Source organism: Pinus tabuliformis, chromosome 3_1 (assembly GCF_031772625.1).
Source record: "Pinus tabuliformis cultivar Carrire ecotype Pingquan chromosome 3_1, CPIR1, whole genome shotgun sequence".
NCBI lineage: Eukaryota > Viridiplantae > Streptophyta > Pinopsida > Pinales > Pinaceae > Pinus > Pinus tabuliformis.
Genome location: NC_142301.1, coordinates 214,207,123 through 214,279,211, shown reverse-complemented (window position 1 = coordinate 214,279,211; position 72,089 = coordinate 214,207,123). Strand labels below are relative to the sequence as shown.

General features: G+C 37.2%; 1 pseudogene; it reads right to left on the bottom strand.

Annotated features, from left to right (window-relative positions):
• Positions 1–21,927: 21,927 nt before the first annotated feature.
• On the bottom strand, positions 21,928–45,578 carry LOC149186558 (LEAF RUST 10 DISEASE-RESISTANCE LOCUS RECEPTOR-LIKE PROTEIN KINASE-like 1.4; annotated as a pseudogene).
• Positions 45,579–72,089: the final 26,511 nt, after the last annotated feature.

Genomic DNA, 72,089 nt, shown 5'->3' with positions numbered 1-72,089 from the left:
TATAGTTATGGATTAGCTCAAGCATCCAAGGTTTCTGATTTTACAAGACTTGAGTTTGCCTTGCTCATACTTACACTTTCTTAAGAGGCAGTACCACTGCAGGCACTGTTGTGGGTGGGATGATTCTTACAACATGCATTATGTTTTTCAAGCAAAAATAATAAGATGATATCCATGCCTGTAAGATGACATCTTTGAGGTAAAAAATCTTTGTCAATGTATCATCAAAGGAAACGCAAACGAAACCTTATGCCTTACTGCGTTTTCTTTGGGCATAAAAGGGAGGTTCTTTCAAACTATTCCCTCCCTCTTTTAGAAACCTCTCTTGTTGATCTCTTGCAGATAAAACAACAACAATTTCTGCAGAGCAGAGATCTCTCTATCCTTGCCTTCCAACTCAGCTACTCTGGTTTCAAGCTCTCCTGCTCTTTCATTCACTTTTGTATCCAACAGCCTTATGAGCTCATCTTGAATCACCTTCTGTATCATCTGGGACCTCTTATACTCATCCACTTCCTGAAGCCACAGGTCTGCAAATTGACAATCTTTCCAGGCCTCGAACCAAGGACCTCCCATTGTATAATGTATAGCTTTGGGTTTTTTTTTTTTTTGTTTATTTAGTTGTCTAATACCAAATATTCAATAAGAACTTTTCTTGCAAGGTGTGCTTCTAGTTAGTATAACTTGAATCCCCTGTTGTCAATTAATTTTCTGATTCATTGTGGTCAAAATTTTCTTGGGCAGAATTTGGCAAAAGAAATTGTAAGATCGAGGCAAGCTATTCAACGCCTTTATGAGAACAGGGCACACCTGAATTCAATATTCTACGCACCTTGGAGGAAGTGTTGGTAATTTTTTCTTTACTACTTGTTCTCGGATCATCTTGCATGCAGTTTAATCTCTGTTCTGTTATTGAATTTGGATGCTATGCGTAATTTGGAAAAGGCTTACAAGGTAACATTTCCCCATTTTTTTTTGAAATTGAGGAGCCATTTACCTGAGGCATTGTGGCTGTTTGTGTTCTTAGTGTCACTGCTAATCTAGATAGTATCATAAGGAGAATCCTCACTAGTGCATTGAACAGAGCTGTCTTGATTTGTTGACACGTCATATCGTCTTATCTCTATATAGTTATGCTCTTATGGTCTATACCATAATTATGTAGGTATTTTGCATGCAAACTTCAATCTAATAGGTTTGCTAAAAAAATTGATGGTTCCATGTGTGGCTAAAATACCATAAGCAATATTTCTAAAATGAAGAGAATATAGAAGTAAACAACTCCTTTATTTAGTCTTGAATTCGATCCTATTAAAATAGTAGATTAACATTCTATTTATATATATTCTCTTGATACTTTTAATGAAAAAATCAATCTTTCTAAATCAATAAGTGTAAGGGATTTCTAATCTTGCCCAAATTAATCAGTTGCAAATTTATATCGTTACTAACTCTAACGTGTAAACTTATCATTTTTACTTCATTTTGTCCCACTGACACAATTTCTATCATTACATTAAACTAAATTTTCTTTAATAATTTCTATCATTACATTAAACTAAATTTTCTTTACTTTAAGGAAAAATAAGTATAATAAACCATATTTTGTTTTGTTCATATTAATTTCCCACTAATTCTTCTCACCAACTTCTCAACCAAAATAATTTGAAAAATCATATTAAAAATAGTAGTGGTTTAATTACGCCGTAAGGAAAACTAGAAAATTATTAGAAGTAATGAATCTGATCAAATAAAAGACACCACCAATTTGATAACAAATCTACTCTGCCAAATTTGTGCAACATTAAATATAAATCTAGGCTTCAACTTGGTCTTCAAGGTCTTATTCAGATCTGCTTTAAGAAGGACTACAATGTCTGCTCCAAACTTTTGCTCCAATACTCTTCCAATCAGCACTAAAAGTGAGCCCCAGATTTTCTGCTCCAAATATTTTCAAGTCTGCAACAAGGAATCTCCAAGTCTGCTTCAGGAGAGGCTACAATGTTGCTCCAAAAGTTAACGCAAGGTCTGCCCCAAAAGGTACTTCTTCTACTTCTGGTTCAAGATTTGTTCAATAGGCTTCAAGATTTCTCCAAAAAACTCTCCAAGATGCTGATTCAAGGCTTATTCAAAAAGCTTCAAATTTTGTTCAAGTGGTTGATACATAATGTCTTTAGAAGCTGCTCCAAAGCTCTTCAAGGGTTACTGAGTCATTCCAAGTACATCACTCGACATCACTAGTTTGAGATCATTGCACTGGTCAATGTTCTGATTTGGAGCTCAAAACATAGAACCTATTTGCACAATCACATTGATTCCTCACAATGCTCCACTATTCATCATTTATTCCATTGTACATACCGACACTTACTTCGGACTTGCATCAACTGAGCATGGCCAGTTTTCCCTATCAGCAGGGATCTAAGCCTTGCATATTACCCTTTGCAATCGACTTCTTAAACTGTTCAATTAAACTGTTATATGTACCTTCGCTGACAACTTGAAGTAGGTCTAAAATTTTTATTCAAATAGGCTCAATGTTGCTCCAAAAGTTAACCGAAGGTCTGCTCCAAAAGGTACTTCTTCTACTTCTGGTTCAAGATTTGTTCAATAGGCTTCAAGATTTCTCCAAAAAACTCTACAAGATGCTGATTCAAGGCTTGTTCAAAAAGCTTCAAATTCTGTTCAAGAGGTTGACACATAATGTCTTTAGAAGCTGCTCCAAAGCTCTTCAAGGGTTACTGAGAGTCATTCCAAGCACATCACTCGACATCACTGGTTTGAGATCATTGCACTGGTCAATGTTCTGATTTGGAGCTCAAAACATAGAACCTATTTGCGCAATCGCATTGATTCCTCACAGTGCACCACTATTCATCATTTATTCCATTGTACATACCGACACTTACTTCGGACTTGCATCAACTGAGCATGGCCAGTTTTCCTAATCAACAGAGATCTAAGCCTTGCATATTACCCTTTGCAATCGACTTCTTAAACTGTTCAATTAAACTGTTATATGTACCTTTGCTAATAACTTGAAGGAGGTCTAATATTTTTATTCAAATAGGCTGAATAGAACTTCAGATGATGTGTCTGTGAAAGGAGTTTCTTTCACACCATTCCCTCCCTCTGTTAGAAACCTCTCTTGTTGATCTCTTGCAGATAAAACAACAACAATTTCTGCAGAGCAAAGATCTCTCTATCCTTGCCTTCCAACTCACCTACTTTGGTTTCAAGCTCTCCTGCTCTTTCATTCATTTTTGTATCCAACAGCCTTATGAGATCATCTTGAATCACCTTTTGTATCATCTGGGACCTCTTATACTCGTCCACTTCCTGAAGCCACAGGTCTGCGAATTGACAATCTTTCCAGGTCTCGAACCAAGGACCTCCCATTGTATAATGTATAGCTTTGGGATTTTTTTTTTTTGTTTATTTAGTTGTCTAATACCAAATATTCAATAAGAACTTTTCTTGCAAGGTGTGCTTCTAGTTAGTATAACTTGAATCCCCTGTTGTCAATTAATTTGCTAATTCATTATTTTTCTTGCAAGGTGTGCTTCTAGTTAGTATAACTTGAATCCGCTGTTGTCAATTAATTTTCTGATTCATTGTGGTCAAAATTTTCTTGGGCAGAATTTGGCAAAAGAAATTGTAAGATCGAGGCAAGTTATTCAACGCCTTTATGAGAACAGGGCACACCTGAATTCAATATTCTACGCACCTTAGAGGAAGTGTTGGTAATTTTTTCTTTACTAGTTCTCGGATCATCTTGCATGCAGTTTAATATATGTTCTGTTATTGAATTTGGATGCTATGCGTAATTTGGGAAAGGCTTACAACGTAACATTTCCCCAATTTTTTTTGAAATTGAGGAGCCATTTACCTGAGGCATTGTGGTTGTTTGTGTTCTTAGTGTCACTGCTAATCTAGATAGTATCATAAGGAGAATCCTCACTAGTGCATTGAACAGAGCTGTCTTGATTTGTTGACACGTCATATCGTCTTATCTCTATATAGTTATGCTCTTATGGTCTATACCATAATTATGTAGGTATTTTGCATGCAGACTTCGATTTAATAGGTTTGCTAAAAAAATTGATGGTTCCATGTGTGGCTAAAATACCATAAGCGATATTTCTAAAATGAAGAGAATATAGAAGTAAACAACTCCTTTATTTAGTCTTGAATTCGATCATATTAAAATAGTAGATTAACATTCTATTTATATATATTCTCTTGATACTTTTAATGAACAAATCAATCTTTCTAAATCAATAAGTGTAAGGGATTTCTAATCTTTCCCAAATTAATCAGTTGCAAAGTTATATCGTTACTAAGTCTAACGTGTAAACTTATAATTTTTACTTCATTTTGCCCCACTGACACAATTTCTATCATTACATTAAACTAAATTTTATTTAATAATTTCTATCATTACATTAAACTAAATTTTCTTTACTTTAAGGAAAAATAAGTATAATAAACCATATTTTGTTTTGTTCATATTAATTTCCCACTAATTGTTCTCACCAACTTCTCAACCAAAACAATTTGAAAAATCATATTAAAAATAGTAGTGGTTTAATTACGCCGTAAGGCAAACTAGAAAATTATTAGAAGTAATGAATCTGATCAAATAAAAGACACCACCAATTTGATAAAAAATCTACTCTGGCAAATTTGTGCAACATTAAATATAAATCTAGGCTTCAACTTGGTCTTCAAGGTCTTATTCAGATCAGCTTTAAGAAGGACTATAATGTCTGCTCCAAACTTTTGCTCCAATACTCTTCGAATCAACACTAAAAGTGAGCCCCAGATTTTCTACTCCAAATCTTTTCAAGTCTGCAACAAGGAATATCCAAGTCTGCTTCAAGAGAGGCTACAATGTTGCTCCAAAAGTTAACCCAAGGTCTGCCCCAAAAGGTACTTCTTCTACTTCTGGTTCAAGATTTGTTCAATAGGCTTGAAGATTTCTCCAAAAAACTCTCCAAGATGCTGATTCGAGGCTTATTCAAAAAGCTTCAAATTTTGTTCAAGAGGTTGATACATAATGTCTTTAGAAGCTGCTCCAAAGCTCTTCAAGGGTTACTGAGAGTCATTCCAAGTACATCACTCGACATCACTGGTTTGAGATCATTGCACTGGTCAATGTTCTGATTTGGAGCTCAAAACATAGAACCTATTTGCAGAATCGCATTGATTCCTCACAGGGTTCCACTATTCATCATTTATTCCATTGTACATACCGAAACTTACTTCGGACTTGCATCAACTGAGCATGGCCAGTTTTCCTAATCATCAGAGATCTAAGCCTTGCATATTACCCTTTGCAATCGACTTCTTAAACTGTTCAATTAAATTGTTATATGTACGTTCGCTGAGAACTTGAAGGAGGTCTTAAATTTTTATTCAAATAGGCTGAATAGAACTTCAGATGATGTGTCTGTGATTTCATCAGGTCCCATAAATAACCTGACAAAAGCGTGACAGTGTGTCCCTCAAAGAGGTATTCCAAATCATTTCCCAACATCAACATTGTTGATTGCATCAAATCCTTCTAGGTAACAATATTTTGATGCATTGATCACTCCAACAGGGCCTTGAACATGGTGGAGTCCAGAAAAAAAGCTTAGAATTCCGAAGCAACACACCTATGCCTTACAGCATATGTAGAAACCAATGATGCATAATTGATCAAATTCACAAATGGTGTTTCCAATAATTGTAAAGCTGCAATTGAGCCCTCGACTCTCCGAAGGGGTATCTTAGGAAAAACAATGGAACTCTATAGTATTGCATATATCTCAATGTCTAAACAATTAAGTTCTCACGGATAACTAAGGTAGCATGAGGCAAAGGAATGTTTAAAAAGAACAATCTTTTCTTTGTTAAATTCTTGAAATTGTTGTGACTCAAGCTTTGGACGACTCCCCCCAACTGTATTCTCTGTATCTGGGTGGATTTTTCTCATTGACCAAATTAGGTACAGGTCCCACCATAACATAATACGGAGGATTTAAAAAGAATGGGATAGGGAACCTTTTCTTCTTTTCATTCACCACCACCGTATGTTCTATACTTTCATATTTGTCTTTGCTCCAAACCTGCACAAGACAAAAAAAGGCTTGTTTCTATGAAAACTGTAGGGTGCTTAATATACAAGACAAGTTTAGCCTCTCTCTGTAAAGAGAAGAACAGAGGAAACAAAATTGGTACTTTACAGCAAATTTTCCACAATACATACAGAGTCTATAACTTGTATGCAGTGCGAGGATCATAACCCTCATCTTTTTCAGGTTCATGCTATCATGGTTTGTTCTCAGAAAGTTGTGAGGATGTTGAGAAATAGTTTTATTTTAAATTGTCATCATTCTAAGATCTGCTGTGTAAATCAATGTTGGTAAATTATCCTCATCTAAATAGCAGGGATCCCAGCTGGTCATATTGTTTATTTTATATTGTTGTTGAGAAATTCGTGTCGATTTATATGTGTAGTGGCAATGTCTATCCGCTTGTTATTGTTGCACATCCATCAGAACCTAATCAATTTGCCATTGGGTTGACTGGGCATTGTCTCAACACCAGGATTGCCGTTTGTTTGAAAGTTCTCCTTTGTTAAATAAGAGCACTCCCAATAGATCCCGGGATAGGTCCAGATATATTATTGTTAGAAATGTCCCTAAAAGTTCACATCACATCACAGGGCAATAGAAATGTAAGGTCTTCCCTTGCAGCTATTATGTTTTTTAGATATAGTTCTAAAAGGGAACCTTAGAAGCCTTAACCAAGACATTAGAATAACTAAAACTCACAATCTGTCTAAATTTATAGTATGCCCCAGCTCTCTAGTAATTGTTCCCATGGTATTGTTGGAGGACAGATCGATGTTTGATACTTCCAACAGTCTCTAACTCAGTTTCGAATTCCCGCAAGCTTTGTGGATAGTGTGTGTATAGTCTTTTAATAGCAACTGACTTACAGTTCTTAAGATCACATCTGTAAGCTGTGCTTGTAGCACCATTGCCAATTATGAATTTCTCATTCAAATTTTCGGTCATTCTCATTATATCATCATACATGTATAGGGCCATATCCATGTGCAATATTACAAGCCTTGGAGAACCTGGTCAGAACATGCAAGAATCTTTTAACAAGAGGCATAGATATTAATGGTAAGATGATAGCTTTACTCTGAGAAATAACAAATTTGAAATGAGGCATAACACCTTGACCCGTTTTTCTTGATGACCCTTTAGTGAATGGTTTATGTTGATTTGAAAGGTATAGAGCGATGGTGATTACACACACTAATATCACTGAACCTAATGAGATGCAAACAATAGTTGTTGTTCACACAGAAGTTGTCCATTTACACAATCAATAGATAACACTATGAATATAATCTAAAGGATATTTAATACAAATCTATGGAATCTGATTTGTAATATCTAGTTCTGTTATCACCTTTTGGCTGTCTGGCAGATATCCCAAAAAGTCATCCAATCCAATAGCCACAGAGACCTGGATTTCCAACAAAACTGAGGCAAAAATCATTCCCATCAGATAAAATGTACAAACTTGAGAATATCAAGAAGAAAACTGAATTTGATCTAGAAATAAAATGTGTTCATTATATCTATACCTTTCTGGGGTAAACCTTGTAAAGTTCTGTGTGACAGGAATATTCCCAGACAAATTGTTGTGGCAGAGGTTTCTGTAAAACAAATTGATCGTTTCCAGTATGAATAAGTACGATTTGATATACGAGGATTGTTTCCTCTGTAATTTCACGATGAAATGAACAAAAAATAGCACCAATTCAGGCAAATTCTTATAGAGTAGTAAGGCTAAAGCAGTTGTTGAATTGTCATGGCATCTCCTCTGATAAACTGTTGTTATTCAGTACCCTGTATATTATCCACTTACAGAGTTATTTTCAAAATAATTGTGAGGGTATTAATAAATTGTAATTTAGGGACAATAAAGAATGTAGTAAATGATATTTATAGACAATATCCACACTAAAGAATAGTTAGACAGAAAATGAGATGCTAATATATATGTCACATAAAATGTGTAACAAAAATGAAGGTGGCATTGTTTATTTTGGGAAATGCTAATGTATTTACAAGCATTCCAGGTATTTTTGTTCCAAGCAACCTTTAAGGAAAATCAAAGAGAAAGATGTAAAGATGGGATTATACAATGTGATACAAACCAAGCCATTTGTAGATAAATTGTAGAAGAGAAGATCTATGGTTTATATGTTAAGCTAAATGTGCAACTCTGAGTAGAATCTATGGGTTCATACTATCACCTCAATGTACTATTATGGGTATTATTCTTCTCTTGAAATTGATGTAATTATTTTATCTCTATTTAATAATCCTCGTTGTTGTTCAACTATGGAAATCTCTTTTGAAAAAGGGTTCAATAAGATGCTAGTGTTGTTCATGGGGCAACTTGGACTGTCAGAACTTAGACCTATGACAACATGGAGAGGAAGAAATACTCAGAGAAAATGCAGGGTTAGATAGCCTAAAAAAATATCTTCCTATACAGAATCCAGATTGCTGTGGAGACTTGAGGAAGGGATGGAATAACATCAAGAGAAAACTATCAAGATTCAAAACTAGTTTAGATAGAAGAAGAAGGACAATAGTTTTGGTGTTGTATCTCAGGGTACAGCAACCAGAATTACATGAATTAACAGCAGAAGTGTCTGAGCAAGTTGAATTATGCTATGTGATGAACTAGGATTTGGTGCCTATTATATTGATGAAATTTTTGTATTGAGGGTTACTTTTATTTCAGATCTTCTTTTTCCAGGTTTTTTATTAGGCAAAATGTTTGTTCTTTTAAAGTAGAAATATCATTATACTAAGAGGAATTTAGTCTTAGAAGAATTGTTTAGAATTTAGCTTCAATAACAAAGTTCGAAGTCATTAGAATAGAGCTCATCACATCACTTAAAATAATTGAACTTGGATTAGTCCTTTGCATGTTGTTGGTTATAAGAGCCCTATGCACATTGATGATGTACCCCAAGTTGCAGATGTGGAGAGGGCAGGTCGGATATACCATAAATTCAGAGATCAGCCAGAGGCCAAATGTCATACTGGTCATTAGCAAAAGGCTTATTCCTATCCCTCTTTGGAAGGAAGTCCTTTTGACTGCATCCTTAGTAGCACTGGAAACTTGTGGATCATATGTAGGTCCATATTTTATAAGTGCCTTTATTCTGTTTCTAGATGGAAAGAAAAAATTTGAAAGTCAAGGCTATGTGCTAGTTTGCGAATTTCTTGTGGCATAGGGTCTTCATCAATCTCAAATTTGAATTTTAGAAGTATCCATTTACTAACAAAGTTCCATTCAGTAAACTCAGGGCTAACACTCACACTCAGATATATTCTTTTCTTAGGAGACCAAGAAGATCAACTTCTTTTATTTCTTCACTTCTTATGTTAAATCTATTGTTTGCTGCAACTTTGTGATTGATATCAAGCAGGGGACAAATCTTGTGAGGTGTGTTTGCACTGAATGCTGGCTGATGTACTGCTTTCCATCATTTTTTATGTTTCTTGGGTTGAACCTCCAGTAACGATTCTTGTTATATTTCTCTCTAGTACAATTTCTAAATTTAATGATATCATATTGTACTAAATTTAATGATATCATGTTTGTGACTAAAGAACATCAGCAAGGTTGCTAGTGCTCAGAAACAGGCTTTGCTTTTATCTTTAATGAGTCAATATTTTCTTGGGCAGAATTTGGCAAAAGAAATTGTAAGATCGAGGCAAGCTATTCAGTGCCTTTATGAGAACAGGGCAGCGCTGAATTCGATATCTACGCACCTTGGAGAAAGTGGTGGTAATTTTTTCTTTACTACTTGTTCTCGGATCATCTTTCATGTAATTTAATCTCTGTTCTGTTATTGAATTTCTCCCTACCTTTATCTAACAATATCCATTTTTTACTATATGTCAAGCAGTTGCAAACTAATTTGTAGTTGTTGTTCAACTTTCAACATTGAAGGGCATTCCTGGACGTTCTCTGTATTGCTTCAACTCCGGTAACAACCTTAATCTCCTTTCCGAGTTTTTGCTTCATTTCTATTTCATCCATGGACCATGATAGAAAATCCTCTTTCATCAATTGTACATTAGCAACTCAGCAACTATAGAGTCTTACTTGAAAGCAGAAAGTGTTTTTCATATATAATTTTAACATTATATATATTATAGAAGTAAAAGATGAGTCTTTTATCATATTGTTCAAGTTCCTTTGGAGACAATGCTTAATAGTAAGTGGGTATTATGGTATACTTTTTTATTTGCTGGGGCACCCACATTTGCCTACGATTTTATAACATAAGAAAACGTTTAAATCTCTGCAAAACCTTCCTCGTGAGGATTAGATTATGTGGATTATGTTGGGTTTTCTTCCCACAAAGACTATTAATTTGCATAGCACTGTGTAGCTTATGTTGGTTACTCACACAACAATGTTAAATACAGATACTTTGCCTTGGCCTACTCTGTTTTTTCACTGGGCAATCCAACTTTCAGCATTGAGGGACATTTCTGGGCATTTTCTGTATTGCTTCATCTCCGGTAACAACCTTAATCTCCTTTCCGAGTTTTTGCTTCATTTCTATTTCATCTATGGGCCATGATACAAAATCCTCTTCCATCAATTGTGCATTAGCCACTGAGCAACTAAAGAGTCTTATAAATTTCATTCACAATTATTTCCCAATTGAAATGATTCAGTTATATATATGCTTTCTTGATAATTTAAACTTTATTCCCTTGTGTTAAACTAATGCAAAGTGGTGCCATCATAGCTATCTTTTTTTTAGTGAACAGACTCTAGAAAATCTTGGATACAAACTTCAATAGCTTTGCTTATGTCTGTCGGAATTCTGGACTAGTCATATCCCTGTATTGATATTATATTCCACTTGGCATTTTTTTTGTCATCCACACATTAAGAAAGCGGAAAACAAATACATGCATGTACATTTACATTTAGAATGCATGCGGAAATTGATTTAGGACTTTGCATGTGCTCTCTGCTCTATGTTGAAACAATTTCGCTTCTCTTTCCTTAGTAGCTAGGATTTTCACTGCAAAAAAGAAAGTAAACGATTGTTTATCATCTTAGATTGCATATTTAGGAATTGTATATGTACATCACGCGATCAACCTTAAAGGAAAACTTCTTAAGAAAGATCAACTGTAAAATACATTTCAATAAACATAAAAACGCTTTGGAACCTAACGCACACCATTTAGAAGTCTAGGCTAGAGGCATGTTCCGGCGTCGTAAAGCTTGGTAACTATCACTTTCATCGTAGGTTGGGTGATTCCTCCTCTTTGAAATGAAAAGTGCCAGTATGGACTTGTGCTCCCACGTATCGTCGAGTATATATTGGGAGACCACAGTAGGATATATCCTTTATCCTTAGGAAGCCGTTTCTGCCGCCCTATCGATCACAATGCACTGAACACAACATTCGGGAAGATTGACTGTCGTACCATAAAAAGTATTCTGCAGTTTTGCGATTGGTTTGGTAATCCCCCTGTCTAGATATCCAGATTAGTCACTTTCATTCCTTTTCAGACTCCTTAAAAGAAAAGGACCATCTGAGCACTTGTCACTTCAGGCATGTTAAAAATCGAAGGCGACTAGAGTCATCTTTAGCTTTTTCTCGACTCTTAAAAATTGAAAAAGAAAATTGTGTCAAAGTGTCATAAAATTTATTTAAATGAGAATAACCTCACTGTTCCCTCGTTGGTCTTAGGGTGAGAAAATGGAGTCCACCAATCAAGGATTTCCCCTTGGAGGAATCCTGCTCTCTTTTCCTCTAGGGGAGATGTTGGTGCACCTCATATGGCTACATTGTCCCTTCCAGGGCTTGCAATTGGCCTGCCAATATGCGTTTTCTCGACCTCTGCCGTTCAAAACACTGTGATTCTTGAACAATCAACTTAGCAACCAGATGATACTAGAGTTACCCAAATCGAAGGCAACTAGAATCATCTTTAACTTTTTCTCGGCTCTTAAAAATTGAAAAAGCAAGTTGTGTCAAAGTGTCATACAATTTATTCAAATCGGAATAACATCACTGCTCCCTTGTTGGTCTCAGTTTGACAAAATGGAGTCCACCAATCAAGGATTTCCCCTTGGGGGAATCCTACTCCCTTTTCCTCTAGGGGAGATGTTGGTGTACCTCATATGGCTACATTGTCCCTTCCAGGGCTTGCACTTCGCCTGCTGGTATGGCTTTCCTCGACCTCTGTTGTTCAAAACACCATGATTCTTGGGCAATCAAATAAGCAACCAGATGATACTAGAGTTACCCCCAAACCTTCTATTTCGTTTGTTTCTCCCTCTCCTTCCTTTGCGCTTCGTGGAAGTATGCTTAAAAAAATGAACGTATAAAATTTGTTGTAATAAATATCTTTCTTCATTATGTTTACAAGCTTAGATGCCCACTCATTTAGAAAAAAACTGAACATGCTTCTTTCAACATTTTTGTGTTTTGTTTTGTACCAGAAAATGACATCAAACCTTACTGAAAATGCAATTTCCTCAATGTTATCTGGATCAACTCATATTCAACCATACCTACAAATTGTTGAACTTGAGCCAATACAATCAATGCAAAATTCAACTCCACGATATCGTACTACAATTTCAGACGAAACACATAGGAAACACATCATGCTTCCAAAAGATTTCAATGATCTCGTAGCAACAGGCTTGCTACAAAAGGGTTCTATTATAAATGTTAAAAGTTGGACTACCTCAGCTATTGGTCCTTCAACGTAAGTTTGTTATAAATTTCTTATTTCAAATTTAACATTTTTTATTTATAACACAACCGCTTCTAACAGTTATTCCTTTGACTCTCATTTGTCGTGTAGGTTTATAAAGCTAATAGACTTTGAAATATCTAGTTCATTTGCACCCTTAATTGGCAATCCAAAAACTATGAGTATCCCCATCACATCCGATGAAAACTCTCCATCCTCATCGGATCCACATCCTCCATCAAAAAGGCACTGCCCTCTTCCAACTACTCCAACCCCGTCCGTTCAACCAGTTCAAATTCCCATCAAATCGTTAAACCCTTACCACTCAAACTTGTGCATAAAAGGACACGTCCAAAGGAAAACAACTCTTCGACAGTTTCAGAATCAATACGGACTCGATAAAGTGTTTGGTTTTGACATGTTCGATACAGAGGGTGGAGAAATACATATTACATGTTTCAACGATGTCGCAGATTATTTTTTCGACAAAATAAAAAATGGAAATGTCTACATTGTCTCTAAAGGGAATGTAAAAATGGCTAATAAGAAATACAACCACTTGAACAATGACTGGGAAATTTTGTTGAATGCAACATCTACCATAGAACATGTTGCCAACGAAAAAAACATAATCCAACAGTGCGATTCAATATAAAATCAATTGATGATATCAGAACAACAAACGTCAACTCCATTGTTGATATTCTTTGTGTTGTCATAGACATTTCCAGTGTATGCACTATACGTAGAAAAGATGGCTCTGAAGTCAATAGAAAAACAGTACAGCTTCGAGACATGTTAGGGTATAACATAGATGCAATCTTTTGGGGAGATAATTTTAATGTCGTGTCACAGGAAATCTCTTCCCTATGTGCTACAGGAAATAACCCCATCATTGCAATCAAATCTGCACGTGTTGGAGAATTTAATGGAAAAAATATTGGCACTACAACGAGATCCATTGTTCTTGTAGATCCTGACATTGAAGAGGCCCATGCACTAAAGTCGTGGTTTAAAAAAGAAGGCTCGACTGCAGCTTCTACATCTTTGACAACAAGATCTCCTTTTGGCCACCAACAAGAAAAAATAACAATTGCTGACATTTACAGTATGGATTCCTTAGAGAAACAAACATTTTTCCAATTAAAGGGCACAATAACAAAAATTGGTATGGATAGTTTTTACTACATTTCTTGCCCGTCGATTGTTGGTGGGAAAAAATGCATGAAAAAACTTATTCCACAAAATACAGGGATGTGGTTCTGTCCAAAATGCAACGCTGAAGTAAGCGACTGTGATTACAGATACTTATTGAAAATCGACATACAAGATCACACTGATGAATTGGCTTCAACTGCTGCTTTCGAAGACGCGAGCTCTACAATTCTTGGAAATAATATCAAAGACTTCTATCTATTATCTTCAAATCCAGAACTAATCAAGGAAATTGTCTCTAGAGCTCTATGGACAGATCATATCTTCACACTATCGGTGAAGACAAAATTTTTTAAAGAAGTCCCACGATTGAAATGCGTTATCATAAAAGAAGAAAAAATGCATTTCAAGGCAGAATGCAACAACATCCTTCTAGAAATTCAGAGCATCTCGACATTGTAGATAAATATTGCAGAATGTATTCCTTGCTTTTTGGCAATTCCTATTGTCCAATTTAATAAATACAACTTTACAAGATATATTGTTGCATGTCTTCTTATGAAATTTTCTTATATACCATTGAAATAAATATTCGTTCTCCATTGTATCTAGCATTATGTTAGTAGACAAAATCACATTTTTTTTTTCCTTTTATCAGCTTTACACATGAAACTACCTACATGTATGCGGAAAAAATACTAATATGTTCTTTCAAAAACATTTCTCAAATAAAAGAATTCACATGGGACTGTTCAGAACTTAGATTTGTTTCCCCTTCTTTCGCTTTCGCTTGCATTTTTTTACCCTTCTTTCGCTTTCATATAATAACATGGTTGTTGTCTCCAAATAACATTCTTCTTTTCCCCTCCCTTGCTTATAGGTACCATAAATTTTGCGAATGGCTTCTTCTTCTAATAATGAACGTTCTCGAAGATACTATGCAACAAACAAAGAACGAATAAATGAACGGCGCCGTGAGCTTTACCAAGAAAAAAAGAACATCATAGAATGTCAAAAACACAAAAAACAAAAGGGTGACCAACCTTCCTCGTCTGAAATGGCCCACCCTGAAAACAATCCTCCCTTGCAATTATCAAACTCTTTATCTTCTTAGCAAACCTCTCAAACAAATACATCCATGCCTCATTGCCCTAACCCCTCCTTCGCATATGCTTTCAGCAACGTTTATATTGATCAAGCACATCGAAATTTCTGTTCAAAGCTTGATAAACTTCCACCTAAATTCCCATGCTCCATTTCTCTTGAATCATATCCTGGAATACATATCCACAATTCCAACCACATGTATTGTTGCTCCAGATGCGTCTCTGAAACAAAGGGTCATCGCTTCTCATTATCAAACAACATGGACCCTGGCCATCAACCAGCTACCCTTACGTCTCTTTCGAAAATAGAAGAAATGCTCATTGCTAGGGTTAACCCTATACTACAGGTAACACATGCACGTGGTGGCCAATATAAATACAGTGGCCACACAATTTGTTTTCCTCAAGACATTACAAAAATTGCAAACATGTTGCCACGGTGTGTTGAGCACTTGGACATCCTAATTTTCACGCGTCATAGTAATGACCATAAGGCTTATGATTTCATTGTCAGTAGACATCGCGTTCTCGCTGGATTGGAATACAAATTGGCTAATGACCCATACTATAAGAATGTTCGTATTGATTCCAATGCACTGGCATCCTTACCAGCAATCCCCACCGATGTCTCCTCCTCCCTTCACCATTCCAATACTACAGAAACCACTGTCCACCTTCCACTTGAACCACCCCATGAGCTCACCGAATATTTCACAGACCCATCCGCTGGCCAAACATCATCGTTCGTACCCATCATACCCAATACAAATACAGAAATCCAAGAAAACCGCCATTATTTGCATGCTTACAACCACCAATCTGATACTACAATTGAGTGGCCAACAATTGGTTTATCTCCAGTCAATGAATAGAACACAGAAGGTCTACTCTCTATGGCTTTCCCCGCCCTTTTCCCGATAGGCGCTGCAATGCCAAATCAGCCAAGAATGAAAGCAGTGCAGTTACATGAATATGCACTTCATCTCATACGTTACTACAATAACAGATTTGGAAGCCACCCACGCTTTCGTTATTACATATATAATCTCATGATGCGACATCGCAGTCAAGCAACAACGTCGATTTTTGTGAAAAAAAACATCACAGATAACTTACCAATATCTATTCAAGATCTGAACATTCGATTAGAACAATTTCCAGATGAGCAATTGGCAGAGCAAGTCATGCGATTCGGTAGCTCTTTACGTGGAACAAGGTCATTTTGGCACAAAGCTAAAAATGAACTAATGGACATGATATCTCAACTCGGTTGCCCGACGTTCTTCTTCACATTAAGTGCAGCTAATACAAAACGGCCTGATCTTCATGTAGTCATGCCCGGATGTCTTCCTACTGATATTGGAAAACAACAAAAGTGGAGAAATGATAACATTATCTCTAACCCACATTTAACATCACTATATATGCACCATAGATTCACAGCATTTCGTGAGATTATCTTAGAGAAACACTTGAATACAAAAGATTACTGGTACAGGTACGCATTCTACCGCATTTTTTTTCCTCCAAGAACTCTAAAAAACATTCCGCACCTATTGCAAAATTATCTTACAAAAATGCATACTTGTTAGGTATGAATGGCAACATAGGGGATCTGCGCACATCCATGGTTTCCTTTGGATAGAAAATGCACCTGATATGGAGAATCTCAACTGCGAAGACACAGAAGCAGTCAATATTGCAAGGCAGTTCTTCGACAAATATATTTCCGCTTGGAACCCTCGTGCTCCTTCGACTTCAAACCAACCAAATGCTGGGACAAATACCGAAGACCCTTGCCTATTGTCCACACTGCAAATCTTCATAACCAATCCTTTCAGTGACTATGAACATCTCGTCAATTGTGTTGAACGTCACACAAAATGCTCAGAAAGCACGTGCCTAAGAAAAAATGGATCCTCACTCCAATGTCATTATAAAGCACCGTGGGAATTACATCCAAAATCGGCCTTATTCATTGATTCCAATGGCCAAAAAACATACACCCCTGCTTGGAACGACGATCGACTCAATAGCCATAACCCTACCATCCTATCTATTTGGTGTGCAAATGTTGACTGCCAACCAGTACTCTCCATACACGTTGTACAAAAATATATCGCCAAATATGCATCCAAAGCAGAAAAAAAATCTGAAAGCTTCCACCACATGCTACGTAGAATTGTCCTGGCTTCAACCATTGCTGACCCAACAACATCTGCATTTTGAAAATTTCTTGCAGAAGCCCTTGTTGATCGCGACATTGGAGCACAAGAAACCTGCCATATGCTGCAAAAATTACCATTAACATTATGTAGTCGGCCATTCATTTCTTTAAATGTAAACCAAAAAATTCTTATGCGCCTTCCACAAACGAACACCACCTCCACTACATCCCCGCACTTCATATATACATATATCGAGTGCCCTTCTACCCTAGAGTCGACATCACTAATAGAGTTGGCAAGATCCTGGTCATATGATCCTCGTCGCAAAACAAACAAATGGAAACAAAGGCCTACAAAAGCAATTGTTCGGGTCATACCACGTTACTCCTCCATACCATCCACAACAGAACCTTGCTACGCTGACTTTTGCAGGGTTGAACTTATGCTATACAAACCTTTTCGCCATGTCGTACAAGATATAGGAGATTCTGTTGCAGAATTCAACGCAAATTGGCAAACATTTCGCCCATTCTACAATCCTTGGCATCAACACCGCACACTATCTGATATTGAATCTGTCACAAATGATACCTCAACTATGAATGAAGCAAATCCAATAGACACCATGGAAATAAATGAATGGGAATTACTTTCCCAATTACACCCTACAAATGAGCTTCTCATAAACGACCTTGACATGCTTGGTCTTCGTGGCTTTGATGACACCCATAACTGGAATGATACCACTATCCCATTGGATCTACAAAATAATGCAATACAATTCATTGAGAATAGCCGCTCCATCCACCGCATTCTTCAAACACATCAACATACCCTGTCGACCCTTACTACATTATCTCCAATGCAAAGAAAAGCTCTAAATATTATTTCTAATCATTTTTCTAGGAAGGATTATTTACCCGCTCTCAGAATGATAATACAAGGCACTGCTGGTACAGGAAAATCCCTCATTAAATGCATCAGAGATATGCTCATAGGCCTTGCAAGCCTGGAACCTTCACCGATCATGCTCCTCGCCCCTACAGGGGTTGCTACCTTCAACATACAAGCATCGACAATCCATTCTCCTTTCCACCTTCCTACAAAGGATCTTATGCCGTTAGAAGGTAGTGCTCTTGCAAAATTCCAAGAAGAACTCAGGCATATAAGATACATATTAATCAATGAAATGAGCTTCATTGGGCCAAAGCTTCTCAGCCATATTGATGAACGTCTTCGCGAGGCATTTCCCCACCAAAGAAACACTCCTTTCGGTGGTTGTTCCATAATATTGGTTGGTGATCTCGGTCAGCTACCACCCGTCAAAGACATACCTCTATATGTAGGGATGAGCCACGGAAGCGCACTGTGGAACACCTTCAACACAGTCATCACATTAGACACAATATTTCGTCAACAAGGCGACGACATCGCACAGGTTACTTTCAGGAACATTCTCCAGAACATTAGAGATGCAAATCCAACAATCGATGACTACAACGTACTCATGTCCTGCACAGATTCCTTTTTATCAGAAGAAGAAATATGTTCATTCCATGATTCCATGCATTTATTTCCAACAAATGCTCAAACAATGGTCCATAATAAGCAAATGATGAAATCTCTAAACACTCCTATCGCACGATCCATTGCAGAAGATGACAACACATATTCCAGTCTTTCCTCTGAAGATGAGCAACTTGAGCGAATTGTATTGCTATGCAATGGCGAAAAAGTTATGTTGACTTCCAACCTTTGTGTTTCAGCCGGTCTTGTTAATGGTTCCCTTGGAAAAATTGTAACCATCTTTTACAAAGAATCAACTGCACCACCACAAATTCCAACATTCGTTGTTGTAGATTTCCCCAAGTACATTGGGCCTCCTTGGGATGAAAGAAACTCCACTCACTTGCCTATTCCAGCAGTAAAAAGAAATGGTCGTGCACAAATTCCACTGAGGATGGCTTGGGCTTTAACCATACATAAATCTCAAGGTATGGCACTTCCAAAAGCAACAATTGACATTGGAAAAACAGAACGTCAAGGTCTCACATTCACAGCTATTTCAAGAGTTCCTTCTCTACAAGATCTTCATATTAGCCCCGCATTCAGTTTCGATCGTTACAGTAAAATGAAGGACAACAAAAACATTGCTCGCAGAAAACAAGCAGAAGAAATTCTTCGTTCAATGCCACCTCCAGATAATCTGCTCCAACCCGTACTTTGACATCAACAAAAGGTTTCCTCCATTTATTTACCTCATTCTATTTCATAACATACTTTTCATACCTTTCAACAACAACAAACTTTAATCAATATTAGTAAATAAGAAAATATTAGAATGTCTTTATATTATCTGTAAATCTCATTCTAACCTTTTCTTTCTTTTGCAGCAGGCCACATGAGCTCAAAAATAACATACCTGCACAACTACATGTAGATTGGCAAGCAAAAAAATTGCATCTCCAGCTCTGCATTAACCTCCAATGGTGTTCAATATGCCGTTATTCACCATGCATCTTCCACTAACAATATATGGATCCCCATAGCAAAGGTAACTTCATTACCATTCATTCCAGATTCATTTTAACACAACTCACCTGCAAAGTATTACTAATAAATTTCTGCAGCTGATTTACATATTACTAATTCTAACAAAATATAAATTTTGTAGGTCCATTACTGCTTCTTCAGGCCTTCGCTACCTCCACCATGTTTTCGTACAACTTCAAATATGGAATGACAAGCACAATGTTCTTTAGACTATTATATTCCTTCTCCAACCTCTTTTGTTACAATTCACTCTTTGTATTTTCCATTTCAAACTTGAAAAAGGATGTTTCAAGATCAAATACCGTTTTCATGGTTTGTTTCCTTACAACAATTTGTGTTTTCCATTTCAAACTTTAAAAAGGATGTTACAACACACTATTTGTATTTTCCATTTCAAACTTTAAAAAGGATGTTACAATACACTATTTGTATTTTCCATTTCACACTTAAAAAAAGGATGTTTCAACATCAAATACCATTTTGATAGTTTATGTCCTCACAACTATTTGTGTTTCCCATTTGAAACTTAAAAACAGATGTTTCAAGATCAATGCCATTTTCATAGTTTATGTCCTCACAACCATTTCATTGTCAATGGGTTTTAACATATTTTGTTTACAAAATCAATTGACTTTAATGATTATAATACATGTTTTCAATATATCTTCATATTAATTTAATTTTCCATTTGAGTAATGGTTTCTTAAATAGCCCTTTCCAAATCAATATGGTTGCCCGGTTGTTGTTCGCATATTAATTTAATTTCCCATTTGAATAATTATTTCTTAAATAGCCCTTTCCAAATCAATATGGTTGCCCGGTTGTTGTTCGCATGGATTCATTCGTTTATCTTCACCTTTAAGTCCACAATTTTTACCAACTACAAACAAAGGTCTCTAAACAGGTTCAATGCATATTTGTGGCTACTTGCATTCCTTTTCAACAGTTTTAGGCATCGCTCCCTCAAATTAAAACTCAAATTCATCGACCCTTGCTTTCAAAAAATCCCGCAAAAACCTATTCACGTTTCAATATTCTTCCACACACTATGCCTTACAGCGTTTCCTTTGCAACACTAGGTGCAAATGCTAGTTAATAATTTGACAGGTTGTTCGTATAAGAAAGTTCTTTTAAAGGAATTTGTATTATATCAAAGATCATTTTATTAAATCATCAATACACACGAAAGATGCATTTTTAATGAAAATATGGATGAAAACTAGGTAGTGGCCATGAGAATTTAAAAATTATGGTTTTACATTTAATATATCTGGAAAATCAAACTATTTTGAATGATATATTCAAAAGATAAAAATTATTTATTTTACATTTAATCTGTATAAAAGAAGTGTTTAATTATATGTTTAGTGTAAATTTAAAATATCAGAAAAGCAGGATAATGATGTAATGCAGTCGGGGAAATTTTAGATATTAAAATTTGTTATTTAAATAATTTTTTTTGAAAATAATTTAATAATTATTAGTTTCAAAACAACATAAAATATTTAAAAGTTTTGAATTATTTAAAAAAAAAAATTGTTATTTATTATATTATAAAATAAAATTATACTGAATTTTTTATATTTAGGCGGATAGGCCTTCCTATGAATCAACAATCGCAAAAACTTTTACCCTGCTCCGTTGGATCAGGTGTGACACTTTCAACCATTGATTTGAAGTGTGACTACTTTTTCCAAATATCGGTTGAGTTGCCTTCTTTTCACTTACTGCTTTTTCCCATTCTTTTATGTTATTCTTGAAGATATTTTTATTGCTTTTCCCATTCTTTTATGTCACTCTTGGCCTCAGAGTTAATCGTTTCTTTGGTCTGCTAGTTGTTGTTACGGTTCTTCTTCCCTGGCTTTTGACAAGCACTGTTCTTCTTCCATAATAGACATGGTTTTATTTTGGGACATGTAATTACTATTGAACGTAAAGCAGACTAATTCGTGTGACCCACACTACTTATACCTAACATAGTGCCTGAATGGGCTTGACCAGCCTCATATAGAGTATAAGTTGGTGAATCCTTGTGGGGCTCAATAATAATTTCCTCGGATTTTGATTATTGTGTGTCTAATGAATCAAATCTGTGGTGTTGTGCTGATAACCTGGTCAGCCATGTTCAACTTGTTTGAGAAGCTAGAGCTGTGCAATGACTTCCATCATACTAGGCTGATCATCCTTCTCATAAGCAAGGCATCTAAAAGCGAATTCAGCAACGCCAGTAACCATGGCCTTGACATGAGGGTTAGGATCAATCTCTAGGTTAGAATCCACTAGTTCATGTAAAGCCCCACATTGAATCTTGGACACAGCTAAATTCGCAAGCCCAATATCTCGTTTCTCCCTTGTTATGTCCACGTCTTTTTGAGCAGATATTAGCTCTACCAGAACTACACCGAAACTGTAAACATCTGATCCAGATTTAAACAGGAACGCAACGAATTACAGAGATAACCATATACACAAAGATGCAGCGGAAATAATACTTCATTTCGTTAATGGAAAATACTGAAATATGCTTACAACCAGAAATGGAAATAAACCAGCTAGGGCGATGGTAGCTTATCTCTGAGAAGAGATGTGGTGACTGCATGCCTCTGAACTGTGTTACAATGAGGCTCGAAGGCCTATTTATTGTTGAGAAACAACGGAAAACCCTTAACATTCCAAAACCTAACCCTAGGAGATGAAATGCCAAACTCTGGGCCCCGTTTGGGTAAATTGGTACATCAACCTCCCGGGGTCGTAACTTTGGCATACGATCTCCGTTTGACGCGTACAATAGCTCGTTAGAAAGATCCATCCGAGCAGTACCACTTTGGAAGGGCAACATTAGACCATGGTCCCATGTTGCCCCTAGATTTCCCAAAAGACGTTGTTTAGGGCCTCAAAATGGCTCCAGAAGTTCAGGACCCAAAAAACTGCTAAAAATAGTAAGTTGTGCTAGAATTAAGGAAACTCAAAATGCTGAGAGAAACAATGGTGGGGGTCCATGTGGACTTGGTAGGTGGCCACCAATATCCACCTGGATCAACATCGCTCTTGTCACTGAGTCGATAGCACTGCTGGTAATCTGGATTGTTGAAATGTTAATTTCAAATTACAGCGTTATTATTTTTCTGAAAACCACCAAAGTTCCCCACACCGCTTTTTGCTAAACAGTGGTATCTCTTCGAAGGCAGCGATCACACTCACTTGCTGACACGTGCCCTGAGTGGTTTTACAAAAAAAAACTTTCCCCGACGCGTAACGTTCAGTGAAAAAGGCCGTGCGATACTGCCAACAACCGTCTAATTAATGTGGGGCAGATTGTACCCTCGTTCCAGAAATTTATTACGGTTGGTAAATGTAGGTGGAGATATTTTAATTTTATTGTTTATTTTATTCACGAGAGTCGTTTTTTTTACTACACAAGTAAAATGTAATGTTATGTTTTTTGTGTTGTTGAATATGCAATGTAATGAAATGTAGTGCAGCAGCGTGTATGCAAGTAGTGCGAATGAATTTTTTTTTTACACACAACAGTGCAAAGTAAGAAGGAACAGAGCAGTGTATTTTCCAAAGGAGACATAATATTATTTTTTGTAATGCACAGCAGTGCAGACACAGTAGTGTTATTTTTTTGGAAGAAACAGAGTAAAGATATAAACTGCCTCTGAAGCAGTCTTGGTGTGATCCCTCTGTGAGAGGAAGTTTGCTTTTTTTTTTGTAACTGTCAGTATTGTTAATGAAAACAAAGTCTTCTTTTGTGTGTGTGAAAAACTCTATTTCCTGTGTTAAAAACAGAGCATTATTCTCTGTTTAGTTTTTTTGTTTGGAATTATCAAAAATTCCCAACATGGTATCAGAGCTTGTCGAGGCTCTTTGAAGGTGTCAAAGAAGCTGAAGGAAGGATTTCTTGCTGCAGCAACTTCCCCAGCAAAGTGAAGACTCGGTCAAGAAAGAATCCAAGGTATTTCTCAAGTTAGTTTTTTGTGTTACTGTTGAAGACAGTCAGTTATTTTAAATACACAGCCAAGTATTTTGAAGCATAGTTAAGAGTGTAAGAATGGTTGGAGCTAGCAATAGCATGGGTATCTATAATACTTAGCTCCCACAATTTAATGGAAAAAACTATGACTATTGGGCAATAACTATGAAAGCTTTGCTTGCTTCCCAAGACTTATGGGAATTTGTTGAGGATGGTTTTGAAGAACCAGCAGATGAAAATAAGTTTAATAATTTAACTCAGGCAGAGAAAGATCTGTTGAAGAGAAATAAGAAGAAGGATTCTAAATCCCTCTACTTTTTGTATCAAGCAGTGCATGAGAGTGTGTTTCCAAGGATAGTAGCAGCCAAGAGATCCAAAGAAGCATGGAAAACCCTCAAGATAGCCTATCAAGGCATGGAGAAAGTGAAGACAACAAAACTACAATTGGTGAGGATAGATTTTGAGACTCTCTGCATGAAGAAGTCAAATAATATCGACTCATTATTCACACATGTGATTGGTCTGGTCACACAGATAAGGTCTCATGCAGAGATTCTTGAAGGAATGAGGATTGTGGAGAAACTATTGAGGATTCTACCCTCAAGGTTCGATGTGATTGTCACCACCATAGAAGAGATAAAGGATCTCACAAACTTCTCACTTGATGAACTACACGCATCATTGATAACACATGAGAAGAGATTGAGTAGAAATGAAAACTCATCTCTAGAGCATGCCTTTAAGACCCAAATGTTCTTTGGAAGAGGAAGAGGTCAAGGTAGAGGAAACAAGAGAGGAAGAGGCAGAAGCCAAAACAAAGGCGGAAGAAACAATCTAGCAAATGCTCAAGGAAGAGGAAACAATCCAAATCAAAACCAAGGCCAAGGCAGCAGCCAACAAAGTGGACAACATCATGCTCAAGGACAAAGGTATGATAAATCCAATGTCCAATGTCACTATTGTAAAAAATATGGGCATTATGCAAATGAATGTAGGAGGAATCAGCATGATATGAGTAATAGAACTAGTGCAAATTTCACTAGAGAAAATATCAGCCAAGATAATTTTTTTTTTAGCCTATTATATGACTGAAGAAAAGAGTGAAGATGTATGGTTCTAGACTCTGGTTGCAGTAACCATATGACAGGAAACATAGCCCGGTTTTCTATGTTAGATCAGAGTGTGAAGTCACAAGTCACACTAGGGACTCATAATAAAGTTTCTGTTATGGGCAAAGGAGAAGTAAATGTCTTAACAAAAAAAGGTGAAAAGAAAACCATAGCAGATGTTTATTATGTTCCTAGAATGAAATGTAACCTCTTAAGTATTGGAAAGTTTATTCAAAAGGGGTACAATGTCTTCTTTGTGGATGATGTATGCACCATCATGGATAAAACACCTAGCAAACAATGCATTGCTGAAGTGAAGATGACAAGGAACATGATGTTCCCTCTTAGAATGAAAGCAGATTTAAAAAATGGAGAAGAAATAGCAGCAATGACACAAGAGGCTTTCCAAAGCAAACCAAAAGATGAAAATTGGTTGTGGCACTTGAGATTTGGACATCTCAACTTTGGAGGTATTAACTTGTTGAATAGAAAAGGAAAGGTAAGGGGATTACCATTGATAGAGAAACCAAACAGCCTTTGTGAAGGTTGTATCTTGGGGAAAAGCATAAGGGCAAAAAGCACCCTTAGAGATTGTCCACTCAAAATTATGTGGACCGATGCAAACTCCATCACTTGCAGGCAGCCACTATATACTAACATTTATTGATGATTTTACTAGAAAAACGTGGGTTTATTTCCTGGAGAAAAAAAGTGAAGTGTTTGAAAGATTTTGCAATTTCAAAGCACTTATAGAAAACCAAAGTGGGCTGCATATCAAAGTTATAACAACTGATAGAGGAGGTGAGTATATATCCAAAGAATTTCTACGTTTTTTTAGAGAAAATGGAATTCATAAGTAGTTTACCACTAGGTACACTCCACAGCAAAATGGAGTTGCCGAAAGAAAGAATAGGACAATCATGAATATGGCGAGGAGTATGTTAAAGGCAAAGCATTTGCCAAATGATTATTGGGCTGAAGCTGTACATTGTGCAACGTACATTTTGAATAGATGCCCTACAAAAGCAGTCATGAACAAAGTACCGGAAGAAGCATGGAGTGGGACAAAGCAAGGAGTCACCCACATGAAAGTTGTTGGATGTGTGACCTATGCACACATTCCAGATCAACTAAGGAAGAAGTTGGACAGCAAAGGGGAGAAATGTATTTTCATTGGATACAATGAGGAATCCAAAGCTTATAGGTTGTATAACCCATCCACCAAGAAGCTTATTGTGAGTAGAGATGTTTAGTTCATTGAGGAGGAAGCTTGGGATGGAAGCATAGACAAAACAGTGAATGTTAAAAACTCTTTGCTCACATGATGAAGATGATGAGGAGATGGCTGAAATACATTTCCAAACACCAGCACCAACACAAGGGCAGAAAGAGACACCCTTGAGGAGAAATGAAAGTGCTTCTCCAAGCACACCAGAAGGAGGAAATTCAAGTGCTTCTTCAGGCACTTGTACACCAAATGAAAGAGGTAAGAAGTTCATAAATTTAAGTGATATTTATGAACAAGAGGCAACAAATGAAGGTATGAACTCTTTGTTTGCTTTATATTGTCATGTTGATGACCCTGTTCATTTCGAAGAAGAAATTAAGGATAGGAAATGGATAGAAGCTATGGATGAGGAGATCAATGCCATAGAAAGAAACAAGACAAGGGATTTAGTTGAACTACCAAAAGGAAAGGAAGTCATTGGAGTTAAATGGGTCTACAAGACCAAGAGTAATGCTGAAGGAAAAGTAGAAAGACACAAGACAAGACTGGCTGTCAAAGGATATAAGCAACAGTATGGGAGAGACTATGAGGAAACTTTTGCACCAGTTCCTAGAATGGAAATAGTGAGAGCAGTGCTATCCATAGCAGCACAAAACAAGTGGAAAGTTTACCAAATGGACGTGAAGTCATCATTCCTAAATGGAGTATTAATGGAAGAGGTTTACATTGAACAACCTCTAGGCTATGAAAATAAAGGCCAAGAGCACAAAGTGCGCAGATTGAATAAAGCTCTTTATGGACTGAAGCAAGCACCAAGAGCGTGGTACAGTAGGATAGATTCCTATCTACTAGAAAATGGATTTGAAAACTGTGAGGGAGAACCCACCCTCTACATCAAAGAAAAGGATGGTAAATTACTAATTGTTGTGTTATACGTTGATGATGTTATTTTCACAAGTAATGATGATTACCTTATTGAAAATTTCAAAAAAGTCATGAAAGAAGAATTTGAAATGACTGACATGGGTTTGCTGAGATACTTCTTACGAATAGAAGTAGGACAAAATGGAAATGGGATTTTTATCTCAAAAGCGAAATATGTTAATGAAGTGTTGGAAAGATTTAATATGCAGGAGTGCAAAGCAGCGATCACTCCCACAGTGATGGGATTAAAACTCAGCAAAGAGGACAACAACAAGGATTTTGACCCTAGTTTGTACAAGAGCATAGTTGGCAGCCTCATGCACTTGACTGCAACTAGGCTGGATATAATGCATGCTGTTATTTTAATTTGTAGGTTCATGGAGAGGCCAAAAGAAGCACATTGGCAGGCAGCAAAAAGGATTCTGAGGTATGTTAAAGGTACTAAAAGGTTTGGCATTTTATATACTACTTCAGAATGTTCAGATTTAATTGGATACACTGATAGTGAGTGGGCTAGAAGTGTAGATGCTTGGAAATGCACATCTGGTTATATTTTTCTCATGGGCTTAGGAGCCATTTCATGGGCTTCTAAAAAACAACCTATTGTAGCATTGTCTACAACAGAGGCAGAATATGTGGCAGCTATATCAGTAGCGTGTCAAGCAATTTGGATGAGAATGATGTTAAGGAGTTTACGCCAAGAGAAACCAAAAGGAACTATGATTTTTTGCGACAATAGTTCAGCTATTGCATTATCTAAGAATGTTGTGTTTCATAAGAGAACGAAACACATTGACACAAAGTTTCATTACATCAGGGAATTGGTCAATAATGGAGAAATTGTACAACACTGCAGAACTCAGGACCAGGTTGCAGATATTCTGACCAAACCATTGGGGTAGAAAAGTTTTGAGTTTTTGAGGAAATGTCTGGGTATTACTGATAACCTAGCAGTTGTAATTAAAGGGGAGTGTTGAAATGTTAATTTCAAACTGCAGCGTTATTTTTTTTCTGAAAACCGCCAAAGTTCCCTTCACCGATTTTTGCTGAACAGTGGCATCTCTCCGAAGGCAGTGATCACACTCATTTGCTGACACGTGCCCTGAGTGGTTTTACAAAAACAACTTTCCCCGGCGGGTAAAGTTTGGTAAAAAAGGCTGTGCAATACTACCAACAGTCGTCTGATTAATGTGGGGCAGATTGTACCCTCGTTCCAGAAATTAATTGATGTGAAGTAATTAGTGAAATTTATTACGTTTGGTAAATGTAGGTGGAGATATTTTAATTTTATTGTTTATTTTATTCACGAGAGTCGTTTTTTTTACGGCACAAGTAAAATGTAATGTTATGTTTTTTGTGTTGTTGAATATGCAATGTAATGAAATGTAGTGCAGTAGTGCATATGTAAGGAGCGCAAATGAAAATTTTTTTTACACACAGCAGTGCAAAGTAAGAAGGAACATAGCAATGTATTTTCCAAAGGAGACAGAGTATTTTTTTTGTAATGCACAACAATGGAAACACAATAGTGTTATTTTTTTGGAAGAAGCAGAGTAAAGATATAAACTGCCTCTGAAGCAGTCTTGGTGTGATCCCTTTGTGAGAGGAAGTCTGTTTTTTTTTGTAACAGTCAGTATTGTTAATGAAAACAAAGTCTTCTTTTGTGTGTGTGAAAAAATATGTTTCCTGTGTTAAAAACAGAGCATTATTCTCTATTCAATTATTTTGTTTGGAATTATTAGAAGTTCCCAACATGGATCAAGGTAACCAGGGGTTCCCTGGGGACCTGTGGAAACATGAGAGGCTTTTGTGGGAACAAGCCTAGAAAGCCCAAAATCGGCCACTTTAGCCCTGAAATTCTCATCCAGAAGAATGTTGGTTGATTTCACATCTCTGTGTAATATGGGCGGTTTAACGCAAAAATGAAGATATGCGGAGGCCTAGGCCATTTCTACTACTATATTTAGCCTCGTTTCCCACGACAAACCCTTTCCTCTATTTTCCCCATGAAGTTGATCAGCCAAGGTACCATTTGGCACATACTCATAAGCCAGAAGCAATTCTCTGCGATGCTGGCAGTACCCAATTAGAAGAATAAGGTTGGGATGTTTGAGCAAGGACAGTATCCTAACTTCGTTACCAAACTTTTCAAGTCTTCTAGAGTTATCGTGATAAAGCCTTTTCACTGCCACGAGATGCCCATCCCAGAGATTTCCCAGATAAATAGAGCCAAACGCCTCGTCTCCTAATTATTTCTTCTCATCGAAGAAGTCGGTGGCTTCTTCAAGCTTTTCGTAACAGAAAAATGGCAAAGAAGAATCATTCATACACAGAGCGCCCAGTTCCTTGTCCTTGCAATACTCAGCGCTCTCAAGTCTTTGTTTGGTCCAACGATCCCTTTTATGCAGACGCGCTACTAGCACTACTACGGAGGTCATGAGTAAAGCAAATCCAACACAGATACCTATGCTGCCAAACAAGAAGAAGGTATGAGGACTGTACACAGTTTGCATATAAAATGAAATCTTTTCATACAAGGATTATACACAGTGGGTAGTTACAGTAATTTTGGAAATTGTGTTAAACTTGGAATAACCCATCAATATAAATTGGGCCATTTTTATCCTGATGGTGGATTATTGGAATATTTTAGAATTTGACTGCAGGAACTACTTCAAAGTATTTGTATTTGTCAACAGGAGCTATTACAAACAATTGATCTACCTCCTGTCCATAGGATTACAAAATAATTTTGAAATCCTAGATATAAATAAGTCAGAAAGAATAGTATATCTTCTTTATTATTACCTTCTTTAAGGTTTGTTCAGAGTTTGAACCCTTTTAGGTAGGTTGGGAGTTTTACCCTAATTCTAAATAAAGTTATCTTAGCAAATATTAGATAAATCTATATCAACTTCAATTCCAAAAAAATTACTACAGAATTAAAAATCTTCCTCTCTTAAATGTTAAGGTCATAACCAAGAACTTCATCACCAATTGTTCATCATCAAATGCCCACTGCAATTAACTAAATTCCTTTTACATAGAACCCATGATTACCTGTGAGAATCCCACTGTAAGATTTGCCTCTAGGTTTCGGATGGGAAAGACCATTGTTGGGACTTATTGTATCAGTTTATGTATGTGAATCACCTACAGCAAATCCAACCAAGCAAACTCAACAAAAAATGAAACTACAACAAATAATAGACCTTCAGTAAATTGAAACAACCATTACTTCTTAATCCCAAGACAAACCCATCAGGTTGTCTGATATTCTATGCCGAAGCCGAGCTTTGTGGTTGGCTGGCGTTCTTTAATAAGTCTGGGCTTTGTGGTTGGCTGACATTATGTGGTGAACCTGGGCTTTGAGGAATGTAGCAAAGGAAAGGCTCGCTGGAATTAGAAACATTGTATACAGCGCGCCCAGTTCCTTGTCCTTGCAATACTCAGCGCTCTCAAGTCTTTGTTTGGTCCAACGATATGTTTTACGCATACAGACACTTGTGCTGCCAAACAAGAAGAAGGTATCAGGACTGTACATAGTTTGCATATAAAATGAAATCATTTCATAGAAGGATCATACACAATGGGTAGTTACAGTAATTTTGGAAATTGTGTTAAACTTGGAATAACCCATCAATATAAATTGGGCCATTTTTATCTTGATGGTGGATTATTGGAATATTTTAGAATTTGACTACAATAACTACTTCAAAGTATTTGTATTTGTCAACAGAAGCTATTTCAAACAATTGATCTACCTACTGTTTAGGGGATTACAAAATAATTTTGAAATCCTAGATATAAATAAGTCAGAAAGAATAGTATATATTCTTTATTGTTACCTTCTTTAAGGTTTGTTTGGAGTTTGAACCCTTTTAGGTAGGTTGAGAGTTTTACCCTGATTCTAAATAAAGTTATATTAGCCGATATTAGATAAATCTATATCAACTTCAATCCCAAAAAAATTACTATAGAATTAAAAAGCTTCCTCTCTTAAATGTTAAGGTCATAGGCAATAACTTCATCACCAAATGTTCATCATCAAATGCCGACTTCAATTAATTAAATTCCTTGTACATAGAACTCATGATTACCTGTGAGAATCCCACTGTAAGATTTGCCTCTAGGTTTCGTATGGGAAAGACCATTGTTTGGAGTTATTGTATCAGATTGAGTATTTGAATCACCTACAACAAATCCAACCAAGAAAATTCAGCAAAGAATAAAACTACAACAAATAATAGACCTTCAATAAATTGAAACAACCATTACTTCTTAAACCCAAGACAAACCCACCAGGTTGTCTGGTATTCTGTGTCGAAGCCGGGCTTTGTGGTTGGCTGGCGTTCTTTACTGAATCTGGGCTTTGTGGTTGGCTAGCGTTCTATGGCGAACCTGGGCTTTGAGGAAGGTAGCAGAGGAAAGGCTCGCTGGAATTAGAAACATTGTATCCACAGATTCCTAGGCTTGACATACAATGGCTGCACAATTTGAATGCTTCATCAGTTTTATTCCATTTGATTTCAAAACGTCCATGCAGGACGTCCTAAAGGTTCTGCAAAGTTAAAGAAGATAATTGTTGCAGGACAGGGAATTGAACAGTTGAGATGCAGGGAGCCCACTTGATTCGTTCCAGATTTGAAGGAAATACCCATGTACCATTATCATTACCACCAGGGACATTGAACACATGAAAATTTCCTATTTTTGGGCATCCTATTCCCAGGTTTATACTTTGGTAGGACGAACCAGCAAGTTTAAACAGAGAGGCAGTGAGATTAACAGGAGTTTCCGGAAGGCCACAATCTGTAAAAACTGTGCCACTGGCGATTTTCATACTATTTTGATTGTAGCCCAAAACCCTGTAGCTACGTTGTTGATTGTGAGATAGGGCGTGCTGGATTGATAGGTTGATTAAGCTTGCGTAGATTTTAATTCTCCAGTTTCGATAAGTTTTCCTACTCCCAGAAGTGGCAGGACCCACCACAACTGGGAGATTTAGCTAGATTAAACCACAGTGTTGTAGATTTAAATCACCAGCATCTGTAGATTTACATTTCAGTGTTTCAATTCTATTCACTTGTTAATTTCATTGCAGATTGTTTAATTACAGCGTGTGTGTAAGTTATTTTTACACAGGGCATAGATCAGAGTGTGGATTTCATTTCCTTCCGTCGCAACATTAAAAAATTATGGCATACGTGTGTTTTTATAACTTTTTGACACAGTCCAATGTCAAATATACAATCTGTGATAGCGCGTGTTATTCCCCGTTCATGTTAATGGTGTTGGCTTACAGGACCAGTGCATAGGTTTTGTATATGTGAAGTTGGATCCAGAAAGGTACTAGGAATCATACGTTTTGAACTAGATTTTAATGGCGTGATTAAATGCTTTGATTGGAACGCATTTCCAATTCATTTACTAGTGCGTGAAGTCTTACATTTCAAAGTGCGTGAATTTTTAACAGTTCAACACAACAGAGCCGATCTCATCCATATTTACTAATTCCAAGAGGAAGCCAATCTCCAGATCGAGGTTCATCTGCTTGTCATTTTATTTAGCTTGCTTAGTTTATCTTGTGGAGAGATTTGTGGAGCAGATCATTTCCAATTTTGTATTGGCTGTATTATAAAGCCGTGTGCTCTGATCCTGGGAAAGGAATAATAGATAGGTTTTTATTTTGGGACATGTAATTACCGTTGAATGTAAAGCAGACTATTTTCTTTCAATGAAAGAACCAGTTGATTTTCCTTGATGCGGGCAGATCGAATCAAATGAGACAGGTTGATTAAGCTTGCGTAGATTTTAATTCTCCAGTTTCTATAAGTTTTCCTTCTCCCAGAAGTGGTAGGGCTTTCCACAACTAGAAGATTTAGCTAGATTAAACCACAGAGCTATAGATTTACATTACCAGCATCTGTAGATTTACATTTCAGCGTTTCAATTCTGTTCATTTGTTAATTTCATTACAGATTGTTTAATTACAGCATGTGTGTGAGTTTTTTTTACACATGGTGTAGATCAGAGTGTGAATTTCATTTCTTTCCATCGGGGCATTAAAAAAATATGGCATACGTGTGGTTTTATAACATTTTGACACAGTCTAACGTTAAATAAACAAATTGTGATAGCGCCTGTTATTCTCCGTTCATGTTAATGGCGTTGGCTTACAGGACGGGTGCATAGGTTTTGTTTATTTTCTTGATTTTTCAGATGTCAATGATTGGTTTGCACAGTCAAGACTGTGGAACACTAGCGTTTATATTTGTTATTTCCTTGCTTTTGAATGGGGATAATGCTTTGGCATTACAGGGCTGGGTTTTGTGTTTTGTGATTCTGTTATGGCTTAGGAATGGATGTGTTTATGGATTGAAATTTAAGGAAAATATGGGTTTACTGTAGCATATGAATGGGATGCATCCAAGCATTGAAATTTCAGAAGTTGGGTTTATTATTCATATGAAATGGCATGTGTTCATGCCTTTGAAATTTTACTCAGAGAAAAGAAAAGATGGATTTGGTATTGCATATGAATGAGATGTATTCTTCGTATATGCTTGGCCATCTATAGAGGTTTCTTGATTTTGGGTAATTAACTTAACCTCTTGATTTTGGGTAATTAACTTACTCTAAAATGAAATAAGTCATTCAATGTGTTCCTTGTAATATAGATATAAACAAAACATCCAAAGAAAAGTAATTGCACAATGATCCAGTGCAAGAAAACAAGGTTTTCCACAAACCAATTAACTCTTTTAGAAAAATTCAACAATTCCAATTTAATAATCCTATAAGCCTCTCTTTGTACCTTTTGGGACAATTGCTAGTTATATGTACGAAAATGATTCTATGTTTTTATTGTTAAAATATATTGTGTGAAAATTATAATAAAAATATTCTAAATGATGGAGAGATTAAAAAAAAAGGAATATGTAATTTTGTTGTTATTGAATGAAATATCTTTCAAGAATTATATTCATGTAAAGAAGGCTTTATATATTTATATAAATTAATTAATAAAAATAAAGTATTCAACTCATTAGATTTAAATTCCTAATTTTTAAAATTAATAATAATAAATTGAAGCAGAGTAGGTTGGAAACTGTTCAACAACCACAGCTTATGGACGAAGGTGACTGTTTCTAAGTATATATCCCCCTCTAATATCATTGAATGGATTAGAAAAGACTGCAGGAATACAACGAACATTTATATTATTTGGAAGGCAGTCACAAACACTAAGGAACTCATCCAAAATGGATTGACATGGAGGATTCGGTCTGGAGCACAGGTGTGGTTAGGCATAGACCCCTAAGTGGGGTGCGGCAACGTTCAAAGGCTATCCGAGGAGCTGAGAACACACCTTTCGGAACAAGGCATAGCGCACATCAGCCACATTGTTGATCATGAACACTCCTCTTTGTTACATCACGCCTGGAAATTAGGGCACGATCTAAATTTACGCAGTGTTGGCATCAGGAGTGGTAGGAGTACACAAAAGCGTTAACTGAAGCCCACATAATAATAACAGAGCGGGATGATGAACTTATCTGGGCGTTTTCCAAACATGGAGTATACTCCCCCAAGATAGTATACCAGGTGCTGATGGAACCTTATAAGCCACCATCCTCGAAGCTATGGTGGAAGCATTTGTCGAAGCTAAACGCGGCACCCCGAACGAGACTCCTTATGTGGTCCATTCTCTGGAATAAGGTCCCAACTGGCGCCAACCTGATGAAGCGATCCTTCTTAGGCCCCTTTTGGTGTCACATCTGCAAGAACTGCAGCGAGGATATGGACCATCTCTTCCTTTCCTGTCCCAGCACTCAAGAGCTTTGGAACAACCTCCTGACTTCGCTCCCTTCTTCACACCGATGGCAAGGTACAAATTTTGCAGACTCTTGGAACCGCTGGTGGACTTTAGCATCAAAAAAAGAAAAGAACACCCCCCTCCTCACTTGCTCTGTCATCTAGATAGCCAGAAACCAAATAATCTTCCAGGAAAAGGACCCCCATTGGCGCTTCATATCTACTAGAATCATAGCCAACTACAGCGCCATCCCCGACGAGGGTACCCAACCATCTCATAGGATAATAATCCTGAAATCCATTAACACCTCCCAGCCATGGGCTTGTTTTGATGGTTCAACTCAGGAGACTGGATAGGGAGGGGGGCAAATCCTACACCTATCTGAAACTTACTCCTACAAAATTAAAATGGCATTGGGCAGGGGGGCAACTAACTACACTAAGCTTCTTACAGCCAAAAACCTCATACATTATGCATTGATAGAACAGTGTCTGCATTTACAGTGTTTTGGTGACTCTAAAATAATATGCAATTCGATAAACAAAAATTCACACTGCAATGCATATTCTCTAAAGAATATTCTAGGTGAAACTCATCAACTCATAACATATTTTGACTCCTTCTCATGCCATCACATCTAGAGGGAACACAAGTCAGTGGCTGACCATCTATCCAAGGAAGAAGCACACAGGGATGATGATACTTGGTTGATTTAGGAGTATCGTGACGGCAACTCATATCAGTACTACCACAAGCCGTTCATAGACCCCGGAGCATAAGCATACCTTTTTGGATCTGACTCTTAATTAATTGATCATATGTAAATACTCACATAGTTTTATGCTTTACTTCAGTACTGGTCTCTCTGCAAAGAGTACATCAGCATTTACAAATGCTTATTTTTTGAACAGTCCCACTTATGCGGTAGTACTCCCATTTCTATTTTTTGGATTGACAGGTATGGCTTACCATATGAATATGCTCTGCATCTACAATAAAGGAAATTGCAACTTTTTCAATGGGAAAAAAATATAAAAATTGAAGCAGATTTTTAATTCTGTTCGATAGTTAACCAGAATGCATTATGTTTTGTTGAATTGGAACCAATGGAATATTTTAAATTGTATTTATTCCTAAATTAATAAAATTAATAATAATAATTTGAAGAATATTTATAGATTGTTAATTCTTCTCTAGAATTAGTTACCAAGAATTCATTATGTTTTGTTGAATTGGAATCAATGGAATATTTAAATTATATTTATGATAAGTAGAGAGAGAAAGTGATTTGGATAATAAATCTTATTTTATCTATTATTATAATTTTGAATCTCTTAAATCTGTGTAATAATAAAGGAGATGATGAAAAGGGATTTAAGTAGAATTTGTTGTTATAAAGATAAAAGTTCGATAAATTGCGAGAATTTGGATGAGCAAAACCATTTTATTATTCAGCTACAACCTTTTTCTAAATGATGAATAGGTTTTTATTTTTAAATACGTCTTTTTCTTTAATTTCATTCCTTTGATATATATATATGTATATATATATATATATATAAAATAATGTATATTCGTGATTGTTATAAGGAGAATTATCTTACTTCACAATGCGAAAAGACAATGCAAATATAAGTTTTAAATTTGTTTCGTTATAAATATGAAAAGTATATTCATGGTGTAAACAAAAAGAAACTAATTAATAAATTTTAGTTTACAATGTCATTATGTAAATTATAATCTTAAAGCTATATAATAACCAAAAAAAATACTTTGCAATGTCATTATAATCTTAAATCTATATAATAACCCAAAAAAACAATAAAAAGATAGTTTCAAATAAAATTTATGGTTATAAAGACAAAGTTCAGTAAATTGGGAAAAAATCTTGAGAAAAGGAGCCGTAGGAGGAGCTTACAAATATTTTCTGAAATGGTGAATATGTTTCCATTTCTGAATTTCATTTCAACTGGATTTAAATTAAAGAATACTTTTTATAATTATACTTTAAATCGTGTGATTTTGAGCAAATTCTGAAGGGTCTTTCTGAAAGACCCCATATAAATAAATTTTATTACTTCTGGTGAAATGTGGAATAAATGGTTTAATATATTTCACCTCTATAAGAATGGAAAAGAAAACTATTTTCTATAAAAATAAAAAAATCATAAAATTGTTTTTATAGTAAATCTAATTACGTTGTAATTTTATTAAGGTGTAAAAATAATAAAGTAAGTTAGTATTTGATTAAGTAATTTAGTTAGAAAAGGGATAGGAAAGTCATTGAATCAATGCTAAAGAAAAGACTAAAAGAGCAAGAGCATTAATGTAAAGGTACATAATATTTATACATTTTGATAAACATACATTAAAATCCATACGAATTATGTTCATAAATATATTAAAACATACTAAATAATATGATAGAAGTCTATGATGTAGAGAGGTATCATATCATTTTATTTTGTTGATATGTTTAGTATTTTTCATTTTATTTTGTATTTTGAATATACCGTCACTATGTTGCATAGGATATATCTCCACCAAAAATATAAAGAAATTGATGCAACTTATCTCACATTAATATGATATTGTATCCTTTATGTTTCGTCATTTAATTTAGTTTTTTATATATATATAATATTTGAGAAAAAATATTTTAATTTGAAATAATATTTTTAAGAAAAAATTGTGAAAATAAAGAGGAAGAGTTTTCTTAAATCAAATTTATGTAATTTGTAATGAATAAATAAAAAGATAAATTGATCTGTGTTGTTGAGAAATAAAATCAACATAAATATATGAAAACGTATGGTCAAATACCATCACATCTCCACGTGTTGAAAATATTTATTAGTTATTTTATAGTGGATATAGTAATTTGTTGAGTGGTGAAAAGATGGAATTTATATTAGTTGAAATGGTAATGAGTTGCTTGTGTTATTAAAAAAATACACTTTCTCTATGAGAGGTATTAGAATTTACAGATGGAGACAATTATGGGTTATATTGATGTTTATCGCATGGATGTAATCCTTACTTTAATATTGTCCCTTTTATCAAAGGTTTTCTGAGATTATATCAATGATCTACATACACTTTTGGGATTTATTTGTACCACAGATTTATAGTTGTTATAAATATACTTGGTATCACCCCGTCCTATCAACCAAGGTTGAGGGTTTACAAGTCATTTTATTTAAACTTTAACTTAATACTAGATACATCACTTGTTGCCATCTAGCCTCATTAATTGCTGAATTTACTCCTGCTGTTGTGACGGCCTAGAGGCAATGTCTGACCTATCATGTTCTTCAATGTTGTGGAGCGCTTCTGCAGTTCTGGGATTTCAGACCCTATCCACGGTCATCCGGCCTTGGGCTCGATCCGACGGTTGATATCATTCCCAAGTTCTTATGCTTCTAAAGACTTGGTAGTTCGGGGTCATTGTTTCTCTCCTCTGATGGTGTTCATCATTCTACTCCGCCAGAGGGTTTTGGTGTGCCCACGTTGTTGTTCCTTGGTCGAGTTTTAGAATCACTGGATGCCGAGGCTCTCCTTCCCTGTCATGGTGATCTATACTCCTATCTCACCGATTATTAGGTGACTTCTGGTTCAGTGAAAACAACAGTGCCACGAGCCCTTCAAAGGTAAAGGTCTCTAACTACTTTACTACTTCAGTTGTTTGCATGCTTATGGTTTTATGTAAATGGAAAATAACTCGTGTTCCCTCCTGGTTGGGAGGTATTGGTTTGCAGGTGGAGTGGACTCCCAGGCAAAGGGTGGATGGAGCTCTTAACCATCTCGCCGAACTTCAAGCTAGAAGCTCAGTCCCTTATCTAGGTATTTGATCTAGTTCAGAGTTTACTGTGGATGGATTTCACCGTTTTAGAGATTTGTAATAGTTTTAAGCATAAGGTCTGGTTCTGACTCTTTTAATTCATGGGGTTTACCCAACTGAGACAGTGTATGTATTTTGGTTTTCTGTGTGGATGAGACAAGGCCGAGGCTGGTTGGTTTCTGTTCGAGACTGGCCTGGCTTTTTCCGGCCAAACTCTACAGCCAGACTATGGACTGCTTCAGAATTTACTATACTCAGACTTTTAGATATGATGACTATTAGTTTCAAACCCTCTAGGGAATCTATAAGTTAATATAGTATTAATCTTTTGTTTTCTCAAACTATAATGTTATTACTCATCTTGTTTGCCTATTGCAGCTATAGGTAATATGAAATGTCTCGATATCTTTTGATAACTATCTGTGGTGATTACGAAGCTCAACACTCGGAATGTTTCATATGTTTAGATTACTGAACAGTAGATCTCGGGACTTAGAGTACCTCCCATATTTAACTATGTGGGATAAATCTATGAGTCTGTAATTCTTCTTTCTGCCGAAATTATTCTTACAGTTCTTACTTGTGTTTTGGTATTCTACTGATATATACAGTTTCCTACTGTCTATGCTTTTTCTCAATTTTATTATGAAATTGTTAGATTATCAGTTACAGGAAGATTAATTTCGGAATTATCATAAGGTTGACATGCTAAGATATTTATTCTGGTATGGGTTTCATCATTATGCAAAATCATCATTAATGCCTGCAAGATAATTAAATATTGTTAATACTTGTTCTTTTTCCACCTAACAGTTCTGATAATAGATTTTTTTAATATAGTTGTATGAGACTCTTCCTTTTATTCTATATCTAATTCAGAATTTGACTTTAAATATTTTGCTTGTCTGTCATTAGAGACATGTCTTTATATGTTTATTCTACTAGATCTCAAACTATTTATCTTGCGTTGTAGTTCATTAGAAGGTTCCCGTATATTTAACTTCTACTTAGTTTTTTTGTACTTTCTTCATAATAGCTTTAAACACATAAATACTTTCATAAGATACATCCTTATTCTTCTAGATTTATCTGTAAGATAATTTACTTATCTGGTTTACACCGTTCTTCCAAACTTGTCCTACAGCTCAAATTCGTTGCGTAATAAAATGCCTCCCAACCTTCAAACTAATCTCGTGGTCATCTCCCCATGAGCTTTTCCTGTACCGAGGAACTTTTCTCACTATCTCTTGGACGAGATCTGTAATACCTCTGATGGCTATCTGGTCCAAACCAGACGTAGCATCAGAACTCTGTCTGACTCTTCAACACATATTATTTCCTCTTTCTTTCTCTCCTGATCTCAGATACCCCTATCCTCTTGATCCTTCTTTGAGTAAATACTCAAGAATTAGTTAGGCCAATAACTGTTTCTTTCTAACCACTTAGTAAGTAAAACAGTATTTACAAGTAACTATAATTCACTTATGCATAAGAGTTTTAAAAAATAATTCCATATTTAAAATAATATCAAATTGTTTGGTTTGTAGTAATTAAAATATTTACATAATTTGGGGATATCACATCTTCCCCCCCTAAGATGTAACATCATCCCAATGTTTTCCTCTTGAGAATAATTATGGAAAGGTTTCCTTCATAACCTACTCATCTTCCCAGGTGGCCTCTTCTGGCCCATAGTGTTCCCTTTGCACTTTAACCTAGGTGATAACTCATTTCCACTCCGTTACTTCTCTCCGATAAAGTATAGCCAGAGGCTCAACCAGGAATTCACCTTTTGGTTCGACCTACACAAAACAAAATTATTTTAGTCTGTCAATCAATCCCCTTTATCCTTTTTAAAGAAAAAGTAAAAACATCCAATTATTAGTAAAATGTCTATATTATACTTTGCCTGTATATTCTGCCAATTGATTATGTGATTAGCATCATAAATGTATTTCTTAAGTAAGGAAACGTGAAATACATTGTGTACACGGATATGGCTGGGTAAAGCAAGCTGGTAGGCCACTAGCCCAATTCGAGCTAGAATCTGGAAAGGCCCGCAAAACCGAGGTGCTAACTTAGCACATCCAGTCCACTGCAAGGTGCTTTTCTTGGGTCGTACCCGAATGTAAACGTGTTCTCCTACTTGAAATTCTCAGAAGCTCCTTTTCTAATCGAAAAAATTCTTTTGCCGGTCCTGAGCGGCCTTTAAATTGCCTCGTACCTTTTTTACCATCTTTTCCATTTCCTCTAGCATATCTGGTCCTAGCATTAGTTTGTCTTCTGGGCCACTCCAACTCAAAGGTGTCCTGCACTTTCGTCTGTATAACACTTCAAAAGGGCTCATCTGTAACAATGTATGATACCCATTGTTGTAAGCAAATTCTACTAAGTGCAGGTATTCCTCCCACTTAGAAGGTTGTTGCATTACGTAGGTTCGCAACATGTCTTCGACTACATTATTAACTCTTTTTCATCTGCCCATCCGTTTGAGGACCGTATGCAGTACTGAAGTGTAGCTATGTGCCTAATCCTTCAAAAAGGGCCTTCCAAATGGTTGATGTGAATTACACATCCCGGTCGAAGATGATCATTTTGGGTATACCATGTAACTTGAAGATATTCTGCATAAAAATATTTGCAATTTGCACTACTTTGTAAGTTGATTGAACTGGTATGAAATGAGAAGATTTGCTCAATTTATCTACCACCACCATTATAGTGTCTCTTAGTTTTTTTTATTTAGGCAATCCGGTGATGAAATCAATAGATACGGTTTCCCATTTCCATTCAAGAATTGGTAGTGGGTGGAGCAACCTTGTTGGGTGTTGGTGCTCCGCCTTTGCCTATTGGCATTCCAGACAATGTCCTAAATACTCAGCGAACTCCTTCTTCATACTAGGCCAAAAAAAAAGAAAAATATTTTCTAAGGGCAAAAATCATTTTCTGGTATCCTGGGTGCCCTACATAATGAGTTATATGATATTCATCTAAGCTTGAATTTTTAAGTAGTTTTTGGTTAGGTACATATAATGTATCCCTATAGATTAGAATTCCATTTGGATTGACCTCATATCCCAATTGTTGTTCATGACTGTTTTCAATCTTTGCTTGTTGCCATAAATGTTTATAAATTAAATCTTCCATGGTTGTTTCATGGATCTGCTCATAGAAGGTAGTTCGAGATTCACTAAAGGAGATTTCATATAAGCAGTTCACTTTTCGACTTAAAGCTTCTGCAACCTTGTTTTATTTTCCCTTCAAATGTCTGATTTCAAAGTCAAATTCGCTTAGGAAATCAGCCCAATGGGCTTGCCTAGCATTTAAAGTGGGTTGTTTGAAGTAGATTATCAAACTATGATGATCTATTAATAGCAGAAATTTCTTGCCTAACAAATAGTGTCGCCACATTTTCAAGGCATGTATTACTGCTGTTAATTCCAAATCATAAGTGGAATATTTCTATTTGTATTTTTTAAGCTTCCTAGACTCATAGGCTACAACCCTACCTTCTTGCGTTAATACGCCTCCTACACCTTCTTTGCTAGCATCCATACAAACTACATACTCTTTTTGAATTTAAGTATGGGGGATTTACGCATTGCATTATATTAGATATCATTTTTTTGGGATTCAACTGCGTTAAGTAAGTCATTCAAACGTATGACCATTTCCATGAGAGGTAGTCGTAACTGACTAATTTCTCATGATTTTTGAATAGTTCACTTAGCACTCATTGCATCGGGTGATGCTCACAGGGGTGAAGAAGTGGGATTGAAACTAGTGAAATGTGGAGAACGAATCACATAGCATCAATCATCACTTCCGGGGCTTGCACCCGGTAACCAGGACTTCCCAGGAGGTCACCCATCCCAGAACTCCTCTGGCTCAAGCGCGCTTAACTGTGGAGTTTTCCCCACAATCAAGCCCACTTAGCTTGCTACCCCATTTGCAAAACCTTAGCAAGTATTGTGCCTCATGAATGGTTCATGAGGCACAATACTTGCTAAGGTTTTGCAAATGGGGTAGCAAGCTAAGTGGGCTTGATTGTGGGGAAAACTCCACAGTTAAGCGCGCTTGAGCCAGAGGAGTTCTGGGATGGGTGACCTCCTGGGAAGTCCTGGTTACCGGGTGCAAGCCCCGGAAGTGATGATTGATGCTATGTGATTCGTTCTCCACATTTCACTAGTTTCAATCCCACTTCTTCACCCCTGTGAGCATCACCCGATGCAATGAGTGCTAAGTGAACTATTCAAAAATCATGAGAAATTAGTCAGTTACGACTACCTCTCATGGAAATGGTCATACGTTTGAATGACTTACTTAACGCAGTTGAATCCCAAAAAAATGATATCTAATACATACTCTTTGTTAGGATTAGTAATACTCAAAATGGGGACGATGGTGAGTAGATGGTTAAGCTGATCAAAGCTCCTTTGGTAGTCAGGATTCCATCTAAATGCCTTTCCTTTATTTTTTAGAGAGTTAATAGGGTATACCATCCTAGAAAAACCTTCCACAAATTGCCTATAATATCCAGCTAGGCCCATGAACAATCTTATGTCTGCCGCATATTTCGGTACTGGCCATTCCACGATATTTTTTGTTTTCTTCAGATCAACTGCGGTCCCATCCTTGATGATGATATGTCCCAAGTATTGAATTTGTTCCTTAAAGAAGTCACACTTGTTGTACTTTGCATACAATTGGTGTTCTCTTAGGATCTGAAGAACAATTCGGAGATGTTCCTTATGTTCTTCCATGCTTCTAGAGTAAATCAGTACGTCATCAATGAAGATTAGCACAAATTTGTCTAAGTATTGATGAAATATGCTATTCATGAGACACATGAAAGTTGCAGGGGCATTAGTCAGCCCAAAGGGTAGGACCATGAACTCATAATGTCCATACCAGGTTCTGAATGTTGTTTTTGCTATATCTTCCTCCTTTATTCGGATCTGATGATAGCCTGATTGGAGGTCAATTTTAGAGAAAATAGTTGCACCCTTTACCTGATCAAATAACTCATCTATACGAGGCAGGGGGTATTTATTCTTGATAGTCAGTTTGTTTAACTGACGATAATCCATGCACATTTGTAATGTTCCATCTTTCTTCTTGACGAAAAGTATTGGAGCTCCCCAAGGGGATACACTGGGTCGTATATAATTTTTATCTAACAGCTCCTACAGTTGCATCTTTAGCTCTATTAGTTCGGGGATACTCATATGGTAAGGGGCTCTGGAAACTAGGGCAGCCCCTGGAATTAACTCAATGGTAAAATCTATGTCCCTCTTTGGGGGCAGGCCTGGAATTTCTTCAGAAAAACTTCTGAAAAATTTTGTGTTACTGGTATATTTTCTAAGGCAGCAGATTTCTCTTTAGAGTCAGCATAACCCACTTGTATGGCATAAATCTAGCAACCCTTCCTGATGCATTTTTCCAATTGGGAAGTTGTTATAGGTCTTATTTGCAAAGGTTTTTGAATACCTTGCACCTCTTGTCTTTCCCCTTGCTCATTTCGGAAATTAATGGTTTTGGTCTTGCAATTAATAAGGGACCAATGTTTTTCTAGCCAATCCATGCCTATAAGGATGTCATATGACCCTAAGGGTAACACGTTCAAATATGTCATAATAGACTGGTTAGCTAATTCTAGAGGACAGTTATTGACTTTGGCCAAAACTCTTCTTTTGGCTCCTATGGCTAGTTGTACTAGCCCTGGATTTTTAAACTTTACTGCTTGCAATTTACATTGTTCCACAATCTTGGGACTAACATAACTCAATGTAGCCCCAGGATCAATCAAAATAGATACAATTCGGTAAACAATTTTACCTTCAAATTCAATCATTGTTGGTTGAAATTCCACCTAATGATCTTCCAGAGCGGCATTGATTTTAGGGAGGCTCCTTGCTATTTCCCCTACTATGGAGGCTTCTTGTATTTGTGAAATCTGATTAGCTCCCTTGTGGTGTGGGAAATTCTTGACATAATGCAGGCCTCCGCATCCCCAACATTGTATAGGAGGTCTAGCAGTTAATTCTGCTTCAGTTCTACCAGATTTCTCATTAGTTCTAGCTTTGCCTGGTACTTTGAATCTGGGCTGGTTTTTATTAAAATTTTGATTGGTTTGACCCTTGTATAGTCCTTTGTTTCTTGGGCCCTTATTCCCTTTGTGACTGGGAATAAATTTACTTCCCTTTTTATCAGTCCATCTCTTACTCATGTCTCCCTTTGGCTTGTTCTATTGATAGCAGATTCATGCCTTACGAATAACTTCATCCATTGTTTTTGGATTGTCAAATTCTAGGCGTTCCTTCATGAATAGAGGTAGACTGCTCATGAACCTCTGCACCTTTGCTTTTTCTTTGCCAATGTAAGGAACATACCAAAGTAATGATGTGAACTTTGTTATGAACTCATCCATAGACATTGGCCTAGCGCAGATCATGAAATTCTTTTGATTTTTCATCATAAAATCTCTCTCTTACTTATTTTTCCTTCAAATATCTCTGAAATTTTTCCCAAGTTATACTTTGTTCATTCACTCCTCGAAAGGTCTTTACCTCTTCCCACCATAGTGTGGCCTTTCCTTGCAGCTGAAAAATAGCCAGGCGAGCCTTCAGATTATGGTCATATTCATATAGCTGGAAATATTTGTTCATATTTATGAGCCATGCTTCAACCACTTCTTCCCGTTCGCCATCGAAAAGAGGAGGCTTTATTTTTCGAAATTCCCCTTGAAGTTCCACTTTCTGCTTTTTCTGTGTCCTATGATTGGACACATTATCTGATTCTTCTTCACGGTTTTCCTCACCACCCTCAGTTTCTACGTCCTTTGTCTGAAACTCTTGTTCTTCTGTCATATTTCTGTTTTGGGACTAGGTACCAACGGCTAATTATTCTATCTATGAGATAGATTCTTCATAATTTTTTCTTGTTCCTCCATTAATACTTCATTATCTGCCCATAATCGAGCCATTTCATCCTTTAACACTCGCACTATCACCATAATATCCAGGTTAGTATTTCAAGGCCCTGTCCCTATTATGCATCTGGGTGGTAAATTTCTCGTTCTTCTCATACTAATTGCTTCCTGTTTTCCTACGTGCATATCACCAAATTTGTTATTTGTTTATTCCAGAGGTCTCAGCTTGGTAACCTGAGCGCTCTGATACCATATGTCATGAATCCATCTATTTAATATATATATATATATATATAGATATATATATAACTTTGGTATTTCTTACCAACTGTCACTGTAAAGTAAATATATACATTCACCATTTATATTGAATATTAAATGTTCATATATCATTTCAAACCTTTACGTTAAAGTTATAACATTGATATGGTTATATTGATGTTTATCTGCATGGATGTAAATCTTACTTTAATATCATCCATTTTATTAATGTTTTGCTAAGATTATATCAATGATCTATATACACTTTCAGGATTTGTTTATACCACAAATTTATAGTTGTTATAAATATATTTGGTGTCACCCCATCCTATCAACCAAGGTTGAGGGTTTACAAGTCATTTCATTTAAACTTTAACTTGATACTAGATACATCACTTGCTGCCATCTGGCCTCATTAATCACTGAATCTACTCTGGTTATTTTGACGGCCTTAGGGCAAGGTCTGGCCTATAGTGTTCTTCAATGGTGTGGAGCGCTTATGCAGTTCGCGGATTTCAGACCCTATCCACAGTCATTTGACCTTGGGCTTGATCCAATGGTTGATATCATTCTAAGCTTTTTATGCTTCTGGCTTCCCACTGCTTCCAAAGGCTTGGTAGTTTGGGGTGATTGTTTCTCTCCTCCAATAATGTTTATCATTCTGCTCTGCCAAAGGGTTTTGGTGTGCCCACGTCGATGTTCCTTGGTCAAGTTTTATAAGCGTTGGATGCTGAGGCTCCCCTTCCCTGTCATGGTGATCTATACTCCTATCTCTCCAGTTATCAGGTGACTTCTGGTTCACTGAAAACAATAGTGTTGCAAGCCCTTCAAAGGTAAAGGTCTCTAACTTCCTTACTACTTCAGTTGTTTGCATGCTTATGGTTTTATGTAAATCAAGCATAACCTATGTTCCCTCCTAGTTGGAAGGTATTGGTTTGCAGGTGGAGCGGGCTCCGAGGAAAAGGGTGGATGGAGCTCTTAACCATCTTGCTGAACTTCAAGCTAGAAGCTCAATCCCTTATCTGGGTATTTGATCTATGTTGGGTGAAAATATTATCGTTTAATTTTATTGTAGTACTTGCCCAACTATTTAATTTGTCAATCCGAGGTTCGTAGAATTACGAGGAACATGCCTTATTTATGCAGGACCGAAGTGGAACTAATTTAATCTAAATTACTGAAATCAAATTAATCTATGAAGGCATTGAAACACTAACTAGGAAAGCAGGAAATTGCATAAGGGAAAAACAATTACAACATGTGAAGAATTGAATGACAAACAACATATGTGAGCTCACAACAATAAAGCTATCTCAAATTATATTACAAGAATCAAATTACAAATCATGAAAACATAACAATAAAAGATGAAAAACTCTTTCCATTATTCATTATTATCAAAATGAAGAGAGAGCACTCTCTTATATACATGAGGAAGATAACCATCTCATAATTACATATCCAATATTCTCTCAAGCAATCTCAACTAATTTCTCATTATTACAAGATATGATCCCTTTGAATCCTCCACAAATCTCTCAATCATTTTCAACTACTTTCCCATTATTACAAAATATGATCCCTTTGAATCCTCCACAAATCTCTCATATATGTTGTTGAGATTTTCTATTTTATTAAGTTTGGGAAAAATCTCATGTATGTGACAACAATAGGATTAGTTGCTATATTAGCTCCAGTATTTTTTGAGGAGGAGTTAATGCATCCTATATTTGTTGTGAGGGAATTTATGATTCAGTTTTATGCTCTAGCTATATAGAAATGTAATCCATTGAGGATTGTAAGAGTGTGTAGAGAAAGTAGAGAAAATAGGCGAGAGCTGAGAGTATGTGTGAATTATTAGATTTGTTGTAATCTCCTTTGAATAATAAGATTGCCGATGCCTCTGTTCTGGTGGACGTAGCCCAGATTGGTTGGGTGAACCACATTAAATCTCTGTGTTATGGTTTTGTGTGGTTTTTGTATGTGCTGTGTATGTTTATATTTATTTCAGCTGCACTTTGTTTAGTCTAATAAGTGGTATCAGAGCGGCACAGCGGAGCATGGAGGGCCCATAACCTACAAGTCTCTGGTTGTGGAACTGGTGTGTGTGACAAATCGGCTAAAGGTGGAGTTTCGGCGATTGGCGTGGTTTTAGCAGAGATGGTCGCGCCAATTTCTGGCAGTGAATGGGTTGGCGCATTTTATTTTGGAACAGACGCGCCAATTGGCATGAATCCGAGTCTGATAATCGCGCCACAGATCCAATATTCAGATTGGCATGGAATCTTCGGGAATAAGCGCGCCAATTTTGCGACACTTACACAGATTTTGTCCTGGCAGGGTTGATCTGCTGTCAGAGGAGCGCCAGGCAGTGGATTGTGTTTTAGGTGCGGTTTTTTCGCTGTCAAGGAGTGCTCGACAGTTTTTCCCTCTAGTAAACCTGCAATTTTTGTTTTTCTTTTCAAATTGCATTTACACGGTACGATAGAGGCATTTTTTACTTAGAATTGGAGATTTTTTTATTCAACATGGCAAAAACTCAAAGCACTCGTTTTGAGATCGAGAAGTTCAATGGCAAAAATAACTTCGAGATCTGGAAAGTGAAGATGCATGATCTTCTTGTGCAACAAGGCATGGCGAAGGCGCTGTTGGGAAGATCCAAACAGCCTTACCCCATGACATATGATGAATGGAATGAATTGGATGGAAGAGCTCTGAGCGGTATTTGACTGTGTTTGGCGGATGATGTTTTGCTTAACATCGTGTCAGAGAAAACTGCTGCCGGTTTGTGGACAAAGTTGGAAAAGTTGTACATGACAAAATCCTTGACCAATAGGATTCTTCTGAAGCGACAATTGTACAGTCTGCGTATGAAGGAAGGTATAGCTATAACTGATCATTTGAATGTCTTTAAATCTCTCATGGTGCAATTAGAAAGTATAGAAGTAAAATTTGAATCAGAAGATAAAGTTATAACTTTATTGTGCTCGTTGCTCGAGTCATTGGATCATTTTGTTACTTCTATTAGTCTAAGTATATCAAAAACCTTTGAATTTGATGATATTATTGGAGCTTTGTTGTCCGAAGAGACAAGGAAGAGGTCAAATTCCGACACCTCTACATCAGAAGCAATTATGGCTAGAGGTCGTTAGAGAGAAAGACACTCTGGTAAGCACAATGACTCACGATCAAAATGGAAAGGGAAGAAGAGTAAGGTAAAGTGCTGGTTTTGTGACAAATTGGGACATTTGAAGAAGGAATGTTGGAAGAGACAGCAAGCATCCAAAGAAGACTCTTCGACAGCAAAGCAAGAAGCAAACACGATAGATACAGGTTCGGCATCTGGTTCAGGTATGAGTGATGAAGTGTTATCAATTAATTTTTCAAATCATGATCAACATTGGTTGTTATATTTTGGTGCATCAAACCACATGTGTATTCATAGAGAATGGTTTAAGACTTATAGATCAATTAATGATGGAGTCGGGTACATGGGTAATGATGTCACATGTAATATTGTGGGAATAGTGAGTATACAACTGCAAATGTTTGATGGGACAACCAAAATGTTAACTAATGTAAGACATGTACCAGATTTAAGGAAAAATCTAATTTCACTAGGAGCACTTGACACAAATGGATATAAAACTATAATTCAAGGTGGAGTAATGAAAATTTACAAAGGTATTTTACTAGTACTGAAAGCTAAGAAGGTAGGAAATCTATTTCAATTAGAAGGAAGAAGAGGGTCAGATCATGTGTCTACGGTGTCTGAACATGACAGTAGTTCCATTCGCTTATGGCATCAAAGGTTGGGCCATATGAGTGAAAGAGGGTTAAGAATTTTGGCTGATCACAAGTTACTTCCTAATCTAAAGTCTGGAAAGTTAGATTTCTGTAAACATTATCTATTTGGAAAACAAAGTAAGAAAAAGTTTAAAATAGGCAAACATACTAGTAAAGGAATACTTGATTATATCCATTCAGATGTTTGGGGTCTAGCCCCTACAAATTCATATGGTGGCTCGTCATATTTTGTATCGTTTATTGATGATTTTTCTAGGAAAGTGTGGGTCTAAATGTTGAAAAGGAAGTCTGATGTTTTTACAATTTTCAAGTAGTTTAGAGCATTGGTAGAAAACATCACTGGTAGAACTATAAAATGTTTAAGAACTGACAATGGTGGTGAGTTTACCTCCAAGGAGTTTGAAAAATATTGCAAGGATGCAGGGATCGAGAGACATAAGACCACTGTTTATACTCCTCAGCAAAATGGAGTTGCTGAACGCATGAATAGCACTCTTTTAGAGAGAGTAAGGAGTATGCTGAGTAACGTCGGTTTGCAGAAGGAATTGTGGACAGAAGCGGTGGCTACAGCTTGTTATGTGATAAATCGATCACCATCCATGGCGATAGGTTGCAAGATTCCTCAAGAGGTATGGAAAAGTCACCTTGTGATTATTCTAAACTCAGAGTGTTTGGTTGTGATGCATATGCTCTAGTGCCTAAACATAAGCTAACTAAATTAGATCCAAAGTCAAAAAGGTATATCTTTGTTGGATATGGTGATGGAACAAAGGGATATAGATTGTGGGATCCTACTACCCACAAGATCATCATCAACAGAGATGTAAAGTTTAATGAATCCTCTCTTGTACAGTTAGATGTAGATAATAGATTGAATCAGGATGATGTATCTGATTTTCAGCACATTCAGTTTGAAAGCACGTCTAATGATAGTCATGATGACCATAGTTCAGATACTAGTCATGAACAGGTTTCAAAATCAGATCATGAACAGGGTTTAGATGTAGATCATGAATAGGTCTCAGATGCTGATCATGAAGAAGTTCCTACAGATGGTAGTCAGCCAATTGTGGAAGCACCAGAAACATCCTTAAGGAGGTCTACAAGAATCAAACGCCCTCCTTAAAGGCATGATGATTATGTTACTTCAGTTGCATTTACCACTAATGACGATGAATCTATGTGCTATCAGGAAGCTGTAGAAGGTTCGAAAAGTGACAAGTGGAAAGAAGCTATGAAGGACGAGATGATGGCATTAAACAAGAATGACACATGGGATCTGGTTGAACTTCTGAAAGACAGGAAAACTGTGGGATGTAAATGGGTTTTCAAGTTGAAACAGGGTGTGAATGATACTGAGGACAGGTACAAAGCGAGGCTAGTCGCAAAAGGTTTTTCTCAGAAAGTAGGCATTGACATTCATGAGATTTTTTCACCAGTTGTTAAAATAGTTTCAATTAGAATTGTGTTAGCATTAGTCGCTTTGCTTGATTTAGAATTGCAGCAACTAGATGTTAAGACTGCATTTTTACATGGAGACTTAGATGAGGAAATTTATATGGAACAACCGGAAGGGTTTGTTCAGCATCGCAATAAGTAATTTGTCTGCAGGCTCGAGAAGTCATTGTATGGCCTGAAGCAGTCACCTCGGCAATGGTACAAGAAGTTTGATTCTTTCATGTTGAGTCAGAAATATATAAGAAGTGAATATGACCATTGTGTTTATTTTAAGCAATTAAGTAATGGCATGTTCATTATCTTAGTGTTATATGTTGACGATATGCTTTTAGCAAGCAAAAGCATAGTGGAGATCAACAGGTTAAAGGCTCAGATGGCTAGGACATTTGATATGAAAGATCTCGGAGCAACAAGACAAATTTTGGGCATGGAGATTTTTAGAGACAGGAGCAATGGTAAGCTGTGGCTATCACAATAGAAGTATGTTGAGAAAATACTCTTGAGGTTTGGTATGAACAATGTGAATCCTGTTGCAGTCCCTTTAGCTTCCCATTTTAAGCTTTCTTCCAGTTTATGTCCTAATACAGATGAAGAAAAGGAATATATGTCTCGAATTCTGTATGCCAATGTAGTAGGATGTTTGATGTATGCGATGGTTTGTACTCGACCAGATATTTCACATGCAGTTGGGGTTGTCATCAAGTATATGGTAGATCCAGGTAAATAACACTGGTCAGCAGTGAAATGGGTGCTTCGGTATTTGAGAGGCACAAGTGATTATTGTATCACTTATAATAAAAATAGTGAATTTGTTTGTGGATATGTTGATTCTGATTTTGTAGGTGATTTGGATAAGAGAAGGTCAACTTCAGGGTATGTCTTTGCTCTTGCAGGTGGAGCTATTAGCTGGATGTCAAAGCTACAAAATATTGTTTCTTTATCCACTACTGAAGCAGAATACATAGATGCTTCACATGCTTGCAAAGAAGTGGTTTGGTTGAAAGGTTTGATTGGTGAGTTTGGGAGGTTACAGGACAACATCAAGTTATTTTGTGATAGTCAAAGTGCAATTCACTTGGCTAAGAATCTAGCCTATCATAGTAAATCAAAGCATATACCAATCAAGTACCATTTTGTAAGACAAGTTATCACTGAAAGGGGTGTTTCTCTTGAAAAGGTGCATACGATGGAAAACTGTGCAGACATGTTCACGAAACCAGTTTTGTTAGAGAAGTTGCATTAGTGTCTGGCTTCTCTTGGCTTGCAGAAAAGATAAAAATAATAAATGAACAAGGAATCAGGCTAATTGTTGTCAAGGTGGAGATTGTTGAGATTTTCTGTTTTATTAAATTTGGGAAAAATATCATGTATGTGACAACAATAGGATTAGTTGCTATATTATCTCCAGTATTTTTTGAGGGGGAGTTAATCCATCCTATATTTGTTGTGAGGGAATTTATGATTCAGTTTTATGCTCCAGCTATATAGAAATGTAGTCTCGTAGAGGATTCTAAGAGTGTAGAGAAAGTAGAGAAAATAGGGGAGAGCACAAAGTATGTGTGCATTATTAGATTTGTTGTAATCTCCTTTGAATAATAAGATTGCCGATGCCTCTGTTCTGGTGGACATAGCTTAGATTGGTTAGGTGAACCACGCTAAATCTCTGTGTTATGGTTTCGTGTAGTTTTTGTATGTGATGTCTATGTTTATATTTATTTCAGCTGCGCTTTGTTTAGTCTAACATATCTTGGATAAGATATGCTAACCAAATCCTCCATGATTTTCTCCTTAGGAATAGGCTTGCATAATTATCTCCTTAATATGGTGGAGGAGATATGGATAAGATATGCCAACCAAATCCTCCATGATTTTCTCCTTAGGAATAGGCTTGAATAATTATCTCCTTAATATAGTGGAGGAGATATTTGAGAAGTCTCTTGGAATTAATTCTTCACATATTTCCTACACATCACAAAACTCACATATTCTTGAGATATATATATAAAAATATGTATATTTTCTAATATTTAATCATAAATTCACTTGTAATACAAAAATGAATAAAATGGAAAATAAGAAGGTGAAACCCAAATGTATTTATGAAAATGATATGATAAAAGGTTAATGGCATGATGAAATGTAAGGAATAGTGAAGAAAAAGGTGGATGAAAATATGACATTTCTGAGTCCCAACAATCTAGTTCATAGTTTACTGTGGATGGATTTCACTGTTTTAGATATTTGTAACAGTTTTAAGCATAAGGTCTGGTTCTAACTCTTTTAATTCATGGGGTTCACCCAACCGAGACAGTGTATGTATTTTCGTTTTCTTTGTGGATGAGATAAGGCCGAAGCTGGCTAGTTTTTTTCAAGACCAGCCCAACTTTTCTGGCCAAACTCTATAGCCAGACTATGGACTGCTTCAGAAATTACTATACACGGACTTTTAGATATGATGATTGTTAGTTTCAAATCCTCTATGGAATCTATAAGTTAATATAGTATTAATCTTTGTTTTTCTCAAACTGATATGTTATTTCTCATCTTGTTTGCTCATTGTGGCTATAGGTAATATGAAATGTCTCGATATATTTTGATAACTATCTGTGGTGATTATGAAGCTCGACACTGGGAATGTTTCATATGTTTAGATTATTGAGCAGTAGCTCTCGGGACTTAGAGTACTTCCCATATTAACCTATATGGGATAAATATATGATTTTGTAATTCGTCTTTCTACTGGAATTATTCTTAGAGTTCTTACTTGTGTTTTGGTATTCTACTAATATATAGAGTTTCCTATTGTTCGGGCTTTTCCTTGTTTTATTCTGAAATTGTTATATTATCAGTTACATGCAGATTAATTTCAGAATTATCATAAGCTTGATATGCTAAGATCTTGATTTTGGTATGGGTTTCATCATTATGCAAAATCATCATTAATGCCAGCAAGATAATTAAAGATTGTTAATACTTGTTCTTTTTTATCCTAATAGTTCTGATATTGGATTTTTTTAATATACTTGTATGAGACTCTTCCTTTTATTCTGTATCTAATTCAGAATTTGACATTAAATATTCTACTTGTCTGTCATTAGAGACATGTCTTTATATGTTTAGTCTACTAGTTCTCAAACTATTTATCATGTTCTGTAGTCTATTACAAGGTTCCTATATATTTAACTTCTACTTAGTTTTTTTGTACTTTCTTCATAATATCTTTAAACATAGAAATACTTTCATAAGATACATCCTTATTCTTCTAAATTTATCTGTAGGATAATTTATTTGTCTAGTTTACACTATTCTTCAAGACTTGTCCTGTATCTCAGACTTGTTGAGTAATAAAATGCCTCCCAACATTGAGACTACTCTCGCAGTAGTCTCCCCCCGAGAGATTCTTGTACCCAGGAACGTTTCTCACTATCTCTTGGATGAGATCTGTAATTACCTCTTACAGCTGTCTGGCCCAAACCAGACGTAGCATCAAAACTCTGTCTGTCTCTTCAGCACAAATTATTTCCTCTTTCTTTCTCTCCTGATCTCATATACCCCTATCCTCTTGATCCTTCTTTAAGTAAATACTCAAGAATTAGTTAGGTCAATAACTGTTTCTTTCTAATCACTTAGTAAGTAAAACGGTATTTACAAGTAATTGTAATTCACTTATGCATAAGAGTTTTCAAAAATAATTCCATCTTTAAAATAATATCAAATTGTTTGGTTTGTAGTAATTTACATATTTACGTAATTTTGGGATATCACATCCCTAGTGGAAGGAAAATAATTCTACGTTGGACTTGGGGTCGTGATGCCAAAGAATTTAATATTGTTACCTCATAAGTTGTTCTAAAAGAATTTAGGAGCTTAGGGGGAGAAGACTGGATGTAATAGCCAATTTCTTGTTCAAAGGTGGTGTGGCCTCACCTGTAAATTCCTGATTGTCAAATAGTAGATAAGTGTATAATTCATGGGTATATGGATTCTATTTTCTTTCCTATTCTTTGAAAAAGAAAAATACTCTCTGTAATTGGCTTGGATGCCACTGTTATAAGTTATGAGAAATGTAGAACAAGAAACAAAGCTACTGGTTGCAGGAATAAATTGTTAATTGGAAATTAAGTTCCCTATTGAAATTACTGTGTGGATTGTAATTAAGAACAGGCCTACAAATTGTAGCTATTATTACTATTTTGTATAGTGAAATGATGAAAATGTTGACTATTAGATTCCTAAGAAAATTACCAAGATTAACCTTTTTTTTTAATAGAACATATGGGTTATAAATCTGACCTTCGATACTTTCTATCATTCATTGGGAAGGTTTATTAAAGGAAACTGTACGGTATTTTAAACAAAATATGCATAATTGTTCACGAGCATAGTGTGTTCATTCAGATTAAACCCTGAGGGCCGACAAGTTGGGTGAGCCTGGAGGATAGTTCTAAGGGGAGACCACTAGGGTTCTAATAAAAATAATAATACAGAGTACATTCCGAAGTGTGGAAAAGAAAATTGGAAATTTTGTAAGCTACTCTTACATTCATAGCCACAAAAAAACTGGCAACACATTTCGAACTGAACCGAAAGAAAGATTTAACATTTGAAATTGGTAGAAAAACTTTCTTGGAAAATAAAATAAATACATAAGTAACCATTTCAAATTTCGATACTGAGTTTTAGTTCAAATTAATAATTACTCTAATCTTTGTAGCCTCCAATGAGGCGGAGAAACTTTCTCAGTCCACAAATTTAACAAAAGGGTTCATATTATTGTTTGGTACATTCGAGGAAGAAGGGGATAAAACCCAAAATTACACCCATATATGCCAAACAATCCCCAAATAAAATCATAACCAACCTACAGAATATCATTCACTTGAAAACCCTGTTCTCTTACAATACCTTTCTCAATAAAAAAAAGATGAGAAACACAGCTTTGCCCAAGGCCGTAATTTTACTCGGAAGATATTTGCTGAAGGCAATGTCACTTCTATCAATTGAGAAGAAATAGAGAAGAACCTGGATAGGAGATGTTGTATCATTAGACAGTTGAGGTGTGGCCTTGAATGATATTGTGGCTAGAAATGAGGGTAATGCCTCTTACCTGTGGCAGCTAGAAAACTTGGGTAAATTTGTGGGGTTCAAACATAGAGAAGCTAATTGTTGAACTACTTATGCTTTCCCTCTTTCTCTCACAATATTGTGGAGTTAACCTTAAAAAAATGTTAGGGTTTAAAGAAATCACCTGATTCATGGAAGTTGGTTGCGGTCGTTGTTTTCCAAGGAAACCCTGGTAAAAAAATAAGAGCAGGGAAAACCTTAAGGAGGGTCAAACCTCTTAGAAAAATACAGTAAAAGGATTAACCATTTTATTAACATTACCCTAACAAAGTATGAGTCAAAGAAAAACAAACAAGAACCTTGGCCACAGAACTTACCTGTAGGAATCGAACCACCATTATACTAGCTAAGGAGAGTCGGTGATTAAATTTATCCGACCTATAGACATTGTTACGCGATAGATGTGGGAAGGTGAATTTTACCTAAGTTATGGTATGCGTGCTTCCCACTTAACAAGGAGGAAGTGTTTCTCCATAACACAGGAGATCACTTATATAGACAAGTTGAGGAACCCGTAAGAAATTAACCTTGTTTAATAGGCCATACAATGTTTCTCCATAACACAGGAACCTTGGTTAGAGAACCTTCATGTAGGAATCGAACCACCATGATACCTGCTAAGGAGAGTCAGTGATTAAATTTATCCGACCTCTAGATGTTGTTACCCGATAGATGTGGGAAGGTGAAATTTACCTGAGTTATGGTATGGTTGCTTCCCACTTAACAAGGAGGAAGTGTTTCTCCATAACACAGGGAGATCACTTACATAGACAAGTTGAGGAACCTGTAAGAAATTAACCTTTCTTAAGAGGACATACAATGCGTGAATGATAAAATGAGAGTTTTGTTAGTAAGATACCTGTGGAGAGAAGTCGTTCTTGTAAATTCAAATCTTATTCCGCCATGAGAGTTGTAGAGAAACCTAACCCTAGAGTCGATGGCCGAATTAGACACTTTGTCGGTTCCAAGAATGAGAAGTAGTTACTCAACCACTTCCACCACCCATGACCATTGGATCTAGGATGAAAAATCACATGGTGAGTATGATACCAAGTGTCTCAGTTGGAGAAGTTTCCATATTAACGTGTAATCGTATAATAAGGGTTAACAATATTATGTGAAAATGTATGTGCGATTTAGTGCCTTGTTGACATGAAACCAATAAATATTAATGCCATTTACTCTATCGCAATTAATACCAGAGCCATGTGAAGATTTGTTATCAGCCCGATACCCTAAAGTTTTATTATCATGGTTACCCTATGTCGAAAATTAATTACTTTAGGTATCAACCCATATTGAACCTTGTAAATGATGTAGGAATAATATTCATGTAATCAAAAATTGAGTTTAAATAAATAAAGGGTTTTCATGTGGGACCAGTCAAGCGTGAATAGGTGATAATAAGGGTAAGTATTAAGTATAAGTAAAAAAAAGAAAAAGAGAAAAAAAGAAAAAAAAATAATGAACTTATTACATATTCAATTTATATGCAAAACCATGTGAATCAAAAACTTTATACAAGTCATATAGTAATTTTTTAATCTTTGAGGGTAGTAAACATTAGAAGTGGTATCAGAGCACTCCTTTACTACACTGAGGCCTATATGGATTTATGTCAAATAATAAAATTGATTATGATGCAAAGAGAGGAAGCTAGTTCCATATGAGACGGGGAATAGGGAATACCCCGCCAGGAGGGGTAGCTAGAAGATTTGGGTCAACACCTATACCAGAATATAAGCCAGAAATGTGGGCACAACTGGGTGAGGAAAAAACAAAACACAAATGGTATGTTGTTAGAAACAATCTAGCAGTTACTTTTAGAGATGATGAACCTAAGGGTTGATAATGAAAGGTTACGACTAGAGTAGGAAACGATTATGAAAATCCTTTTAGACAGGAAAAATCGAAGGAATCTGAACCCCAGTCTAGATGAAGGAAATAGACTAGAGGCTCACAAACAGAAGGAAGACCATCAAGAGTATGAGGGATGTTGAGCTGGAAACAAGGAGTAGTCTGATAATGTCTCTGGTTGAAAGGTAGCTAAAATACATATAATCGAACTTCAAGGGTAGTCAAAAAAGGTCAAGCCCCCGACTTATGATGGAGAATCTGACAAAGTGACGGAACCATGGTTACTCAACATGATAAAATGTTTTCAAATATATGAATATGATGATAATTTGAAAGAAAGGGTGGCAATATACCAGCTGCAAGGAAAAGCCACCTTGTGGTGGGAAAAAATTAAAATGGTTCAAGGGGTCGATGAGCAGGAGGTTACTTGGGAGAAATTTAAGAAACATTTCAAGGACAAATATCTGACTGAGTGATTTTATGATGAGAAGGCAAAAGAGTTTCATGATTTGAAACTAGGCCAATAGTCTATGGATGAATTCATAACCAAGTTTACTTCCTTGTTAAGATATGTTCCTTATATCTGTGAAGAAAAGGCTAAGCTACAATGGTTTATCAACAATTCACCTATGTCTATGAAAGAAGGATTAGAATTCAATAACCCCAAAACAATGGATGAGGTGATTCGGAAGGCTCAAATATACTACCATCAAATGAAGTAGAAAGGCAAGCGTACCAAAGGTTGGAGAAGTAAGAAAGGGCAAAAAATTTTTCCAACAAGCAAGAATACAAGAACTGTTAGTACAAGGAATCCTTGTCAGAAAGTGATGAATGGGTCTTCAAGTAGAAATCAACAGAAGTTTAGACCGTGAAATGAAGTAAAGAAGAATGAAGGATGTAGTAAGCCAGAACCCACTCAACTTCAGAAGACTCCCTTGTAGTGTGGGGGTTGTGGGCAACCACGCTACTATAAAAATTTCCCCTGCCATGTAAGAGTTGAACTAGCCACAAATATACAAGAGCTTCCACTATTGGTGACATGGAAAGGAACATACCGAGGATTAATGCAGCCTTAGAAGATCACCAGGCAGAGTACCAACCAGCAATGGTGGAACTCAAAGGTAAAATATTTAACCATCCTGTTTCCATTTTGATAGATCCTGGCGCAAGCCTAAGCTATTTTAGCCCAAAAATAGTTGATTTATGCCATTTGAAAAGTATAAAATTTAGGAGTCCTTGGCTAGTTCAGTTAGCCACAGGAGCTAAAAGAAGAGTCACTACGAAAGTAGAGGATTGCATAATTGATTTGGTTAGACAACAGGTTAAGGCGAATTTAAATATGCTACCATTAGGCTCATATGATGTGCTGATAGGTATGGATTGGCTGGAACAACACTGGACCTTAGTAAATTGTAAACATAAGACAATTAATTTCCTATCAGATGACAGTATCAGAACAAAAATCCAGGGTGTTAGAAGGGAAGTCAAATTACATCCCATTACATCCCATCAATTAGGAAAATGCATTCATAAGGGATGTCAAATTTATGTTGTCCAGGTGGGTTACACTAACTCTAAAGATAAGATATCTGCCTTAGATAAGATACTAGTCATTCAAGAGTTTAAAGATGTCTTCCTAAAGGAAATTCCAGGGTTTCCACCCAAGAGAAACATTGATTTTACCATAGAATTGGTTCCTAGAGTCACTCCAGTTTCTAAGGCTCCTTACATGATGAGTGTTCCTGAATTGACGAAATTAAAAATGTAGCTCCAAGAGCTATTGGATAAGGGTTATATTAGCCCCGACGTGTTCCCTCTCGGAGTCCCAGTTTTATTTATAAGTGAAAAAAATGGTACCTTGTGTCTATGCATAGATTATAGATAATTAAATAAGTTAACAATAAAAAATAAGTACCCCTTACCCCGAATTGATGATTTGTTTGATCAAGTAAAGGGTGTTGTGGTGTTTTCAAAAATTGATTTATGATCTAGTGATCCAAACTTAAACAGGAACGCAACAAATTATAGAGATAACCATAAACACATATATGCAGCGGAAATAATACTTCACTTCATTAATGTAAAATACTAAAATATGCTTACAAACAGTGATCGAAATAAACTAGCTAGGGCGATGGTATCTTATCTTTGAGAAGAGATGTGGTGGCTACATGCCTCTGAACTGTCTTACAATGAGGCTCGAAGGCCTATTTATTGTTGAGAAACAATGAAAAACCCTTAACATTCAAAAACCTAACCCTAGAAGATGAAACGCCAAACTATGGGCCCCGTTTGGGTAAATTGGTACATCAACTTCCCGGGGTCGTAACTTTGGCATACGATCTCCGATTGACGCATACAATAGCTCGTTAGAAAGATCTATCCGAGCACTACCACTTTGGGAGGCAACAACGGTCCATAGACCAATTTCTCCCTAGATTTCCCAAAGAACATCGTTTAGGGCCTCAAAACGGCTCCGGAAGTTTAGGACCCGAAAAACGGCTAAAAATAGTAAGTTGTGCTACGATTAAGGAAACTGAAAATGCTGAGAGAAACAATGGTGGGGGTCTAGGTGGACTTGGCAGGTGGTGACGAAGATCCACCTGGATCATTCCTCCCCCCTTAGGAAGCAATGGTCCCCATTGCGTTGAGTTCCTCCATGAGATGAGGAAACTTTTGCTGAACTTGGTCCCTAGCGAGCCACTTGCCCTGGTGAAGGAGTTGGCCTGCTTTAACAACTCGATATAGTTGGATATTCTATTGGCGAGTGTTCTTGATCTATGTGTCCATGATCCGATCAGTTGCAGCTTGTTCCATGCAATTTGGATTTAATTCTGTGGGTGTGAGCTGTTTTGCAATGTCGGATGTGTCTAGCAATGGTGGAAAGTATGGCCGAAGGCGGTCCACATTGAACACTGGGTGTAGGCCAAGGAATGGGGGAATGTTGAGTTCAAATGCATTGTCTCCCACAGCCTTAGTAATGGTGTAGGGACCATATCGGAGTGGTCTCAGTTTCCGATAGGCTCCAGTAAGGCGTTCCTTTTGCAAATGCAACTAGACTTTGTCGCCCACCTGAAACTTGTGTGGCACCCGATGTTGATCATGTCGTTGCTTGTACTTGGCATTTGATTTCTCCAAAATTTCATGGACCTGCTGGTGAATATGTTGGATGTGCTCAATGAAGTTGGTTGCCTTATCTGTTACAGACTGGACATGAGCCGAATCTGTGTGAATAGATGCAAGTGGCATGGCCCCATCAATGGGGCATAGTGGTTGGAATCCCAAGTCCACCTGAAAAGGGCTATGGCCAGTCGAGCTATGAAGAGCTCGATTGTATCTGTGCTGAACATAGGGGAGGCTCTCGTCCCATGTGCGTGGATGCTTTGAGTTGTACCTGTGCAGAATGTGTACAATCATCCGATTGACAACCTCTGTCTGGCCATCCGTTTGAGGATGGAAGGCTGTGGACTTAGTGAGTTTGGTGTCCAGCATTGACCAGAGACGGGACCAAAATGTACTGAGGAACCGACTGTCCCGATCTTAGATGATAGACTATGGGATCCCAAAGTTCACCCACACTCGTTCGAAGAAGATTTTAGCAATGGCTTCTGCTGTGATATTCTTCTTGCGGGCCGCCATAATGGCCATCTTTGAGAACCTGTTGACGACCACAAAAACACAATCATTTCCATGCTTAGTGGAAGGAAGGCTTGACATGTAATCCATGGAGATGGATTCCCAAGGTCGACTAGGGGTAGGCAGCGGGGTATAGAGGCCTTGCTTCTTGATGGCTGGTTTGGCAATGGCACAGGCAGTACATGATCTGATGTACTTCCCGACATCCTGTCGAAGATTTGGCCAATAGAAATACTTTTGCAGTACTGCCACTATTTTCACGACCCCGAAATGCCCAGCAGCTCGACTGTAGTGTGCTTCCCAAATCACCTTGGCATGCTCGCTTGAAGGAACACAAAGGTGACCTAGGTGGCATAACAGGGCATCCTGGAGGTGAAAATCTGGAACATGCCGACCCCTCAAGAGTGTCTGGTATGTGTGGCCAAATTCTGGGTCACTTTTGTAGAGAGGTGGCCAATCAGAAGTCTCGTGCCCACAAGAGTTGAGCACGGTGGTTAACGCCATGATCAGTGGTCGACTGAGGCAATTTGCAACATTATTGGTGCTGCCCTTCTTATACTTGATATTCAAATGGAACTGTTGCAGATATGCAGACCACTTCTGATGGCGATCATTCTGCAATTTCCCTTGGGTTTGTATGAACTACAAGGGTCGGTGGTTTGTGTGGATGACCGTTTCCTTCCCCAAAATGTAATGCTACCATTGTTGGCAGGCCTGCACAATGGAATACGTCTCTTTATCATAAGTGGGATACTTTCGGATTGTGTCTGAAAGTGTTTCGCTGTGATATGCCATTGGATGCTCGTATTGAGTAAGGACTGCCCCAATAGCATAGTCAGAGGCATCTATCTCGACCTCAAATGGTTGTTGTAAATTTGGTAACGTGAGCACTGGTGCCATGCAGAGGCGATATTTCAACTCTATGAATGCCTTTTGTTGAGATTCAGACCAAAAGAATTTCGCTTTCTCTCCTCCCTTGGTGACTTGACTCAAGGGCCAAGTGATACGAGAAAACCCTAACACGAACCTGCAGTAGAAGTTGGCAAGACCTAGAAATCTACAGAGCTTTATCAGAGTGGTTGGAGATGGCCAATCCCGAATGACTTGGATCTTGGCCGGATCCACATGCACCCCCTGTTCATCAATAATGTATCCCAGATATTGAACCTGGGTGATACCAAAAGTGCATTTCTCCAAATTGGCACATAGCTTGTGTTGCCACAGTGTTTGAAGAACCTGTCGGATGTCATGGAGGTGCTCTTCCCAAATCTGGCTGAAGATCAAAATGTCATCCAAGTATACCATTACAAATGAGTTGGTGAATGGCCACAAGATGTTGTCCATAAGCCTCATGAAGGTTGCAAGAGAATTCATCAATCCAAAAGGCATAACCTGCCATTCGAAGAGGCCCTCCTTGGCTTTGAAGGCAGTCTTCCACACATCAGAGGGTTCGATTGGTACTTGGTGATATCCTGACTTCAAATCGATCTTGCTGAAATATTTTTCCCCCTATAGTTGGTCCAAGAGGTCATCAATCTGCGGGATTGGGTACCTATTACGGACAATGATCTTGTTCAGCGCCCAATAGTCAATACAGAGTCTCCAAGTCCCATCATTCTTCTGTACCAACACGATCGAGCTCCCACAAGGCGATGAACTTGGACAGATGTGACCTTTCTATAGCAGCTCCTGAATCTGCCTCTTGATTTCATCATTATTGAGAATGGAGCGCCGATAAATTGGTCCATTGGGTAGCGGCACACCTGGGGTCAAATCGATGGAGTGCTTGACCTGACAGTGCAGAGGAACCCCTACGGGGGACGTGAAGATGTCCTCGTACTCCTTCACGACCTTATCCATCTGTAGTTGTCGTGCGGAGGGGTCCTGTTTGGAGGCCGTGTCCACCATCTTCTTCTTTCCTTGAGGGCGTATCATCAGGAAAACAAATTTCCCAGTCTTGGAAATGAGCTTACTGCAGTTTTTTGCAGTAACCAAAGAGATGGCGGTAGGCGGTGCTACCTCTGGTATCCTGTACAACTTATTCCCCAATGTAATAATAACGGCACGGGGCCTTGATTCATACAGAGCATGTCGCTTCCACAAATATGGTTGTCCTAATAATACATCGCAAACTTCAAGGGGAGCAATGTCACACAATACCTTATCCGTGAAGGGCTTGATGTTGTACGGAAGGCGACATTGTTGGCTCACGCGAAGATCTCGCCCTTGGTGAAGCCACCTGATGGTGTATGGTTGTGGATGTGCTGTGGTCGGTAAGCCCAACCGCTTCACGACCTCTGCCGAAATGAGGTTCTTTTGGCTCCTTCTATCGACAATGAACTGTATCGGGGAGCGCTTTACCCACATCTGGGAGTGGAAGAGACGCTCCTCCTCCTCTAGATCTTTGAGTTCATTTTTCTGGATCTTGGCGGTAGCAACAATGGCGTTGGGATCCGCAGCAATGATCTGCTTCCCTTTGTCATTCCCCTTGTCGAGTTCTGACTCAGAGTTGGAACATGCATCTGATTCTGGAACCTTTATCTCAGCCACCAGTGACCGCTTGGCCCGACACTCACTGGTGTTGTGAGTGGAGCTCTTATGGAACTCACACCATTTTCCCGTGTCCTTTTTCATCTTCGCGGCATTGTTCTTTGCTTGCAGCTTTGGCGGGTTGTCTTGGGCTGCCCCGCCTTGGATTTGTCCTTTGTTCTGTGTTTTAGGGGCACCTTTCCCTTGCTTCAGATTCACAGATCCAAAGTCTCGCTTCTTTTGTTTAAACTTCTGCTCGACCTTGACGGCATATTGGTACGTTGTGGTGAGCAAGGAGATGTTTAGGAATTGTATTTATTCCTGGATGTACTTGTGCAGGCAGCCGCGGTATTTGAGTATCAAATGCTGCTTCGTATCCTTGATACCCAACTTTGTGCGAAGGGTATGGACAAGATTGGTGAACTCTAGCATGTCTTGGTCCCTTCCCTGCTGCAGCGTGGTCCATTTTATGTATTCATCCTCATAGCTTCCAACAGGGTAGTACTGCTCCTTGATGGCATCCCGGAATGAATTCCAGGTGGGTGCGGCTGAAAATAGTGAGCCGATATTTTCATCCTTCTGCTCGCAGTAGGTTTCCCACCAGTCCTTGACATGGGGGGCTGCTTTGAGAAGAGCGAAAACAATCTTTTCCCGACTCGAAAATTCATGAACAGAAAAATAACCCTGCAGTAGATTTAACCATTTATCTACGGCATCTGTGTCTATCTGACCCTCAAATATGGGGATTTCAAAATTGACTTGTACCTTAAAGGGCGTGGCTTTTCCAGAGTAGCTACTGGAAGTCAATGCGTCGCTCCTGGGTAGCTGCTGAAGGATTTGGGCAAAGTTGTCCATCATCACGTTCTATTGTCGCTCGAGGGCTTCTTTGAGCAAGATTTTGATAGGATCTCCTACCCCCTCGTCTTTCTTCTCATCTGCCATAGGAAGTCGTCGGGATTTGCGAGGCTGGTCTCGCAAAGGTTTGACTAGTTCAAGCACTAACTCCTTATATCCTGACCTCATTGGGGACATGCAAAGAAAACAGAGAAAAAGTAGACCGCTCTGATACCATTGATCTAGAATTAAACAGGAACGCAACAAATTACAGAGATAACCATAAACACAGATATGCAGCGGAAATAATACTTCACTTCGTTAATGTAAAATACTGAAATATGCTTACAAACAGTAATGGATATAAACAAGCTAGGGCGATGGTAGCTTATCTCTGAGAAGAGATGTGGTGGCTACATGCCTCTGAACTATCTTACAATGAGGCTCGAAGGTCTATTTATTGTTGAGAAACAATGGAAAACCCTTAACATTCCAAAACCTAACCCTAGAAGATGAAACACCAAACTGTGGGCCCCATTTGGGTAAATTGGTACATCAACTTCCTGGGGTCGTAACATTGGCATACGATCTTCGTTTGACGCGTACAATAGCTCGTTAGAAAGGTGTATCCGAGCACTACCACTTTGGGAGGCAACATCGGTCCATGGACCCATGTTGCCCCAGATTTCCAAAAAAAGTCGTTTAGGGCCTCAAAACGGCTCCGGAAGTTTAGGACCCGAAAAACTGCTAAAAATAGTAAGTTGTGCTAGAATTAAGGAAACTGAAAATGCTGAGAGAAACAATGGTGGGGGTCTAGGTGGACTTCGTAGGTGGCCAGCAAGATCCGCCTGGATCATCTAGATATCAACAGATACATATTAAAGATGAAGACATATATTAAAAAACATTTAGGACACGCTAGGGTCATTATGAATTCATAGTTCTACCATTTGGACTCACTAACACTCCAACAACATTCTTGAGTATGATGAACGAGATTTTTCACTCATTCCTCGGTACGTTAGTTATTGTTTTCATTGATGATATCCTAGTGTATTATAGAAGTATAGAGGAACATAAGGAGAATCTTCGGCTAGTATTCCAGACCTTAAGAGAAAACCAACTCTATGCTAAATTTAGCAAATGTGACTTCTTCAAGGATCAAATTCAATATCTAGGACACATTATTTCCTCGGAGGGCATAGCTGTGGACCCTGAGAAAATCAAGACCATCATGGATTGGCCTATCCCAACAAGTGTGGCAGATATACGCTCCTTTATGGGTCTAGCTGGATATTACTGACAATTTATAAGGGGGTTTTCTACAGTCAAAGGACTATCAAGACAGTTTTGAAAAATTGAAATAATTTCTTACCACCGCACCTGTGTTGAAAATTACAGATCTAGAAAAATATTTTATAGTTTGTACATATACCTGCTAAGAGGGTGCAGGTGGAGTCTTAATGCAAGAAGATAAGGTGATTTCTTACGAATCTCATAAGCTAAAAGAACATGAGTAAAGATATTCTGCTTATGATTTGGAGCTAACCATTGTAGTTCACGCCTTCAAAGTGTGGCGACATTATTTGTTGGGAAAAATATTCTTGTTGATGACAGATCACAACAGTTTAACGAGCTTCTTTAATCAACCCAACTTGAATGCATGCCAAGCCAGGTGGAATGCATTCTTAAGTGAGTTCAACTTTGAAATCAAACATTTGAAGGGGAAGGAAAACCATGTAGAAGACACATTAAGTAGAAGATTGCATTATATCTATGAGATTTCATATAGTTGAGTGGAGTTTAATTTTTCTAATCAAATTAAGGAAGTTGCCCTAAAAGACCCAGAATATGAATACCTTTGGCAACAAGCTAAACTTGCACAAAATTTTAGAAAACAAAATGAGTATGGTATTAATCACGAAAAAAATTTGATGTTTAGAGGAAGGATGTATGTTCCTAACCAGCTATTATTTTTTCATTTTTTTATTTTTATTTTTTTTTATATTATATGAATTCCACTGAAGTCCTTATACCACTCACCCAGGTTATCAAAAACTATTTCCTGCAATTAAAAGAAATTATTATTGGCATGGTATGAGGAAAGATATCGCAGAATATTTGGCTAAATGCCTAGAATGTCAGCAGGTTAAAGTTGAGCATCAACATCCTGCTAGTTTGTTGCATCCTTTACCCATTCCTAAATGGAAGTGGGACACAATTACCTTGGATTTTATAACTGGGTTACCCCGATCAAAAAGACAAAATGACTCTATCATGGTAGTAGTAGATAAATTGAGCAAGGCAACTCATTTCATCCCTGTTAAGTCCACTTACCAAACAACTCAAGTAGCAGACATATTTATGAAAGAGATATTCAGGCTGCATGGAATGCCTCGAGTTATAATTTCAGTACAAGATGTGAAATTCACCTCTACCTTTTCGAAAGCACTATTCACAAAATTAGGTACTCAAATTTGCTTTAATATCGCCTATCACCCACAGAATTATGGGCAAATTGAGTGAGTCAATCAAGTTGTTGAAGATATGCTATGCATGTATGTAACGTAGCAACCAGGCAAATTGGAGGAATATCTTCACTTAGTGGAATTTTCCTATAATAATGGTTACCATGAATCACTGAAAATGAGTCCTTTTGAGGTACTTTATGGAAATAAATGTAGAATACCTACAAACTGGAATATCCCTGAGAATAAAATGATATTATGACCTAATATGTTAGACGAAATGGAAAGAACGTGAAAAATGCTTGACAAAACCTGAAAGCACCTTAGGATAGAAAAAAGGCTTATGCTGATAAGAAAAGAACCTACCAAGAATTCCAAGTGGGTGATCATGTTTATGTGTGAGTTAAGCCAAAAAGAAGTACTCTTAGATGGGGAAAGTGTGCCAAGCTAGCACCCTGATTCTGTGGACCTTTTCAGATCATAGAAAGGGTAGGACCAGTTTCATATTAGCTCGCACTACCCATTCACATTCGGGTTCATAATGTGTTTCATGTCTCTATTTTAAATAAGTATGTATATGATTCCAGACACATTATAAATGGGCAAGATATACAGGTAAAGGAATATTGAAAATTGTGAATATAATTTTCTTTTATATACATATATGTATAATTTATGCCTAAAGTTGTAATTCTGATACGTTGAACCAGACGGAGAGTTCCTGGTAGAACCTCTACATATACTTGATTAGAGAGAAATAATGTTGTGGAAGTGAGCTATCATCTAGGTTAAGGTACAATGGAAGCACTTTATCCGGAGGAAGCCACTTTGGAGGATAAAGAATTTATGTAGGAGGCATATCCCAAGTTATTCCAAGAGTAGCTAGAAGAATAAACACCGAGGGCAGTGTTCCGCTCAAGGGTGGAGATATGTGACATCCCCAGGTGTTGAAAATATTTATTAATTATTTTACTATTGTGGACATAGTGATTTTCCAAGTGGAAAAAAGATGTACTTTGTATTGGCTGAAATGGTAATTAGTTACTTGTGTTATTAAACAAAAAAACATTATCTCTATGCCAAGTCTTAGAATTTATCGATCGGGCCTCAATAATCGTCTTTTCACTAGAAAATTATCGGTTAGGATCAGTTATCTCTTTTGTAGAAATTCCCACTGTAGCTCAATAGATTATGCAATATACTAGAGCAAGATACAAGATATACTTCTACAACAAACTTTACGGAAGCTTAATCGAATATGAGCAAGATCAATGAGAACACATATAACTCAGAACGAGAAATCAATCACACATAACATAGAAGAAATAACCTGGGGAAAGCCTCAGCCTAAAACCCCAATCTTTGTATTATCATGCAAGTGGAAATATGTCCAGATTACAAAAGGAATCAACTCACAAGCTATCCTCCTCTCTCTGCAATCCCTCTACTACTCATAGATAGTCAAAGGCTTCTCACAAACCTTCTCCTCTGCCCTCCAAGCCTCCTATTTCCTTGCGCAGTTTTTCTTGGAGTCTAGTGTTTCCACTTGTCTGAATTCCCACCTCACACTGCTCACTTGGCTCATAAATAACTGCACAACCCTAAAGGACATAATTCCTTCTGCATGGATGACTTTCCTGTATAGGAAAAATCCTCCAACTGATAGTACATTGTCCCTTCCTCTGATCTGAACTAGGTCTCTGACTGAACTGACATGCATGAGTTATTTATGAGAGAATATTCAGTTATCTGGAGTGTAGCAGTTACATGCATGCATGCATTAACTGAGTGAACTCACAATTAATTCAACAAATTGTTTGAATTAATCTAACTGGACTTGACTCAGTTAACTGAGACAACTAATTACAACTCAAATTACAACTCATCCTCATCTCTTTAACTGATGGGTAAATTCCTCAATTAATGGAGAAACTATTGCATATCCCCACATAGACTTCATGTTTGATTTTCCACAACTAATTAACTCATGGTGAATTAATTAATTATTTTACAAACAACTCCTAAGATCAAATTCGAATTTTTACCTCTCTATTTTAGTTCAGGGACTAACTAAAATAGGAATCCATTCTAAAATTCTATTTATAGCAATGTTGTTTTTATCATTTCGATTTTTCATTCCTTGTTGCTATGTCCAACACTGGTACCCGAACTACTATTTATAGCAGTGCTACTTTTAGCACTTCTATTTTTAGCATTTCATGTTGTCATTTTCAACACGCCCTCTCAAGAAGAAAGGCATTCAACTCAAACCCGATCCTGAACCTTTGGAATGTTCTACATGCAACACTTCTCACAAGTTTTATTGCTCCAGCAACTCTAGAAACAAAAAAAAAATCTCAACTGACCTTCTGGTTGGGCTAGAAACATCCTCTGATGCTGAAACTCCATCTTCCGCTGAAAAGTGCTCCCTCTCTGACCTCTGAGCTGCTGCAACACTCCATGCATCTCACACCATTGCACACCTCTCTGTGCCATCCTGCACTGGTGCAACACTCATGTGCCTCTCACAGTGTTGCAGCCTGCTAGCTCTACACTGTCTTGGGATTCCTACACTGTAGCCCTTTCCGTCGCTCGACCTGCATCTATTTCTACCTACTCAGCTAGTCTTGCTACTCCTTTTCGATGCTCCCATAGCAAGTTCTAATCAAATAGGTTGGGTACCTCAATGATCCTGCCGCTATTCTAGCCTTCTTGGGACTGTCATTCCACATCGCTCCAACTTTGACCTGGAGGTATGGATGCATGTGATCCCTCTGCCCACTTAGCTCGAAATTTCCCCCTACTAGAGGTCTTTGCATGAGTAGATGTCTCTACTCGATCTCCTCTTGGCTTCTCTAGTTGTGGGTGCTCCACAACTTCCTTAAGTTGCTTCACTAGTTGTGGATCCTCCACAATTGTCTGAGACTTCTTCTAGTGCTACATTTTGAGAGGTAATGTACTCTCCCTCTCAACCACCAAGTCTCCATCAGTTGCCTTGCTCCTCAAGGCTTTGCATGCATCTTGAACCTCAATAGCATACAAGTTATTGACTCGTGAGCCAATCTGCTCCACCTGTCTCATGGTGATGTGTCGAAGGAAAACCTTTCCCTTACTGAAGACTACATCATAGCCTTTGTCTTCCAACATTATGATTGACACCAAGATTTTCCTTAGTCCTGGTACATACCTGACATCGATCAAGGTAATGCAAGCTCCATGCTCCCTCTTAAAAACAATTGTGCCTACACCTGAGACACTATACTTTTCATCATTACCCATCGCTATGAGTATTTGGAGACATTTCTCCTCCAAGATACTAAACAAACTCTTGTCGCTGGTCTTGTGGAAAGAAGCTCCACTATCAAGAAATCTAACTCGAGCTGTGAGGCCAGTGCCTCACCTTCTCATCCTTCCATGGATCCCTTGTTGGATTTCCTTAGTGGACAATTTGTAGCAAAATGGCCCACCTCATGACAACGGAAGCATCACACTTTCGATTTGTCAAACTTCTTCCCATCATAGGAAGAACTCAATTTGGGATGAGAATCCTTATCCTTCCCTTTCTTTGCCTTACTCGCTAAGGCGCAATTTTCTTCATCCTCCTTGGATGATGAAGATCCATATCTGGTGCTTCTTCTTATCTCCTCCTGCATCAGATCCAACCAAAGTCATTCCCATTCTAGCAATTTTTCTCTTCCATTAACCGAACCTTAGTAGCTATGCCAACTCATAGGAAGATTGAGGAGTGCAAGACTCACCATGTCATCATCAGTGGTCATGATCCCTACACTTCCAAGCTCATCCCTGCAGGTGGTGAACTCATTGAGATATGTAGAGATCGTGTCACCCTTTTCACACTTAATTTTTTGAAGCTTATCTTTCAATGCCAACTTCCTCTGATCACTGTTGTTCTGATACATATCTTTCAATGTTTTCCACATCAAAAACGGTGTCTCCTTCCCTTGGATACTTGAGACTATGAAGTCTCGAACTCCCTCCAGAAGGATTCTCCTTGCTCTAGCCACACATTTCTTCCATTCCACTAATTTAGTAGCATCAATCAGCTTCGGGAATTTTTTATCAAGGAATTCCTTTAGACTGTTATCCTCTAATACTTCTTCCATGCAATCCTTCCAGGCTATATAATTCGAGCTGCCATCAAGGGCATACTCGAGTCTTAAAACGTTGAACGCCATTGGTGAAATTGAGATGTGATAAGAACTCAATTTCTATATTCAGGAACCTCAAACTTCGAACTTCTCCCTTCTTGTATATTGTTCTTTTCTTTGATCACCTTTACTCTGATACCATGTGGAAATTCGCACTGTAGATTAATAGATTATGCAATATATTAAAGCAAAATACAATATCTACTTCTACAAAAAACTTTGCAGAAGATTAATCGAATATGAGCAAGATCAATGAGAACACATATAACTGAGAATGAGAAACCAATCACACATAACACAAAAGAA